This window comes from Impatiens glandulifera, chromosome 9, assembly GCF_907164915.1.
Source record: "Impatiens glandulifera chromosome 9, dImpGla2.1, whole genome shotgun sequence".
Classification (NCBI taxonomy): domain Eukaryota; kingdom Viridiplantae; phylum Streptophyta; class Magnoliopsida; order Ericales; family Balsaminaceae; genus Impatiens; species Impatiens glandulifera.
This window is the reverse complement of record NC_061870.1, coordinates 25,933,405-26,005,493: the sequence shown is the minus strand read 5'-3', so window position 1 is coordinate 26,005,493 and position 72,089 is coordinate 25,933,405. Positions and strand designations below refer to the sequence as shown.

General features: G+C 29.9%; 6 protein-coding genes across 9 annotated transcripts; 4 read left to right on the top strand and 2 right to left on the bottom strand.

Annotated features, from left to right (window-relative positions):
- The first annotated feature begins 10,046 nt into the window (after positions 1 to 10,046).
- On the top strand, positions 10,047 to 10,622 carry LOC124916787 (phenolic glucoside malonyltransferase 2-like). Its single transcript, XM_047457551.1, has one exon. It carries the CDS (start codon positions 10,116 to 10,118, stop codon positions 10,587 to 10,589), a length of 474 nt encoding a protein of 157 aa, XP_047313507.1. The 5' UTR covers positions 10,047 to 10,115; the 3' UTR covers positions 10,590 to 10,622.
- Positions 10,623 to 15,409: 4,787 nt separating this feature from the next.
- On the top strand, positions 15,410 to 16,249 carry LOC124916089 (anthocyanin 5-aromatic acyltransferase-like). Its single transcript, XM_047456823.1, has one exon. It carries the CDS (start codon positions 15,410 to 15,412, stop codon positions 16,247 to 16,249), a length of 840 nt encoding a protein of 279 aa, XP_047312779.1.
- A 7,713-nt stretch (positions 16,250 to 23,962) lies between these two features.
- Positions 23,963 to 25,221, bottom strand: LOC124915109 (salicylic acid-binding protein 2-like). Its single transcript, XM_047455766.1, has 3 exons — positions 24,767 to 25,221; positions 24,530 to 24,667; positions 23,963 to 24,368 (listed from the first exon to the last, which is right to left on the bottom strand). Exons 1-3 carry the CDS (start codon positions 25,166 to 25,168, stop codon positions 24,090 to 24,092), a joined length of 819 nt encoding a protein of 272 aa, XP_047311722.1. The 5' UTR covers positions 25,169 to 25,221; the 3' UTR covers positions 23,963 to 24,089.
- A 13,721-nt stretch (positions 25,222 to 38,942) lies between these two features.
- LOC124916088 (transcription factor HEC1-like) lies at positions 38,943 to 39,575 on the top strand. The gene has a single exon (XM_047456822.1). The coding sequence runs from the start codon at positions 38,943 to 38,945 to the stop codon at positions 39,573 to 39,575; it is 633 nt and encodes a 210-aa protein (XP_047312778.1).
- Positions 39,576 to 46,553: 6,978 nt separating this feature from the next.
- Positions 46,554 to 48,907, bottom strand: LOC124914852. Of its 3 annotated transcripts, none has more exons than XM_047455468.1 (6): positions 48,644 to 48,907; positions 48,270 to 48,384; positions 47,344 to 48,198; positions 47,200 to 47,281; positions 46,879 to 47,125; positions 46,554 to 46,777 (listed from the first exon to the last, which is right to left on the bottom strand). In XM_047455468.1, the coding sequence occupies exons 3-5, from the start codon at positions 48,180 to 48,182 to the stop codon at positions 46,916 to 46,918; spliced, it is 1,131 nt and encodes a 376-aa protein (XP_047311424.1). In that variant the 5' UTR covers positions 48,183 to 48,198; positions 48,270 to 48,384; positions 48,644 to 48,907; the 3' UTR covers positions 46,554 to 46,777; positions 46,879 to 46,915. The 3 variants fall into 3 exon arrangements, with proteins under 3 accessions (XP_047311424.1, XP_047311425.1, XP_047311426.1); XM_047455469.1 differs by lacking the exon at positions 48,644 to 48,907 and adding an exon at positions 48,499 to 48,617; XM_047455470.1 differs by lacking the exons at positions 48,270 to 48,384; positions 48,644 to 48,907 and having other exon boundaries at positions 47,344 to 48,219.
- An 8,894-nt stretch (positions 48,908 to 57,801) lies between these two features.
- LOC124913922 (zeaxanthin epoxidase, chloroplastic) lies at positions 57,802 to 61,229 on the top strand. Of its 2 annotated transcripts, none has more exons than XM_047454358.1 (15): positions 57,802 to 58,454; positions 58,556 to 58,718; positions 58,804 to 58,878; positions 58,961 to 59,061; positions 59,135 to 59,250; positions 59,335 to 59,638; positions 59,704 to 59,818; positions 59,904 to 60,007; positions 60,088 to 60,133; positions 60,201 to 60,265; positions 60,345 to 60,434; positions 60,517 to 60,574; positions 60,652 to 60,740; positions 60,825 to 60,912; positions 60,988 to 61,229. In XM_047454358.1, exons 1-15 carry the CDS (start codon positions 57,958 to 57,960, stop codon positions 61,060 to 61,062), a joined length of 1,986 nt encoding a protein of 661 aa, XP_047310314.1. In that variant the 5' UTR covers positions 57,802 to 57,957; the 3' UTR covers positions 61,063 to 61,229. The 2 variants fall into 2 exon arrangements, with proteins under 2 accessions (XP_047310314.1, XP_047310316.1); XM_047454360.1 differs by having other exon boundaries at positions 57,803 to 58,454; positions 60,520 to 60,574.
- The last annotated feature ends 10,860 nt before the right edge of the window (positions 61,230 to 72,089 follow it).

The window sequence follows — 72,089 nt, the reverse complement described above, 5'->3', positions numbered from 1 at the left end:
AGCTTTTGTTCTTATACGAGCTTGGGTAACTACCATAAGTGATTGAGTCAATTGCATCTTCATCAAAGTGTTCATCAAAATTATTCCCAGACTTATCATTATTACTATTTAAACTAATGTTCATAGCTTTACTCTGATGCTTGTAATCAATACAATTTACCTCATCATCCGTAGCTTTAAACTGTTATTCACAATCAACATTGTCTTCTTGCATATGTTTATTCTAAATCATCCTCCGATTCATCATCTTAGCAAATCTAGAGTCATTAGGAGTTCGATAAACCTTATAGCATCCCAAATTAGTAGCAAAGACACCTTCATTCCCATCATCTTTAGAACCAGAACCCAGCCATTCATTATCAGTCCCATCCATTCACATCTATTGAGGTCAATTTTATCTTTTCTATAACAAGTAGCACATTGCATTATTTTCAGAACAGGTAACTAGAATACTATCATTTTTAGAATCAACATTATAGGTTCTATTATTGTCCCCATATTATCATTTTTTGAATTATCCTTAAAGTCTTGACCAACAATGTGCTTTCCACTATTCTTCTTCACCTTTTTGAAAGTTACATCAACATTCAAAGTAACCATTCCTTTTGTGAGGCCCCTTCTATTTTCACCAATCATAGCATTATTTGTTGAGGTGTTCCTTGCCATTACGGGCGGGTTTTAAATTCCGGATAAACGGGTCAGGGTTTTCTGTTATGAAAACGGGTTAGAGTATAAATATTTTTTTGGGTATTTTTCTCATAACACAGTAAAGTTGAGAGAGAGTAAATTACAGATCTAGGGTTTTCTGGTTTCCTTCTTCTTCTTGTTCTTTGGCTAATCTAAAGAGAAAGATTGGGGGAGCTTTTGATTGTGGAGTAGTCCAATCATTCCTAGTGTAATCACTTCTTTCATTTGAGAGCAGGGCATGTAAGTTTCTATTATTGACATTTCTTTGATTTAGTGAAACTTATCCCTCTCGTGGACGTAGGTCGATTTTGACCGAACCACGTATATTGCGTTGTTATTGCTTTGTGCTATTTCATTTCTTGGTAATCTGTTTGTCGTCATAGACGATTTGGAAACATATTTATTACAGGTTTGATTTCTAAGAAGATCCGTAGTTTTGTTGTTTCAAAACCCAACAGTGGTATCAGAACAGTATTGATTGGTTATCTGTTTTAACATTGGAGCAGAGTGCTCTACTGGTTACTTGACGAAATTCAAAGAGGTGATCAACTGGTTTCTTTGTTGGGGTTTTTGTCAGTTGTTAAGGCGGTAATAATGGGGAAATCTAGACCTGATATGGTGAGTCTGAATGGTACAAACTATAGGAAATGAAAACTGATGATTAGTGATCTGTTAGTTTCAAATGATTTGAATGAAGCAATTGAAAATAAGGGTGTTAGACCTGAGACTACAAAAGAGGCTAATTGGAAAAAGACAGATAGAAAGGCCTGCAGCTTTATTCGTTCCTGGGTTGGTGTAAATGTTGTGCACCATGTTGAGAACGAGACTACAACGTATAGGGTGTGGAGCAAACTTGAAGCTCTCTATACTGGGAGGTCAGTATGGAATAAAGCAGCACTAGTACGAAGGCTGGTGAATCTGAAGTATATTGATAATAAATCAATTGCTGAACACTTGAATGAATTTTAAAATATTTTGAATCAGCTGAGTAGTATAAAGATAAACTTTAATGATGAGGTGCAAACACTTTTAGTCTTTGGATCTTTGCCTACAAGTTGGGAGACACTTATTATCACTCTCAGTAACTCAACACCAAATGGTAAAGTCAACATGGCATTTGTCACCAGTTCCTTACTTGATGAGGAGAATCGAAAGGGGGATAAACCCTCTGAGTCTGATATGTTGGTGATTGATAGAGGAAGATCAAAGGATAATAGAAGTGGTTCGAGCATGGGAAAGTCTAGAAGCAAGTCTAGAGCTCCAAAGAAGGATGGTGCTTGCCATTACTGTGGCAAAATGGGTCACTGGAAAAACGAGTGCTGGAAATTTAAAAATGATAAAGCGAAGGGTATGGTGAAGCCTAGAGAAAAGAAAGAACAGAGTGCAAATACATCTGCTTATGCTTCAGATGGTGAACTGACATATGCTTCTAACTGTCAAGACTCCTATCTTAGCACATCTTCAAATGAAACAACATGGATTGTTGACACAGGTGTCTCATTCCATATTACTCCACACAAAGGTTACTTCTAGTGCTATAAAGCTGGTGATTATGGTGAGGTTTGTATGGGTAACAGTGGTGTGTCCAAGATAGTTGGTCTTGGTGATGTTAGAATCGAGACAAACATGGGCTGTTTCCTGACATTGAGAGATGTAAGACATGTTCCTGATTTGAGAATGAATTTGATTTCAGTAGGTAAGCTCGAAGATGGAGGCTACCATAATATTTTTAGTGGTAGAGCATGGAAGTTAAGCAAGAGTTCATTGGTTTTTGCACGAGGTAAGAAATGTTGTTCCTTATACAAGACAAATTTGAAAATTGTCTATGATGCAACATATTCTGTTTTGATGGAGTCATCCTCTGAGTTGTGGCACAAGAGACTATGTCACATTAGTGAAAAGGGGCTGAATGTTTTGATCAAAAAGAATGAGTTGCTTAATCTCAAGGATGCCCATCTTTAAAATTGTGAGTATTGCTTGAAGGGTAAGCGGAACAGAGTCTCCTTCAGTAAATTGAAAGTGGAACTGAAAAAGAATGTCCTTGAACTGGTCCATACAGATGTTTGTGGTCTTATGAAGATTAAATCCATAGGTGGTGCTTCTTATTTTATAACATTCATAGATGATGCATCTAGGAAAGTTAGGGCCTATGCTATAAAGTCCAAGGATGAAGTTGCAGCAAAGTTTGAGGTCTTTCACAAGATATGATGACAAAGGGTTTGCCAAGAGGCAAACATGAGATATGTTGTGCCAAAGCCGGAATGGTTCTGGCTGGAGCATCACGATGATGAATGTTAATAGCAACATTCTCCCATGGCTCAGAAGGGGAAGAATTGTTGAGTTGTTCCTTGCCATTGCAAGTGGGTTTTAAATTCTAGGTAAACGGGTCAGGGTTTTCTATTATGAAAACGGGTTAGAGTATAAATACTTTTTTGGGTATTTTTCTCATAACACGGTAAGGTTGAGAGAGAGTGAATTACAGATCTAGGGTTTTCTGGTTTCCTTCTTCTTGTTCTTTGGCTGATCTAGAGAGAAAGATTAGGGGAGCTTTTGATTGTGGAGTAGTCCAATCATTCCTAGTGTAATCACTTCTTTCATTTGAGAGCAGGACATGTAAGTTTCTACTATTGACATTTCTTTGATTTAGTGAAACTTATCCCTCCCGTGGACGTAGGTCGATTTTGACCAAACCACGTATATTGCGTTGTTATTGCTTTGTGCTATTTCATTTCTTGGTAATATGTTTGTCGTCATAGATGATTTGCAAACCGATTTATTACAGGTTTGATTTCTAAGAAGATCCGTAGTTTTGTTGTTGCAAAACTCAACATTATCATCATTCTACTTTGCCTTATTAACATTGACATTCAAGATATGTTCTTGGCTAGTTTTAGGACACATAAGAATATATTGTGAAAAAGTCTTGCATGAAATGTATCTATTCGGCCTCCATTCATATTATTTCTAATATGAAATAAGTTTCTCAACCTGTCAACGAATTCCATCACATACAACAATACGCTTTTCGGGTGAATTTCGATACTTACTCTAGCAACAGAGGCTTGGTTGTTTCCTTCAATATTAGGATCCAGCCTTAAAAGTGTTCGTAGTAAGCTAGAAAAATAGCTAATTGCTTTTGCATTACATAGATGTGGATGAATGTTTGGTAGAGTAACCCATATTTGTTCTAATTCTGGTGGTTTAATGTTCAGATTCATTCCTTATTCTATTGAAGCATCTTAAAAAAATTATTGGAAATTAAACAGACGTCACTATCATATAGCATCTTACTCCCACTTCAAAATTGTAAAAAATACTAACCAAAGTCACTGACCGTTCACTTTTTCAACCTCTTTTTCGGAAAATTTGACAAAATGACCCTAATAATCACCTTATTTGCATTCGTGGTCACCCATAATTTTTATTGCTCTTGTGGTCACTTTATTTTTTTGGGACGAAAATACCCTCTACGCGTAACGCGAAGGGCCTTCGCGTTTTGCGAAGTGGAATGTTCTTTATATAAATACTCAAATTTTTTCATTTCCTTATTTCCTTTCTCTCTCTTCTCTCTCTACTTCTTGTTCTCTCTTTGACGGCGATCGCAACGGCGGCGGCGGCGGAACACTCATACAGATAAATGATACCAAAACCTCCGTTCTAATATCATGTGTTCATCATATAGATTTATGTTCTTATATCTTCATTTCAAACCTAACCCTAAATCGATTTATTTCAAAACTCTAAATATGTTCATGTTCTTATTTCCATTATCTTCATTTCAAACCCTAAATCGATTTAACTTGTTCTTATTGTTCATATTGGTTCATATTTTGTTCATCTTATTGTTCATATTGGTTTTTCATTAGCTTGTTCTTATTGTTCATCTGGTTCATATTGGTTGTTCATCTTGTTCATCTGGTTCATATTGGTTGTTCATCTTATTTGTATTGGTTGTCCATCTTTTCGATGATGATATTTGCAAATGATACTCTGAATCGGTTCCGTTTCAAGGAAGATTTGTATGATCTCGCGAAACGGCACGGTGGTCACCAGATGAACCCATCGCGTTACGCAAAGCGGCACGGTCGGCACGCGAAGGCTCATCGAGTTACGCAAAAATATTAGTATATAATATTAATATTATATATTATAAATTATTAATATTTAATTAATAAATATATAAATTAAAAAATAAAAAATAATTATGTTTATTAAAAAAGACTAAATGAGCCAATTTTTGATAATACGTATGTTTAAACTACATTTTATTAATACATACGTATAAGTGAGATAGTTGTATAAGTATATACGTCTAATTGATTTTTTTTCTTTATTTTAAGGTTTAGTTTATTTTATTTTATTTAAGGTTTATGTTATGTATTTTAGTTTAGTTTAATTATTTTAATTATTTAATTTAGTATGTTTAGTTTTAATTATATATATTATATTTATAAAATTAGGTAAAAAAATAAAATATGTGTTATTTTAATATTTATGTAATATATGTGTTACTCTAATATTTATATAATATGATATATTTTATTTTAATATATAATATTAAAGGTGTATTTAATGATTTTTATTTTAGTTTATAATATTTATTTGAATTATTTAATTTATAATGCATATTTTTAATTATATATATTGTATATATAAAATTAAGTAAAAAAATATATATGTTATTTTAATATTTATATAATATATTTTATTTATTATATGTATTATTAATTTTAATTAATTATATATATTTATATTTTAAATAAAGTAGTAAGTGAATTTGTGTGAAAGATATGTAATTAAAAAATTAATTAATGATATAGAGAAAAATGTGTGTAATTTGGAAATAAAAAAAAAGATAAATATTTTGAGGAAAATTATTTAAAAGATGGTAGAACCAGAATCGGTCTGTCAACTTTATATAAGAACGTCAGGTGGGAATTGAACGGAGATGGGAGAATGGGGAGTGGGGAAATGTAATAATTAGGTTTCTTGCTAGATGAAAACGAGTGAACAATGACCGACATAATAATAATATAATAATAATTTTTAATTTTTAATTATTCTTAATTTTTATAAATTTAAAATTTAGTGGAGGAATGACTATTTTACTATTTTTTTAATTAATAAATAATGAAATATTATATATATATATATATAAAAAAATAGAGAGAGTCAAGAAGTTCAAATATATTTAATTATATATATGAGAACCCAAAAAACTGATAGTCTGATAATAATTATTTAAATTGATTTATTTATATAAAATTATAAAATATATCATAACGTTGTTAATTATCTTTATTTAATAATATATATTTAATACTTTAACTTAATACTTGTTTTTTAGTAAGATTAATAATTTAAAGTTGTATATAAATATTTTTATTTATAATGGTTAAAATTAAGAATAAATTATTTTAAATAATATTTTTATTTTTTTAATATAATATAATTTCTAATATATATCTATTTATAGTACATTTTATTTAAAATAAATATTTAAATATTTGGTAAATAAATATTAATATTTACTTAAATAATAGAATAAAATATTTTGATATAACAATTAGTTATTGATATAAGATTAGTGATTCTTGTAATTATTTTATTAAAAAATTAAAATAAAATTATTATTTAAAATAATTTAAAAAATAAAATTTAACATCATTCCTACACAAAATTATAAATCGAAATCAACAATAATAGGTGGTTTAGCCTTTAAAGTGTTTAAATTTCATATTAACCCAAGATGTTAGAATCTCGCCTAATGCGAATTAGAAAGCGAGTATGATAATGGTGATGATATATATGAGGATGAAGAAATTTGAATTGAGATGCATATTTGAATGATAAAGTAAGGTGTTATAAATGAGAAATTATACCCCTTGAGGGAATAAAATTAAGCGAAGTGATTTTTTTTAATGAGATGTTGGTTAGCTGAAATAAAATGTTAAGAGATCGAGCTAAGTAGGAGATGATTGGGTGGAAAAGGGGGTTTGTAGGTTAGTAAAGAATGAGGTGATTAAGACCAGACATTTGACCAAATATGATCGTTCAATTTCTATAGAACCTATCACTAAAATACTCATATAGTAGATAAGGCTAAACAGATCGAAAAAAGATTTTCTTTATGAGATATTGGTTAACTGAAATAAAATCGTAATAGTTCAATTTAGGAAAACAAGGAGATTTGTTGGTTAGTAAAGAAGGAGATTGTTGGGCCAGACTTTTGACCAAAACTAAGATCGTCGAGTTCCTATAAAACTTATCACTAAAATACCATATATGAGGATAATGATAAACGTGTCGAAAATGATTTTATATGAAATGTTGGTTGGCCAAAATAAAATGATAAGAGGTCAGTTAAGGAAAAGATGGTTGGGTGAAACAATTATATGATTTGTCTATTAGTAAAGGAGGAGATGGTTATGGCTAGACATTTGACCAAATTGGATTGTCCAGTTCCTATATAAACCTATCATTAAAATACCTCTATAAGGGATAATGTTAGCGGATAGTTGGCTATTTTTGCATTAATTGTTATTTCATCAATCTTATTGATTAGCATACTCGTTGTATTTGCTTATCTGGAGGATTGGTTAAGTAACAAAAATGTTTTTTTCTATAAAATGTTAGTGAACTAAAATAAAATGGTAAGAAATCGGTTAAACATTATGTACCATCTATTACTAAAATATCCCTAGATCCCTCAGGAGACATGGCCTCATCTATGTTGATCCTCGACGTTAAGGGGTTAGTAAAGGGTTCCTTTTCTCTAAACCCTGATCCATTGTGTCTCTTCGACCCTCTCCCTCTGTTCGAGCTTTCGGCTAGCTATCCTTCTAATAGGGCTGACCCTTTCCACATAAAAGTGAATCTTTTATTATAATAGGAGGAGTGATGTGGATTATTCAAAAATCAAAGTGAATTTACTTTCTAAAATAAAGATATTAATGAACTTTTATAAAATTATTTCCCATCTAAACCTGTACCACCATATCAATACAATTATTAATTAATCAAATTTCAGGTCAGAGGATGAAATAATAATTATTGTAATTATTTTAGTAAAAAACTAAAAATAAAATTATTATAAAAAATAAGTTATTCTTAATTTTAGTAATTATAAATAAAAATATATATAAAAATTTAAATTATTAATCTCATTAAAAATATAATTATTTTATTGCATTTTATAATTAAGTTAAAATATCAAATATATATTATATCTTTTTTCAATTGGTATTTGGTAACATGGAAGTAAATACACCAATCAAATAAAAAAGAACATATTTCTTACTAACCACACAAATGAACTTATATAATAATATTTATATCACGGGCCGGCCGAAATCTTTTGTTCCAAAAATTCTGTTGCAGCAAATAACAAAACATGCCGACACAATTTTCTCTATGACTAATCTAATCATCTACTTCTTCCGTCCTCCGTTCTCCCACACACATCATCAACAACCTTTCATGTATAGGTGCCGTGGCTAAAGTTCAATTGAATTCATGTTTAACTAATAAAGATAATAGGAGGATCCAACATTCTTCTTGAAAGTTGAACCTAACTTTTTTTTATATTTTTTATTTGGGAGGATTGTCAATTTTACTTATCCAGTTATAAAAATATGTTAAAATGTATCAAAATTTTATTTATATATATGAACTTGTCAAAAAGTGTCATATGTTTAAAATAACAGAAATATTAAACTGCATAAAAAATTTCACCACATTTAATGTCCACCTATTTTATTTTTTAAATTAACATTACTTTTAATTATTTTTTCATTCAAACAACACTTAGTTTTACTTTCTCTCTCATCCATCCACAACTCTCCATTTTTTTTTCTAACTCGTTTTGATTAATCTAAGTTCTTTCGGATTTTTACCTTCTTTCTATTAATCTTCATATGCTCTATAACTGAACTTTAAACAGTCATCGTCGTTGGTGAAAGTTTTTGTTGGCCGATTTCTAAATCATAGAGTTGTGGCCAAAATCTTCATTAGTCGAACACTAAATCATTGTCGCCATTAGCGGACAATGCCGAATCAAGTTAAAATCTTCTTTAAACGACTTGTTTTAATTTTAGTTTTCATAATACTCACATTGTTAAACTTTATCAGCTCTCAGACGTAACTCCCAAATCCAAGTCTTTTTCAGTTAAACCTTAAACTATCATCGTCATTGGTTGAAATATTCATTGGTCGAATCTTAAATCGTCAACGTTGTGGTGAAGTCTTTGTTGGCCGAATCCTAAATTGTCAGCGTTGTGACGAAGTCTCACTTACTCGTTACTTTTTAGAACAATTTCTATAATTAATCAATTAAATATTCTTATTAATAATAAAATTACTTTGGAGAAATGAAGAGAGAAATATTTAAAGAAAAGGGTAAGTTGTGTGGATAAAGAGAGAAAAAAAAATAAGAAAAGATTTTAATGTTTTGTTTGAATAAAAAATAATTAAAGTAATGTCAATTTAAAAAATACAAAATATGTAAATACTACATTTGGCAAAAATTTGAACACCCGTTTAACATTTATGTTATTTTAAATATATTTAACACTTTTTGACAAGTTAGTATATATAAATAAAATTTTGATACTTAATAAGTAAATTTGACACATTCTTACAACTTGGTGTGTAAAATTGGCATTTTCCCTTTTTTATTTCGGTACAGAATGAGAACCGATGAAGTAGAAAGAAAATAAAGAGAAATTGGTTTAGGGGTTAGGTTGGTAACGAACGTTTAATCGCTGTTAAAATATAAACAAAATTGATGTTGTTTTCTTATTTGGTACAGAATAAGACTGAATTATTGGAACAGAAGACCTCACTTAGGAGTGAGGATGTGATGTCCCAAATAGACTGTCCCCACTTGCTATCTCAGAGATCAAAACGATGTTATTTTAATAAATTAGACAAATAAAAATTATATATATGACATAAATCCTAAATCCTATATCCTAAACTCTAAATCTTAAACATTAAATTTTAAACCTTAAAAAATTATATATGACATTTTATTTTAATATTCAATTTTCTCTTTTATTTCTTTTGGGACAGCAGATTCTAATTCTGACGATAAAATTTTAATAAGTCCAAAAATCTATATCAAAGAAGCTCTTATTTAAAAACTTAAAAAGTCTATTAATAATGGAGTATCATGTTTATCTAATTTCTCGTTTATAAATCAATTAATATATTAATTAAAATATTAAAATGTTTTATATTGTTTTGAAAAATAATTATTTTAAATATATATATTAATACTGTTTAAATATTAAAAAAAACATACAACTCCTTAAAATCACAATAAGAAGCTCTATATAAATTTGAAATGTTATGTCCTTGCAAAACAAAATTTTCAAGCTTTACGCTTTGCATTCCTGTCTGTTTCATCTTGATCTCTCTCTTTCTTCATGGCCATGGCGTCTTTGAACGTGGTGAAAGTAACGGAGAAATGTAGGATCAAACAGGCACCAAATTCTGAGTCGGAGAAGATCTCTGAAACCGTCGCTACTAATTACATTCCTCTCACTTTTTTTGACACAATCTGGTTAAGATTCCCCCCAACGCAACGAATCTTCTTCTACGAAATCGATCAACTATCGTCTGACTTTTTCTATAACACCATTATCCCTAACCTCAAGAATTCGCTCTCTCTCACCCTTCAACACTATCCCTCGCTCGCCGGAGCAGTTACATGGCATCCTCAAACTGCCAAGCCGGTTATCCGTCACGCTCCTGACGACGACGGCGTCTTCTTCTCAGTAGCCGAATCATGTGCAAACTTTGATTCTCTTTCCACCCATGATTTGAAAGAAGCTAAAGATTTGCATGCCCTTTTGTGTTACACAATAAACTCAAATAACGGTCAGTCATATTTTAAATAATAAATTGAATGTCTTTAATGGTGGAGATCTCAAACGTTTCAAACGTTTTAGCAGTTTTAGTAATCAGGGGTCAGCCTTAAATGTTGTTGTTACAGTTTTTGTCTTTAATATTTGTTTTTATTTCTTGTACGTTTTGTTTTCTGTTAAGAGACTATAAATAAAGGTCTGTGTGCTGAATATGAAGTAAGAGAGAAAAGAATAATAAAAAAGTTTGTTTCAGTCTTGTAGAAGAAATCCTCAAGAGTCTTTTTATCTCCTCTTCCTCCAAAAGTTTATTTTTCTCAAATTGGTATCAGAGCGCCATGGCAAACAAAGCGCTGGGGCAGATACCACTGCCGCGACTCACCAAAACCAACTTTGATAATTGGAGTATTCAGATGCGAGCTTTACTCGGTGCACAAGACGTATGGGAAGTAGTCGAAGATGGTTATGAAGAACCAGCTGAAACGGGAAATCTTTCGACGACTCAGTTGAGGGCGTTGAAAGAAACACGAATGAAAGATAAGAACGCTCTCTACCTTTTGTTTCAAGCGGTGGACGAGTCGGGTTTCGAGAAAATTGCAGGTGCAGAAAACTCGAAGGCAACGTGGGACATTTTAAAAAAGGTTTTCAAGGGTGCCGATCGAGTTAAACAAGTGCGACTTCAAACTCTTCGAGGCGAACTGGAGGCCATGAATATGAAGGAGTCAGAAAGAATTTCTACCTACATCACACGTGTGCAAACGGTGGTGAATCAACTCAAACGCAATGGAGAAACCCTCTCTGATGCAAGAGTGGTGGAGAAGATTTTACGGTCATTGACCGAGAATTTCGAAAACGTCGTTTGTGCAATCGAGGAATCAAAGAGTCTAGAAGAGATGACCGTTGATGATCTTGCTGGTTCTCTTGAAGCACATGAGCAACGGAAGAATAAGAAAAAACAAGAGTTGCTCGAAGAAGCTTTACAAGCCAAGGCAACCATCAAGGAGGACAGAGCAATGTATGCGCAACACAATCGAGGAAGGGGACGCAGTCGTGGAGGTCGTGGTCATGGCCGCAGCGGAGGCCGAGGACGTGGAAACAATTATGAAGAAAAGGATCAGTCAAGCCAGCAAAATTGGTGTGAGCGAGGACGTGGTCGTGGGAGAGGCGGCCGGTCAAATCATCCAACTGTTGAATGCTACAACTGCGGAAAGCATGGGCACTATGCAAAAGAGTGCAAATCAAACGTCGAATGTTACAACTGCGGAAAATATGGGCACTATGCAAAAGAGTGCTATTCTGAAAAAAGGATAGAAGAGAACGCGAATCTGGTCGCGGAAGAGGAGACAAGAGAAGTCGGTGTTCTCATGATGGCCTATAAAGACACCACTTCCGATAAGGAGACGTTGTGGTATCTCGATACTGGAGCCAGCAATCATATGTGCGGGAACAAGAATTTTTTTGTGGAGATACAAGAGATAAAGAATGGGTATGTGTCATTTGGGGATGAATCGAAGGTTCAAGTAAAGGGCCGAGGTAGAATATGTTTCTCACAAGACGATGGAAAAGAAGGGTCAATTGAAAATGTATACTTTGTCCCTGACTTGAAGAGTAACATTATTAGCTTGGGGCAATTATTGGAGAATGGATACTCAGTACTCATGAAAGACTGAATGTTGCATTTAAAGAACGAAAAAGGTAGGTTGCTTACACAAGTTGAGATGGCCAATAATCGAACGTTCAAACTCAACTTGAGAAACGTTCGAGAACAATGTCTACAAGTGAAAATGGTGGATAAAGCCTCGCTGTGGCACTTACGATTCGGACACCTGCACTACGGAGGCCTACAGGAGTTAGCAAAGAAGGATATGGTTCACGGGCTACCAGACATGGATTACACCAAGAAATTTTGCGAGGGATGTGTACTCGGAAAACAAGCAAGGAACTCATTCCCAAAGAAGGCGAAATATAGTGCAAGGAAGTCTCTCGAACTGATTCACATCGATATATGCGGCCCAATCACACCTAAGTCATATAGTGAGAAGAGGTACTTTATTACATTCATTGATGACTACACAAGGAAGACTTGGGTTTATTTTTTGAAAGAAAAATCGGAAGCATTCGAGGCATTCAAGAAATTCAAGGTATTAGTGGAGAAGACAACTGGTTTTTTCATCAAGGCCATACGGTCAGATAGAGGAGGAGAGTACATGTCAACCGCTTTCACAGTCTATTGCGAGGAACAAGGGATCAAAAGATTCTTAACGGCGCCATACTCACCCCAGCAAAATGGCGTGGCCGAGAGGAAAAATCGGACTATCATCGACATGGTTCGGTCTATGATGAAGAGCAAAAACATGCCGAAAGAGTTTTGGGCAGAAGCGGTGCAATGTGCCGTGTATGTCCAAAATCGATGCCCGCACGCAAAATTGGCGGATCTAACACCAAAAGAAGTTTGGAGCGGACAAAAACCGACCATATCACATTTAAAGGTATTTGGTAGTGTAGCCTACGCGCATATACCAGATCAAAGAAGAATCAAACTGGATGATAAGAGCAAAAAATACATCTTCATCGGATATGACGAGAAAACGAAGGCCTTCAAGTTATTCGACCCAATTGAAAAGAAGGTGGTCGTAAGCCGAGATGTGCAGGTGAATGAAGAAAGTGCTTGGGATTGGAACAACCAAAAGAAGGAATTTCAACAGGAAGAAAAAGGAGAGTCATCAACCACTAAACCGATATTAGCACCAACAACCTCTCAAACATCTGATGATGAAGAAGAGCCCAGACAACCGAAGATGCGAAGTTTACAAGACTTATACGAGTCAACAAGTGAAGCACACTTGGTGTGTCTTTTGGCAGATACAGAGAACATCATATTTGAAGAAGCAGTAAGAGATAAGAAATGGAAAGATGCGATGGATGAAGAGATACGGGCAATCGAAAGAAATGAAACTTGGGAGTTGGCGGAGTTGCCGGATGGATGTCGAGCTATCGGAGTGAAATGGGTGTACAAGAAAAAGATGAATGCCCTAGGTGAGATAGAAAGGTACAAGGCACGCCTTGTTGCAAAAGGGTATAGACAAAAAGCTGGGATCGACTACGATGAAGTCTTTGCCCCAGTGACAAGAATGGAGACAATCCGGCTTCTTTTATCCCAAGCGGCACATTTCAAATGGTCGATCTATCAGATGGATGTGAAATCAGCATTTTTAAATGGTGTGCTTGAAGAGGAAGTATTTGTGGAGCAACCACCCGGGTACACGAAAGTCGGGAAGGAGAGTAAAGTGCTGAAGCTAAAAAAGGCGCTATATGGGCTAAAGCAAGCGCCTCGAGCATGGAACACCCGAATCGACAACTACTTCAAGAAGAACGGATTCATACAATGTCCCTACGAACATGCATTGTACGCAAAGAAAGACGAAGGTAACCTGTTGTTAGTAGCTCTCTATGTTGATGATCTTATATTCATGGGGAACAATGATAAGATGATACAAGACTTTAAAATCGCTATGACTCGGGAGTTCGAAATGACAGATTTGGGGCTAATGAAATATTTCCTTGGTCTTGAGGTTAGACAGGGAAAATCTGGAATATTTGTGTCCCAAGAGGCATATGCAAAAGACATTCTGAAAAAGAATAAGATGGAAGAATGCAACCTAGTAGCAACACCAATGGAACTCGGAATAAAACTCTCTAAATTTGAGGGAGGAGATCGTACGGATACCAGCAAATATCGAAGTTTAGTCGGAAGTCTACGATATCTCACATGCACAAGGCCTGACATTGCGTATAGTGTCGGCATAGTAAGCCGATTCATGGAGGAACCGAACTACACGCATTTGAAGGCTATTAAAAGAATTCTTCGATACATCCGAGGAACCTCGTCACTCGGGTTACTATACTCCGAGACAAAGGAATACAAGTTGATCGGTTATTCCGATAGTGATTGGTGTGGAGATATAGATGATCGAAAAAGTACATCGGGATATGTGTTTTATATGGGAGACACAGTTTTTACATGGCTCTCAAAGAAGCAACCAATAGTAACATTGTCAACATGTGAGGCAGAGTATGTGGCAGCATCATGGTGTGTGTGTCACGCAATATGGCTAAGAAGTCTACTGAATGAACTACAAATCCAGCAACACGAAGCAACTGAAATACGAGTCGACAACAAATCAGCAATTGAGTTGGCAAGGAATCCGGTGCACCATGAGAGGAGCAAGCATATCGATGTTCGTTTCCATTTTATACGGGAACATGTGAAGGAAGGTAAAGTGCGATTAAGTCATGTTGCGAGTCGTGATCAAGTGGCGGATATTTTTACAAAGGCGCTACCAACTGTGTTGTTCGAAAATTTCAAGAGGATGATCGGAATGAAAGATGGAAAAGATTTGAGTTTAAGGGAGAAATTTGTTACACAATAAACTCAAATAACGGTCAGCCATATTTTAAATAATAAATTGAATGTCTTTAATGGTGGAGATCTCAAACGTTTCAAACGTTTTAGCAGTTTTAGTAATCAGGGGTCAGCCTTAAATGTTGTTGTTACAGTTTTTGTCTTTAATATTTGTTTTTATTTCTTGTACGTTTTGTTTTCTGTTAAGAGACTATAAATAAAGGTCTGTGTGTTGAATATGAAGTAAGAGAGAAAAAAATAATAAAAAAGTTTGTTTCAGTCTTGTAGAAGAAATCCTCAAGAGTCTTTCTATCTCCTCTTCCTCCAAAAGTTTATTTTTCTCATTTTGCCCGAATTTCATGTTTCCGAAACCGAGGCTACGGTTTTATCTGTACTAGTGACTCTGTTTCCTAGTCAAGGATTCTCCATCGCCTACTGCTCCCATCACGTCTCAATGGACGGCAAGAGCAATGCCATGTTTCTAAAGTCATGGAGCACAATTTGCAGAGAAGGGGGAGCAGGAGCCCATCCGCCAGAACTATTGCCGGTTCTGGAAAGATCCTTGATTGCTGACCCGTTAGATATCATCAAGATTTACGTTGATCATTGGATGAAAACGACGGAGAATAAGAGAAGCCTCATTCCAATGGATATGAAACCGGCAACTGGGTTATACAGGAGAACATTCCGGTTAGCTCCAGGGGAGATTGGACAAATAAAGGGGAAAATAAAGTTCCCTGTTTCTAGTTACACGGCGGTATGTGCATACGTTTGGAGATGTCTAGTGAAAGCAGAGGAGGGGGACATAACAAAGGAGAGTGTTTCTCTGACTATCGTCGTGGATTGTCGATCGCGATTGGAGCCTCCGATCCCTGCAAATTACATTGGAAACTGCCTTACTTATCTGTTTGCTAAGGAAAAGGTTGCGTCTTTGGTGGGAGATGATGGGCTGGTGTTGGCGGCAACCGCCATTAAAGAGGCAACGGGAAGGTTGGAAAAGGAATCAGTTGTGAAAGGAGCGGAGAAGTGGCTTTCGGAAGAAAGTTCAACGTATAGCAATGAGAAGGTGTATGGAGTTGGTGCGTCGACGAGGTTTGATCTGTATGGTTCTGATTTTGGATGGGGACGGCCGAGGACGACGGAGTTGGTTTCCGCTGATAGGAATAGTTCTTTCTCGCTTTGTGATGGTAGAGATGGAAATGACGTGAATATTGAGATTGGGATAGTGTTGAAGAAGGTCCAGATCGAAGCTTTTGCGTCTCTTTTCGCTCAAGGGCTTCAACAATATGAATGAATGCATGACACTATTCTATCTATGGTAATAATTAATAACATGTTTATTTCCTTTCCATTTGTTCACTCAATTTAATTCAGTAAGACATGTTTTTATGTGTGTGCCAACGTCAATCAATAATAATTATGTTTTTGTGTATTTACTCTTAATATAAATAATATTTTAATATGAATACTATGCTGAAACTGTCACAATTCTTAAACAAAATTTTATCGTTAAGATTTAACTGAAACAGTTCAAACCGGTCGAAAGGTGTGGTTATCGAACCATACTAGACGGTAGATCGAGACTGGTAAGTCAATATCAAAATGCAAAAAATCATTTCCTTAGTTATGAGAAAAGCTAAATACAATTGCTTAATAGTTCATAAGTTCTTAAATTTTATGATCTTCTCAATTGAATTTCACTTGTCGTCTCTCTCCGAATTCCACTTTATGTTCTTCATAATTGATGTCAAAACAACAAGTTATATATTCAATGCAAAATATCAAGACTGTAAATTTTGGGTTTCATTTGAATAACTTATCTGTAATTTCCGATTTCGCTATGTTTTTGAATCAGAATAGTGAGTTGTTAGCGGTTAAATGTGATATGGCACATGCGATAGATAGAATTTTGAAAAATAAAACTTAGATTTTAGAAACGGTTATTGAGATTCTAGCTTTAATTATAATCGAAGTTGAAGTTGATAAGCTGAATAAATTGGTATTTGAAACGTATAATGATTGTTTGTCCTTGTTTCTGATTGTTCTTCGTAAAAGAAAAAATAGTTCAAAAATCGCTTCAACTAAGATTTTAGAATCCATTTAGTTAGATTCACAGAGTTCAATCGCAAATAAACAGGTTTATTACAGATATTATACAATTTGATTGAAACTGATCCATCCGATGATCCGATCACAAAACAAGTTGTATTATCACGACCGATAGCAATATTAAAGTTAAGGAATGATTTAGTTTTAAAAAAGAATAGCAAAAATTGTTGAGTTCTTAAAAGTGTTTGAATTGGTTACCGCATGGGCGTCTTCCGGTGAAGAGAGGGATGAAAATAATTAGGAGAAAAGAGAGAATGTGTTTTTTTTATTATTTAATTTTATATATTATATAGAAAGAAAAGGTATGTTTGAATAAAAAATAAGTTAAAAAAATAATTATAAAATAAATATCTATGGATAAAAACTTATCATTTTAGGCATTCCATTAGGTTAAATAATTTTGACACATTTTGACAAATTTATATACAATAAAATTTGACAACTTTGTAAATAAATTTACACCCTTTCAACTTTATAAATAAAATTGACATTTTTTCAATTTTAAAATTATAATATATATACTTGAAAATTATAAAAAATAAATTAATTTATATATTTAAATAAGATCGATTGAATCGTTCAACAAATTTGAAACTAAATTTGGTGTACAAATCAACCGAATTAAAATGCTTACATCTTTAATGATACAATTTGTTTGATTTTTATTGAAAAATTAATTGTTAAATTTTAATAATTTATGATTAATAGTTTTGAAATACTTAACTAAATATGTATTGCCTCATCATTTTTTTTTTAATAAATACTAGTTTAAATTAAGTAAGAGAATTATAATATAAATTAAAAAAATTATTATAACTATACTGTACTAAACTTTTTAACCACTAAGAAGAATATTATTTAATTAAAATATTGATAGTTAAAATACCAGTGATTACATTATCCATAATTATTTACGTTCACAGTAATATTTAAATTAATAAAATCCAAATATTAATAATTTTCAGTATCTGGTATATATATATCACATATTTTGATGTTTTAGAAAACATTTTTTTTATCTTTTTATATATATATATATAAGAATTCTTAATTTCAAATTGTTCTAATTTGTCCGGAATCGAAATCTGATTAATTTATATGTTTATCTGATATAAAATAGATACTTGGTCACATGAGGCGTGGTTTGATGGCGTCTAACGCGTGGTTAGATGGAGGTGTCTAATGCGTTTAATGTGTAGTTAGATGGGGACGTCTAATGCGTCTAATATACTATTAGATGGGGGCGTCTAAGTAGATGGACGTCTAAGATCTAAGTAGATGAACGACCAAGATGTGACGTCTGAAGTCAGATGAGCTTCCAGAAAGGTGGCAGCAGAGTCCTCCAGGCAGCTGGCAGCAAAGCTCAACAAATGAACAACTGCCACGTACACCATAATTCAAATTGTCTGTACTACATTGTACTACCACGATCTGAAGAATCTTTTCCTGTTGTACTATCCAATACCTCATGAATAGCATCCAACAGAAAAAGGACATGTGTCCATAAGAAGAATTAGAGCGATGGTGTATTTCAGTATATATGGAAGCCAAATGACAACAGTCAAAAGACATAGCAGTTTTATTCATTCGATTAAAGAAAGTTTCTTTAATCAAATATCTCACTCTCTATCTAGCTGTGAATACATTGTAATTACATACTGTCTTTTCTGAGAGAAAACTTCAGTGTTGTAAGTTGAACAAATGTTGTTTTGTTCAACAGAGAGATAACTAGCTCAGTAAACTGTATTTAATCTAAGGAAGTTAGTGAAATCTTTCTGGTTGTTGGAAGAAGGGGTGGATGACGTACGTAGGAGAGTTTGCTCCGAACATCCATAAACAACCATGTGTTCTTTACTTTATGTCTTTCATCTTTTATTGTTTCAAAGCTTCAAACCCAAACAAACATTTCTGCACTTGAATCGTTTTAAGAGTTTGTGAAGGCTTACGAATAATAGAAAGAGATATTAATCTCTCACAAAATTTCTAGCAAACCGTTTTCTAAAAGTTATCATCAATAGTCAAACCCTAATCTCTATTGATTACACGGATTCTATCATAATATTTATTTAATAATAATAACATCATATTATGTATTTAATAAATGATATTAACTATTTAAAAGTAAAAAAATATGGTATGTAGTCTAACTAATAGTCAAAAAAAAATGAAAAAGTTCAATTATTTCGTTACTCTATTTTTTTTTACACATTTTGTTTATAAAGAATTAATTCTTATTAAATCAATAAGAGTTAAACATAGAAAATTATTTTATAAAATTATTTTTTTAGGATACTTTTATCACCCTTTACGACTATTCCTATTGAAAATAGCCCGGGTTACTATTTAATTAAATTTTACAATAAATAAATAATTATAAAGTTATATTTTTGTATATAATATATATTTTAACTTTATAGTATAATAAAGAAATAAATATAAAAATCTCATAAAATATTAATGATATATATATATATATATATATATATATATATATATATATATATATATATATATAAATATATTAATTTTATTTATTAATGTTGAGTGAAGTCAGAACAAAAACACAAATACCATAATACTCCACACATGATAAATCGGAGAAAAACAAAATCCAAACAGAATATTTGAGATTGAAACTGCACTAATTAATTGTATCATTTATATCATTAACTATGAAAAAAAATGTATTAGGGTGTTTATATGTAGGGGTGTTCATCGATTCGGTTTCGGGTTATTCGAGTTTCTCAATTCGGTTTCTTCGAATTTTTTGCTTTTTTTTGTCAATTCGAAAACCGAACCGAATTCGAATAAATTCTAATTAAACCGAACCGAATTCGAATTTTTTGCTTTTTTTTGTCAATTCGAAAACCGAACCGAATTCGAATAAATTCTAATTAAACCGAACCGAATTCGAATTTTATATTCAGTTTGAACTTCGAATAATTCGAATTCAATTTTCTTTTATTTTAAACTCAAAATAAAATGTACCAACAAAGAATTGAACCTGAGGTCTATACCATGGTAGGGTACTATTCTACCACTAGACCACTAGTGTTTTGGTTTTATTTTTTTCTTTTATTATAAATCTTAATTCAAAATATTCTAGTTTGATTATTTTGAACTTATTCTTAAGTTAAGTTTGGAAGAATAAATAATAAAAAATGAATTCGGTTTTCGGTTTGGTTTTCGAGTTGAAACTCAAACTCGAAAACCAATTCGAAAACCGTATTTGAATTCGAATTGGTTTGAAATTCGATTCGAAAACCGAAAATGAAATTCGAATTCGGTTTATTCGAATTCGGTGAATTCGAATTCGATCGGATATTCGGTTCAGACCAAATATTGAACACACCTATTTATATGTGATATTGGTGGTAGTAAAAGAAACAAAAAATTGTCATTATATTTATAAAATAATTTATAATTTAATTTATTATTAATATTTAAAAAAATAAAATATTTATTCATTTATCATATAAATATTTTCTTAAAATAAATAATCATGTAATCTGATTATATGATTTCTTATATTATAACCATTTTAGGTATGGTTTATTTTTTAACCTTTTAAATATTAATTAATAATGAATATTATTAAAGAAACATACTATAATTTTTTTTATAAAATATATTAACAAATAAAATAAAACAAATTAATAAAACTTAAAAAAAATTCAATGATAACTACATTCCATTTTCACATATTTCTTTTACTTCAAAATAAAACGTTCTAAGGAGAAATCGAAACGTAACGTTTATTTTTATTTATTTTTAGAAATCATTCTTACTACTTGAACAAATTTGATTGAATTTCAAATTATAATTAAGTCTAAATCTAACCCTAAATCAATGTGGTTTAAATGGAGTAAAAAATGTTTGATTTAAAATCTTAGGTGATTTTGAGAACACCTTCTCATGTTTTATGTTATGAAGTTATGACAAAATCTGTAAAATTATTTTCAGATGAGTTTAAAGAAGTTGTTTAAGCTTTAGACAACGGTTGCTGCAACAATAGTTGCAATTTTAATTCCCCCTCTTCTGTGAGAGGGAGCATGGAAACATGAATATGTATGGTAGTTAGGTGTGAGCATAATTTGGGTTTATCCAAACTCAACCTTAACCCAAACTCAAAATATTAATTTGGGTTGGTTAATTTGGGTTGAGTTGAGTATGGGTTGGGTTGAGTATGAGTTGAATTTAATTTGGATTGGGTTAGGGTTACCCGAATTACCCAAATTATATAAATTTAATTTAATTGTCTATTATTAATCCAATATAAACTAATCATCTTCCAACTTTAAGTCGAACATGTTTTTCACACGTTTAACACGTTTTTCACACGTTTAACACGTTTTTAATATTTCTAACACGTTTTCACACTTATAACACGTTTTCACACGTTTTTAATATTTTTAACACGTTTTCACACTTATAACACGTTTTTCACTTGTTTAACACGTTTCAAGTTTTTTGCACGTTTTCACGTTATTGGCACGTTTAACACGTTTTTGACATGTTTAACACGTTTTCACACTAATAAAGCATTTTCACGTTTTTGTCACGTTTAACATGTTTTTGACATGTTTAATACGTTTAACACGTTTTTGACAAGTTCAACACGTTTTTCACGTTTTGGCATATTTAACACGTTTTTGATATATTTAACGCGTTAACACGTTTTTAATAAGTTTAACACGGTTTTCACATTTTTGGCACGTTAACACGGTTTTCACGTTTTTGGCACGTTTAACACGTTTTTGACATTTTAATACATTTAACACGTTTTTCACACGTTTAATATGTTTTTCACATGTTTAACACGTTTTTCACACGTTTAACATGTTTTTCACGTTTTTGGCATTATTAACACATTTTTGACATATTTGACACATTTTCACGTGTTAATATGTTTTTCCCATTTTTGGCACGTTTAACATGTTTTTGACATATTGAACATGTTTAATATGTTTTTGGCTCATTTAACATATTTTTAGCATATTTAACATGTTTTGGTACATTTAACATGTTTTTCACATTTTTGCACGTTTTTCACGTTTTTTACACGTTTAATACATTTTTGGCACGTTTAACACGTTTTTGACATTTTAGCACGTTTAACACGTGTTTGCACATTAAATATACTTTTGACATGTTTAACATGATTTTTGCACGTTAACATGTTTTGACAAGTTTTAACACGTTTTTGGCACGTTTAACACGTTTTTGACATATTTAACACATTTTCACGTTTTTAGCACATTTAACACGTTTTCACATTTTTGGCACGTTTAACACATTTTTCACGTTTGGCACATTAAATATGTAAAAAATGTATTAAACGTGTCAAAAATGTGAAAAACATGTTAAACGTGTTAAAAGTGTCAAAACGTGCTAAACGTGTTAAACGTGTCAAAACGTGTTAAACGTGCCAAAACGTAAAAACCGTGTGAAAATGTGTTAAAAATGTTAAAAACGTGTTAAACGTGTCAAAAATGTAAAAACGTGAAAAATATGTTAAACGTGTTAAACGTGCTATAAACGTGAAAAATATGTCATAATGTATTAAACGTGCCAAAAATGGGAAAACGTGAAAAACGTGTGAAAATATGTTTAAAATGTTAAAAACGTGTTAAACGTGTGAAGAATGTGAAAAACGTGAAAAACATGTTAAAGTGTCAAAACGTGTTAAACGTGCTAAAAATGTGAAAAATATGTCAAAATATGTTAAATGTGTCATCATCGTGAAAAACATGTCAAAACGTGTTAATTGTGTTAAACATACCAAAAAATGAAAAACGTGTCAAAAATGTGTTAAACGTGTCAAAAATGTGTTAAACATGTTAAACGTGTAAAAAACGTATTAAACGTGTCAAAAACGTAAAAAAACGTGTTAAACATGTCAAACGTGCCAAAAACGTGAAAAATGTGGAAAACGTGTTAAAATGTCAAGACGTGTTAAATGGATTAAAATGTGTTAAATGAGTCAAATACATATTAAATAAAAAATATAAAAATATAAAAATAATAATTTGGGTTACCCAACCCATACCCAACCCATATTAGTAAATAATATGGGTTGGATTATGAGTTGGATCAATTTAATTTGGGTTGAATATGGGTTGGATAATACGGGTTGGGTTTACTCGTTGGTAGCAGAAGATCTCATCTCTAATTCTCCTTTTCCTTAATTAATTACTCTTGATTCTAATTAGGCATAAGTAAGGTTTGTCTTTTTCTAATAAAAAAATGTTTATAAATCATGGATTGAATGAATCTACTTAGCGATTGTACTCTACTTAAGTATCCAAATATTTTATTAATTAAAAAAAAAATAATGACAATCTTATACGTATTAGTAGTCCAGTGATTATATATATATATATATATATATATATATATATATATATATATATATATATATATATATATATATATATATATATATATATATATATATATATATATATATTTGTTACGAATTTCAAGCTTCAATCAAACTCTAAATCTAACTTTTTTAGCTCCTTTAATCGTGTAAGGTTCGCCTCAAGTTGTCGCCCTGCCTCTCATTTGCAGACTTTTCCACAAACCGTGACAGATCTAAGAATTGAAGTTGCGGTGGACTTGAAAATAAACCGTGACAGATCTAAGAATTGAAGTTGCTGTGGACTTGAAAATAATTTGTAGTGGACTTGTAATATTTTTGATAAAATTATGAATAAAACAGTTAGATAATCATAATTTTTTTTCTTACTTTTGAGAATTAAATAATTAAATTTTAAAAAATTAGGAGTTACATCTTATTTTTAGGTCATTTCTTTTTCTTTTTTCAGGGTGGGCCTAAACCCACCTCATTTTTGTCGTAAAAAGATATAATAAAAAAAAGTAATTAATATAGAAATGAAAATTTAAAAACCCTAGTTTATTATGTATAACATAATTATTGAAAAGAAACAAATCTTATATATAATTAATAAAACTTACAAGCTAGACATAAACATAATAATAATTAAAATATTTTCTTCAATTCACTTATAGGATATGCCAAGTAAGCATAACAAGAGATCATCCGGGCTTGACAACATAGGCATATGACCCACACCATCCATCTCCTTCACCTCATTTACACCTCCCATATTCTCAATCATCCACAGTTGATATTCAATGGGTATAGTTTTGTCCTCCTTACAGGTAATGTATACACGAGGCACAGACCCAAAGCCTTCTTCAGTAAAGTTACTAGCTTTGATCAAATCCGCCATGAATATAGAGCTCGGCCTAATCATGGACATCCCCAGTGCAAGATCCTACAACCTCACATTGATTCACATAAGATAATGTTGGGTGATCATTAATTTGGGACTAGATTAATATTTTTGGTTTCGTTGTCATTATAAATTAATTTCTTAAGTTAAAACAACAAAAAACTAAATAATTTATCATTAGAGACTAGAGAGATGGAGAGGACCTTAGGAGAGCACAACTCATAAAGCTTGTGGGCAATGAAATTGGGGCCGAAGAGGATTGCCCTGAGATCTTCACAAGGATTCCCATATGATTCAAACTTGGTATCCTCCCATGATTCTAATGGAGTTCTCTCAAAATACTAATTAAACATAAAGAAAGTAATGTGAAAACTCGAACACATTTTAACAATATTTTATTATTGATTAAAATTAAAAATAATTGTTAATTATATAGTTACCTTTTCAAGGACATAAGATGGTCTATGGACAAAGTCGGGCATGAAAGCCGCGAGGAAGACAAGTACGGACACCTTCTCCGGGAACTTATCGGCGGCCAAAGCTATGCTTAAGCCTCCTAGGCTATGGCCGACCAGCACCACTTTTTGGTCGGAAGGGAACGAGGATATTGCGTTGATTAAGGGTTCACTATAATCCTCAAGTGATCGAAGATCCTCAATTCTCCGACAGTCAATGCCGGACGCGGCCAAGTCAATGGCGGTTACCTTGTGTCCGGCGGACTCAAGTAAAGGCTTCATCTTGTACCAGCACCAGGCTCCATGGCAAGCTCCATGGATGAGTATAAAGTGTTTTGAGGATTCTTCCATTTTAGGACTTTTGGAGGATATTGTTGAAGATGCCATTGATATCTTTCTCTATTTTTCTTTCATGTGTGGAATGAGAAAGTAATGTGATGTTAAATAAGTTTAAACCTAATAAAATTATATATTTTTTAAATTAAAATTATAGCAAGATATTAATAAGGGAGTCTTGACTTAGGCAGTCTTTATAATTATGTGAATAAATATAGTCCTTTTACAGCTCATTTGATGTTGATTTTTTTTTTGTTTTTTCTTATTTGTTAAAAAATAATTATCTGTAATATTATTTTAATAATCAAATTACTTTAATAAAATATTAAAATAATTTTAATTTTATTAAATTTTAAATATAAAAAATATTTTAATAAATTATTCTTAAACAAATCTCATGTACCATTCTTTTTTGTTATCAAATTAAGTTTTTTTAACAAAGTTCAAAAATAGATATCCAAATGGTTTGGAATACAACTTAAGAATTTGTTACATCATTTTTAAGAGATTAAAAATAACAAGTTCGATTTTTACTTAAAACATCTCACATAAGTAAAGTTATTTTTTACCCTTTAAAAAAAATAAAACAAAACAATTCCTTAAAGGTATAATCAATTAGTTGTGTTTGTTACTTAAATTCATTGTATTAGGGTCAACCTTATTTCACATTTATATTTTTCCATCAATTTGGCTCATTAAGATGTCCATTAACCTCACAGTTATAATAAGTACATTTTGTGTGATTTTTCAATATTCGACCATCACAATTTTCTCCACTTATTAATGCAACTACCAACCAAGTTGACTTTAAGTAAATTTTATGTATGTTACGCTGTTAAATAATAATTATTATTATTATGTTGTTAAATATAGAATGAATTGTTGAAAAATATAAATTTATTTAAATAAATATCTAAAATAAGTATGATTTGCACAAAAGTTATATATACAAAAAAATATTTATAATGTGGCTAGGGAGTTTGTACTTGGTACTGATGGTCCAAGGATGGATAATTGTGAATTGTCACATTATTACTTTGCCTTTAGTCTCTGGGCATTCCTCCACTCCATACAAAATTTGATTTTTGTTTTAGTTAATTTAAAAACATAGGGTCACAACTGCAAATTTGTTAAAATTAGCAATTGTAAAAGGGTAAGAGTAGTTCATGCAAATGAGGTAAGACCAGGGACTTGTTTGATGTTTGGATATTAAGATAAAACCCTGTTATTATTGTATTGGATAATAAATAATTAAAATCATAAAATTTTAAAAGTTAAACTAAAATTGTGACTTGTTCGGACAATAAATATTGGCTCTAACTGAAAATAACTATAGTTGAAGTAGAGTTGAAGTTGAAGGAACAATTATTATTAAATTTATTAATATATACATAATTAAAATATATTTATAATGTTATATTATTCAAATCAACCTATCATAAGATATTGTAAGAATTTTTTTTTTAAAAAAAAATCGCTCAAACTCAAATCCAATTTTAGAGTTGGGCAAACCAAACTGGGCCTAATTATGTCTTCTAACATACATATCCCTAACCTTCTGAACCCATATGTTAACTATTGTGAGAATTTGCATGTTCATAATTGATTTGATTTATTAGGTACAAAAATCTAGTTGTAAAAGATTATGAGGCTATTACACAATAATTTTTATTTATTTATTTAATAATTTAAAAAAGCATTAGTTCATTACTTATCTAAATATTTTTTATAATCTAGTTGTTAAACTAAAACTGGGAATTGTTTAGACAATAAATATTGGTTCTGAATGGAAATAACTATATCAGAAGGAAAACGAAAAGTTAAACGAACAAATGTTATTAAATTTATTAATATATATATATATATATAATTCAGAATATTATTTCATTTGAATAAATGTTATTAAATTTATTAATATATATATATATTTCAGAATATTATTTCATCTAAATTAACCCTTAAGATATTATAAAAAAAATATAAGTTAAAAAAATTTTCTCTAAATCTCAAATCCAACTTTAGAGTTGGGCAAACCAAACAAGGCTATATCTTTGAAGATACATATCCCTAACCTTCTGATTTATTAGGTATGAAAATCAGTTGTAAAAGATTATGAGGCTATTACACAATAATTTTTATTTATTTAATAATTTGGAAAATCATTAGTTCATTACTTATCTAATTATTTTTAAAATTTATATTGATAAAATAATAATAAATAAAAAAGATCAGTTATTAATTGTTTCAATTCATTATTGATGGGACAATATCATTTTAAAGAAAAAAATATCAATACAAAATAAAGGGTAAATATCATGTTTTCGTACTTAATGTTATCATCCTAATTAAAGCTTGTTTTATCTAGTTTTTTTTCTTCAAAAACACTATTAATAAAAACTATTACATTTACATGTAAAAATGGTTTATTTAAATTTATAAAAAATCAAATAATCTTAAATAAACGAACTTAAATAATCTTTATAAGAATCTTAGTATCTAAAAAAATAAATGTCTAACATTGTATTTGTGACTAACTTAACAATGATATTATGATTTAATTCTATAATAGACTCGTAAACCTCACACTTTATTAGTGTCATCAATCAAATTAGAAAAATTTCCGTGCGATACACACGGATAAGGGTAAAAATAAAATAAATTAAAAAAATTATAATAATATTTATTTAATATTTAAAATTATTATAATAAAAAATATAACGCTCTCATTTCACATTTTATTCACTTCGATAAAACAACTTATTTTCTCACATGTTTCATCACATATTTTTTTCGAATGAATCTCTCATTTCGTGACTTTATACTTTCACTTTGTCAATCAAATATTTAATTCATATTTTTTAATAATTAGCATCGTGACCTCACACTTTGGTCAATTAAATATTTGATTCTTTAACCACTTTCAAATGATATCGGTCTATTATCTCTCGACAAACCACATCTCAATCATATTTGGTTAAATGTTGTACTTGTTTTGTTAGGTTGCAAGTTCGAAACTTACAAATAATATTTTTAAATTTATTTTTAACCGTTTTAAGTTTATGGGCGGGTCAACCCACAATCCGACCCAAATATCCATTTACTCTCACATAAATATCCAAATTAACCACAACTCTCGACCCGGCAATCCGGACACTTTAAAAATTAAGTATCATTATATATATATATATATATATATATATATATATATAGATTATTTAGTTAAGATTTTGAACTTTTATTGTTAAAATGTCTCGCATTCATCAAATTTGATGTTGAATCTTAAATAAAAAGTGTTGTTAGCTTAGTTGGTTAAAGAGTTGTACTTGTTTTGTTAGGTTGCAAGTTCGAAACCTACAAATAACATTTTTAAATTTATTTTTAACCGTTTTAAGTTTATGGGCGGGTCAACTCATAATCCGACCCAAGTATTTATTTACTCTCACATAAATATCCAAATTAATCACAGCTCTCGACCCGGCAATCCGGACACTTTAAAAATTAAGCATCATTATATATATATATATATAGATTATTACGATATTTAATTATTTATTGTTTATATTATTATGAAATATTAATTTTGGTTATTTTTAACCTATTAATTATTTCATAGATTGTTAATTTGGATGATATAAAAAAGACAATGAATATCTTTTAAAGTTTGTGCAGTTGATTAATAAGTATTTTTAGGCTTTTGTTATTTTAATTTGTTAACTAAATTTTAGTATTTTCATTGTCACGTTGACTAATTATAATTATTTTTTATAGGTATTTCAGATTCAACTAGTGAAAGATGAGGTTTTTTTTAAGAAAACGTAATATTTTTATAGCTTTTCAAATTTTGAACACCCGAATCTTGAAAATTGAATATTTTATGATAGTCAATATTTTAAAAATATCATTTAGTTAGTTTTAATATTTTATAAATGAATCTATATAATATAACACATTAAAAAATAGGTTAATATTCGATTATATTCAAAAACACAATAATTTTGAGAATATTTATGTTAAAATTTAACTCTATGGCGACAGTGGAAGTCATATGCATGGAGGGTTTGATGGCGACGATAAGAGACATAGTTTTTTTATATAGTGACGGTCGAAGTTGTCGGTATTGGAACTCTATAGCGACGGTATGAGTGGTCGGCACAAAGGGCTTTATGGCGATAGTACTAAAACGGTTGTTATTTATGCTTTTGGACAATAACAACGAGAGTAGTGTTGCATTACTCCTAGCGACTACAAAAAAAATGAGGTCTGCAATAATGTGAGAAATGAAAAGTTTGCATTAATGGGGAAAATGGAAAGTCTGCAAGCAACAAGTTTGATTAAGTTAGTAGATTAAGAGTTTTTCTTTATTCGTATAAAAAGAAAAAGTAGATAGTAATTAAGATTGTATTTTTCTTGAAGATTTCATATAAAATTTCCTCAAGTTCTTGTGAGTCTTTTGTACATGGACCAACAATTGGTATGAGAGCATTAGGTGCATGCATAAAATCATTCGGTGGGATCAAATATCGATCGGTGTGGAGTCATTAGGTGCGCAACAAAACAATGGCATATTCCACTATCCGTAGCTAACACACATGAATTATACAAGCTGGGTGATTCTTGTGCAGACTATGATGAATGATTAAGGAGTGTGGGAGGCAGTTGAGCCAGTAGTAGGCACAAAGATTGATGCTAGGCTCGATAAGAAGGTGAGGTCGCATCTTCTACAAGCACTTTTGGAAGATCTTCTCATACATGTGGCGAATAAGAAAACGGAAAAGGAAATGTGGGAGTGTCTCAAGACGAGGTTCATCGGTGTAGACCGATTGAAGAATGCACGATTGTAGACATTGAAGAGTAGTTCAATACGATGCACATGAACGATAGTGAGTCGCTCGATCAATATGTTGGTTGACTCACATATATTTTGGTCATGTACTCGAGCCTTGGATAAACACTCAATGATGTTGCGTCAGTAAAGAAACTCTTCGTCACCATGCCAGAAAGGTTTATCGGTGTGGTAGCCAGCATCGAGCAATTTTACGACCTTGATACGTTAACATTCGAAGAAGCAGGTTAAATGCGGAAGGCCTTCGAGGAGTGCACACGCAAGAAAAGTACAAGTGCTGAAGGAAACAAAAGACAAGTGTTACTCACTTAGGCGGAGTGGAAGACAAGGTTTAAAAAGGATGATAAAGACTTGTTGGAAATGTATTCCATAGATGGTGGGACCCGTGATCAAGGAGGTAGAACTCGAGGTAGAGGCCAAGGAGAACCGACTCAAAAAGACAAAGAAGGTAGTTCGAGTGGTCGAGGAGCTCCTCGTGACAAAAGTCACATTCATTGTTTTAAATACAACGAGATGGGACATTACTCAACACAATGTTGAGCAAAGAAGAATGAGGTAGCACACCTTATCCACGTGGACAACATCGAACTAACATTACTTAAAGCAATCTCGGAGGAGATTCTGCCAATTAATATTGTCATGCTAAATGAAATGAGGTTGGCTTCAGAAACCCAAGGAGTTAAGAATGGGGAGACATCAAAAGATATTTGGTTCTTGGACAACGTCGTTAGTAATCAATTAATTGTCGATAAATAAAAGTAATTTAAATTGAACGAGGCAGTCATCAGAAAGGGGAAGTTCAATTGGTTCCATAGTACAAATTTGTGGAAAATTTTCTATCATGTTCGAATGCAAAATGGCGACCAGTGGCTTTTCGATAAAGTTTTTTACATTCCTTGTTTACAAAGTAATCTGGTGAGTCTTGGGAAACTTATAGGGACAGGTCATAAGGTGGTGATGGATGAAAAAGAGCTTGAAGTCTTCAATAAGAACCCTTCATGCCTTATCATGAAAGTGAGACGAACTCATAATCGACTATATCGAATTTTCTTGAAGTTGGAAAAAATCAGCTAGCCTTTTGGCTAATCTTGAAGGTCTAGTATGGTTATGGAATGTTCGTCTCGATCATGTTAACTTCCAGCACTAAAGTCCCTCGTGAATAAGGGAATGATTGCTGGTGTTTCATAAATTTCTCCTCTAAAACAACTTTGTCGAACATGCATAATTGCAAAACAGACGAGACAATGGTTTGCGCTAAAAGCCAAGTTTCGAGAAAAAAAAAGTCATTCGAATTTTGTACATTGACTTATGTAGGCCAATCACGTCAACAACCCTAGGAGGAAATAGATATTTCATCTTTATTATCAATGATAATTCCAGATAGATGTGGCTCCATATGTTAAAAACAAAGGACGAAGCATGCTCTTAGTTTAAGAGGACCAAATAATTGGTCGAGAATACGATCAGACTTCGAATCAAAGTCCTTCGTTCAGATCAAGGAGGTGAATTCTTCTCTAGGGATTTTTCAAAGTTGTGCGAAGAAGTAAGGATAGAATGACAATTCACTGCATCGTATTATCCTCAACAATATAGTGTGTTGGAGAGGCAAAATCGAATAGTGATGACCATGACTAGGTCGTTACTCAAAAGAATGGTAGTCTCGAGCAAGTATTGGGGGAGGTAGTTCATCATGCAGTTTATCTTCTCAATCGACTCCAACCAAATATGTTCGAGACAAAACCTTATTTGAGATGTAGACTGGAATAAAGCCGCACTTAGCGCACCTTCGTGTGTTTGGGTGTACTGCCCACGCCAAGGTGACCACTCCCCATATGAAAAAGTTAGACGACAGAAGCCAATCGTTTGTCTATTTTGGTGTCAAAGAAGGAAGCAAGGCACACAGGTTGCTCGAACCACAAAATGGAAAGATTCATGTGATTCGTGATGTTATGTTCAAAGAAAGTGTAGCCTGTGATTGGCAATGTGAAAATTGTGATCAACCTTTCAAAGTTCACGAAGAAGTTAATTATGAGCATGTTGGAATTTGAACGATCCCATTCGAGAGTGGATCAACACAAGGATAGTCTACTTAAAGTATTCCAATAGAATGTCTCGAATCCTCCACAACTCGAGCAAGTAACATAGACCAAGGATATGATATATCCACTCCATGGTCAGGTGGACACATTGGGAGTGATGAAGGACTTGCTCGATACAGGAACATGACCGATATCTTGAAAGAAGCACCTCGAGTGACACTTGATTTTGAAGAGTTGATGTTAGCACAGAGGAGGAGTCGTCTTTCTACAATGAAGCGGTTGGACAACCTCAATAGGAAGAAGCAATGGCTAAAGAAATTGAAGCCATTGAGAAGAATGAGACGTGGTCACTCATCCCATTGTCAGTTGAACATAAGATAATTAAACTCAAATGGGTATTTGAGCTATTGAAAAATTCAAATAGTGAGGTGATCCAATAATAAGCTTGCTTAGTTGCAAAGAGATATGTGCAACGATAAGGCATTGACTTCGAAGAAACATTCACTTCAACTTGAATGAACAAAAATCGATTCATTCTTGCATTGGCGGCTAATCATGGTTGGCAAATATATTATCTCGATGTAAAGTCAGTTTTTCTCAATGGAGAAATCGAAGAGGAAATGTACGTGACTCAAGTGGGATTCAAAGTCTCAAGGAAGGAAAATATGGTGTTTCAATTAAAAAAAGTCAAATATATGGTCTAAGGCAAGCTCCTCGAGCGTGGAATCTAAAGTTGAATAAAACCTTGAAGTAAATGAGCTTCGTAAAGTCTACAAAAGAGCAAGCAGTATACACAAGAGGCAACACTAATACTCAAATTATTGTTGGTATTTATGTGGATGATCTCATTGTAACAAGTGAAGAACTGAAGGGTGTCGAACTCTTCAAGAAGTAGATAATGGGGGAGTTTGAGATGAGTGATCTTGGATTTCTTTTGTACTACCTTGGAAATGAGGTAGCTCAGTTCGAATGAGGTATCTTAATCAAGCACACAACATATACAAAAAATGGTTCTAAACTAGTTTAGAATGTTTGATTGCAATGGAGCATGGGGATCAACTCCATAAGGATTCCAAAAGACAGTCGGCTAATGCAATTTAATATCAAAGAGTCATTGGTTGTCTACCCTATCTCCTTCATACAAGGCCAAATCTTTCTTATGTTGTTGGTGTTTTCAATAGATTCATGGAGAGGCCAACTTATATACATCACAAGGCAGTAAAGCAAATACTTTGATACCTTCGAGACACTATGCACTTATGCCTAGTGTTTTGAAAAGGAGATGATAATGAGGAAATAGTGGGTTACTCTAAGAATGATCTCGCAAGAGACCTAAATGACCAGAAAAGTACGGGGGCATGACGTTTTATATTAATGATAGTCTTGTTTCGTGGAACTCCCAAAAACAAAAGACAGTGACACTATCCACATGTGAAGAAGAGTTCATGACTGCAACAGTGGCAGCATGTCAAGCATTTTGGTTGAAATCATTATTGTTCAAACTAAGTGGTTCGAAACCTAAGGTAGTGAAGCTTTACGTCGATAACAAGTTCGCACTTGCACTCACAAAAAACCATGTTTTATCTCCTCTTCTAGTCTAGAAGAAATAAGAGGTGGATATCCCCAACCACCTTTAGAGGTTCTGGGTCGAGTCCGTTAAGCGACAATTTTTACGTTGGTTAAATGGTTAAGTGTGTTTACGGGTTATGTGCTTAACCCCTTGTGGCCACATTTTTAATTAAAAAAACCCAGTTTTTCACAGTTGTAGCAAATACTTAGACACGAAGTATCATTTCATTTGAGCGTGTGTTGAAGGAAGTCAAATCAAAGTAGAGTTTGTTAGAACGGATGAACAAAAGGCTGACATACTTACAAGGTCTTGTCAGCATCAAGACTGGTAATGATGCAACACATGCTCGGTGTCCGTGATCTCGAACCACACCAGGTATACAATAATGTGAAAAAAGAAATGTCTGCATTAATAAAGGGAAATGAAAGGTTTGCAATAAGTTTGATTAAATTATTATATTAAGAGTTTCATTATTCGTATAAATAGAAAAAGTGGAGAGAGTAATTAAGATTGTATTTTTCTTCGGCTTGCTTTTCAGGGAAGGTTGAACACAAGGGACTTGGTAAAGAGGTATATGGAGATTATGGATACTAGATGCCTTTTATGCGGGGAAAAAGAGGAGTTGATTGATCATCTTTTCGGTGGATGACACGGTGTGGAGGAGGTTTGCTATAGTCATGAGTATGTCTTCATTTCTGAGAGAGTGGGAAGAGAAAAAGGTTGTTGCCCTAACTAAAGCCAAAAGTAAAAAATTTCCAACAAGTGTTTTAGGTGCGGATTTGGCTCGGTTGTCTACCATACGTGGAGTGAAAGGAATGCAAGTGTCTACGGGAGATTTCGTAGAAGTGCAAAAGAAGTATGGAGAGATGTTATGATGGATTGTCGGGATATAATTCACACGTGGAGGAGAGTTCTCGAGGATGAAAGAAATTAGGTTATTTGCGATAAATGGGGGATACGATATTTTGAAGTCAAAAAGCTAAACGACTTTAAAGTGAGATAGATAGATTTGTTTAATTCTTTGGAATACGTCATGAGACTTGTATTTTGTACGTTTATTTTGTTTACTCCAAATATTTGTTTTCATTCTAGGTTTGTTAGAATGAAGCAAATGAACTATATTTGTTTTTTAATAAAATGATAAATAAGTCGTTTTCCCAAAATTGATTGTATTTTTTTTGAAGATCTCATATAAAATTTCCTCAAGTTTTTTTGTGAGTCTTTTGTACCTGGGCCATCCGGCAATGCCGACGACAGACGACCGCTCTTTTCACCCTCCGTACCGAGAGTTTTACGTTTCAATATTGACGACCCATACCATTGTTATTGAACTTTTTTATTAGTATAAAAAAATATTTTATCAAAAATCAAAACTAATCATATTTTTTAAAAATATTATCTAATAATTTATAGAACAAAACATTTTTCACATAAAAAAATTTCATTTAATACAATCAAAATTTTTATACTGCTCCGAAACATTATTTTGGCTCAGACATAAAACATTATTTTGGCTCAGACATGTTTCACTGCTCCGAAAGTCTCCTTTAGGTCTCCAGATCACTTTCGAATTGTCAATTCTGTTTAGTGGAGTAACTTTTTTTATTTTTACTGTTGTATTAATGATCCACTATACTCATTTCTTGATATAGACCATCAGATTTTAGGTTACATTTGCTTATTTTATGCAACTTCACAAAATAAAGTGGAAACTTACTTAATTAATAGTTTATATATATGACACAAGTTTTATTTAAAATAACAATGATTTTAAGTTCGATTCTTACTAACAACATCTTAAGTTGAATCAGAGTTGTGAGAGGGAAACATGGGAGCATGTTAAAATGGTAGCAGAGGATACTCTTCCGTTTAAGTTTTCTAAAATATCATTTTTTAATCATTCGTTAACTCAAATATCTTTACGTTTTTCTTATAAAGTTTATATTTGTAAAAATAAAATATATATATATATATATATATATATATATATAATAACTAAGCGAAGTAAAAATTCAATCAACTTACATTTTCATAAAACAATAAAAAAAATTCAAAAACCCAATAAAATTCAAATAACCCAACATCAAACTAGTTTTACAGAAAGATTCATGGTTGTTTAGAGGGTTAAATTTGGGTCTTTTAGTAAATTATGATTAATTTTAAATTGTTTTATATGAGGCCCAAAATATCATAATTTTAGTTATTTGAGATTTTTTCGAATAAATAAAACGATTTGTTTTCTTACTTTTTACGTAGTATTTTCATTACTTAATTAATTTACCACATTTTAAAAAAATATATTCCTTTTTATTTTTTTCAGCTATTCTCACAAATTACAACTTTTTTAAGACATTCAAACCACCGTCAACAGTTTGAAACATGTATATCTCGAAAACAATATTTAATTTAAAACATAAATATGTCCAAATTTCATGAACACGAAGTTATGTTTTTCCGAAATTTTATAAAAAAATAAATAATAAATCTATCTCTTTTCAAATTTTCTCATATTTAAAAGTTTTTAGCACTTAAACCATTTTTAACAAACTAAAATGTGTAGATATCGAAAAAATACTATATTTAAATATGAATACATCCAAAATGTTTGTTTATATCATTTTACTTACAAATTGACAAATTAGTTAGAAAAAAAAAAGTTATACATTAGAATAAGAAAACAAGCAAACGTTTGTTCTTAATGAAAAATCTATAACTAAAATTGTGATGATTCAATTCTAATACGACACATTTTAAAGTTTTAAGTCTATCTTATAAAAAAAAAACAATCAAAATTCGAGTGTCAAATAACAACACTGACTTTAAAGAAAAAAAAAACATTGAACCTCAAAAACATTGAACCTTAAAGTATATCCCAATGTTGAAATAAAATATTAAGACGGTGATTAGTATATTTTAACATGTCTTTCATAATAAGACACATGACATTAATATTATAGTATTTTTATTAACCCATATTCCATGCATGAGTGAATCAGTAAACTGTACACAGACATAGGTAGTTAAGTTAGTTACCACAGTAAGCAATTTCCTAGTAGTAGTAGTACAAGGTGGTCAGTTTGTAGAATGACCTTATTTAAAAGCTGATGAATATTCAGCATTTATTATATAATTAGTCAACAAATCTACACACAATATTTCATTTTTATATAATCTGATTTAAAAACATATCTTTAAGAAAAAGTGATTTAAATAAAAAATTAGAAAAAAAATTTATGTGTATTTTTTTACTTAATCCACCTAGGCAAGTGTGCCAAAGGGGGAGCAATAAGTAGAGCTTTTGGCAGAGAAATGCATAGAATATAACATACTGTATAGGCTGTAGCTGCTAAGGCTATCTTTGGGTCCCAATTTCTGAATTTGGGATGTTGTCCTTCTGACACATGTCATGTGACTGTGGGGACTTCCTTTTCATTTTTTTTTGAAAAAAATAAAAATAAAGCATTAATCTATGTTAGATTTGTTATTTTTCTATATTTATCTTTCTCTTTTTCTTTTTACTATATACATATATGATCTTGATTGACTGTGTTTTGTTGGATGGGTTCATCTTCCTTTATTAGACCATGCTTACATTTATTATTTTTATCAACCAACAGTATTTTACCTTTGGGTAGATATAAATGCTTTGTTTCTTATATATGTATCTACCCATATAAAAAGAAAAAGACATTTCATATTTTATTATTTCACACACACATATGCTTTAACTAGATTATAATCAACTTAATTAATTTATATAGGAAATTTAACTCAATTATACTGTAAATTAAACTAGAATTTCAAATCAATACCTAACCCTAATTCCGACAATTGTTAGATAATCTTGTGTCGTTAAACTTCAAATCAGATTCGGGGTCTAGTCGATGGGTGACTATGATGAATTCATGAATTCCACCATTCACGTTGGTGATGAAAACTTTTCATACTTTAGGCTTGACAGGTGGGCCTTAGGCTAAAACATCTTGCTTTCTTCTTGATCTTCTCCTTGTGAAAATAATTAGAGAAGATATATGTTGATAGTTGATTAGAGGAATTGGAAGTTGGAACATCAATTTGAGAAGACAGCTTACACATAATTATGAATTGAGTGACCTAAATTCATATATATTCAAGATAATGCATGCAGCATGGTAGGCAGAAAGGACTCACTCATCATGTGGCCTTAAGAATAAATTAGGTGTCTTCCCTAGTTAAATTTTTTCATTACCAGCTTCATAATGGCCACAATTAACACACTTTTTTTTTTATGGAATCTGTTGATTTTGAACAATTTCCGTCCAACTAATCATGGAATGTCTCTTTCATTTTTGTGAGTGATTCTTCGTAATGTCTTCAATGTAGAAGAAATGTAAGGAAGATTTATATCAACTCTTCATGACATACTAGTTTTCAAATGAAATGTGGACATGGAATAGGGTAAGAGGAATATTTGTTTAAATAGTTTTGGAAAAGGTAAAACAAAAGTTTCTAATTGGATTAGTTGCAATTGTAACAATAAGCATTTACTTATAGATGAAGAATGTGGACCATGTCTATACCCTACTTAAATTATATATTTGTGTTATCTTTAGAGAATGAAACTATATGTGTCTCCAAGATAAATATGGATCTGGAGGATTTTTAAAAAGGGGGGGGGGGGGGGGGAGGTTTCGAGGATTTTATTGACAAGGCGACGACAAGAAGAAAGTTAAGATTGCAAAATCAAAATATGAGAAACCTAGATATTGTAAAGTGGTACAATCATGATGTGAAGAAGAGGCATTATCGTTCATGATCGTGAAGCACTACTCAAGGGATTTCAACTTCAAGTTAATCTCATCCTATTTAGATAAAACATTCTTCTATCATTTTTGATAAGTCCTTCTAAAGTTTTGATGCCACTTTTGTTTTTAAAGATAAAACTATTCTCATTTATTTTATTACCTTTTATTTATTATATTACACAACGTTTTTCGTTATTTTTAACTAGTCAAACCAAATACCTATATTTTCCTTAACGAGAACTCTCTAGTAGATTCACATTACAATTGTTATTAATTATTTTCAACTTATTTCATTTTGTGACATGCTAATGTATTCTTTTTCCCCATACAGTCATAATTGTGAACATAATTTTTTTTTTCTTTTTATGAAATGGTAGAACCCATTGTGAACTTCATGTTTGAAAAGTTGTATACCTTTTTTAAAAAAAATGATAATAGCCTTATTTATTCGTCACTTGTGTGTATATATGTAGACTCCCGGTCCTCTGACAAATTCCTTGTGCTTCTCTTTCCCCTACCATCCTTTTTCCTGCAACTAAACCCTAATTTCTCAAAAGCTCCCACGCTCTTCACTTTAAGTGTCGATCTCATGGATATCGAGTTGATGAAATCGTCCGGACAAGAATATCACCATATGGATCATATGATGTCCATGATGATGCAAATGGACATACTTCCAACAGGTTTCTCCGGTTCTTATAATGGAGTTTTGGACAAGAAAAATACTACTACTTCTACTTCTATTACTACTAATAATAATAATATTAATTCGACGGAAGCGATGAGAGAAATGATATTCAGGATCGCGGTTATGCAACCAATCCAAATCGACCCGGAATCTACAAAACCGCCAAAACGTAGAAACGTGAAGATATCAAAAGACCCACAAAGCGTAGCGGCGAGGCACCGGCGAGAGAGGATAAGTGAAAGGATAAGAATACTTCAAAGGCTTGTTCCTGGAGGAACAAAAATGGACACAGCTTCTATGCTAGATGAGGCTGTGCATTATGTTAAGTTCTTGAAGAAACAGGTTCAATGTTTGCAGGTGGCTACGGCGGCGACCAATGGTGGTGGTGGTGATGCTATGACGGCGGCGGCGGCGGCGACGGTGGCGGGCTTGGGTGGTAATGGAAATTATTATTATCATCCTTCATTGGTGAAAGGGGGATGCCAGCAGAGTAATTCTGTAATGATGGGCTCTACTGCTCAAATGTTTAGGTGAGAGATTTGGTTGTCGATCTAGAAAACTTATGTGTTTTATTTTAGTAGAAAAATTAAGATTGTTGTGTGTTTTTTTTAGTTTGTGTAAAGGGGAAAAGGGTTTCTTTAATGTATCCATGTTTTCCATAATATAATCTAACTTCTCAAATGGTCTCCTTAATTGTGTTGCAATTACAATAAATAATAATAAGAGTTAATTAATTATTTTCTTGTTGGATAACAACTTGTAATATAAAATATATAAATTCTTAGTAAGTATATTAGAGTATATAAATAAAAACATCACTAAATCCCAAAAAAAAATCCAGATAAAAAAAAACTTATTGTGCTCCACTACTCTAGATTCTTAATTTAATTTATAGAAGGTATATTGCATGGTGGGTGTATGGAATGATACTTTACACTTAACATATTTCATAATTAGCTACATATTGTACAATGTTTTTAAAAATTGTTCAAATCTAATTGGGGATGACATTCATTCTTGTGTGTTATGAACGGCGAGAAACGTCGACGCTGACAAATTTATGGTTGATGCTGAAATAATGACCAAAAATCTTGGATTGATGTCTCATGTTTCATCAAATTGTTGTCATTTGCTCGGCTGAAGTATTGAAATTTTGCACACCAACCTGGAGGATGCTTTAGATTTCTGATAAGTTATTTATTTGATTCAGTTTTATCTACATGTGTTCATGGATTATATGAGGACTAATAAAAAATTGATTTTGTAAGATATATATATATATATATATATAATATGATTGAATGGATCATTTCCAAAAAAAATTGGAATATTCTTCCACCTAAAGTTGTAATTAATTTTGAATAACTTTATTTTAGTATTGAAAATTAGTATGATTCTCAACCCGTAAGTTTTGGTATTTTATTAATCACTTTCGTCACTTAAATTATCATATAGTTTAATGAGTTAATTTTTAATAATTTTTAATTTATTCTTTAGTATATTTTATGATGTCTCAATTTATGTATTACTTAATTTATATATTTTTAAAATGGTAAAAAATTTAATTAATAATGAAGATCACAATTTTATGAATAAAACTTAGTTACACATGAGAAAACTAAAACTTAATATTATAAGTTTAACTAAATTATTCCACCAATGCTTGATTGTGGTTCATACATTTTTTTTTCAATTCAAATAGTATTAAGCTCTCGTTTTACTTTCATTTTTCTATTCGTCTATTTAAATTTACAAATTTTAATTTAAGGTGTTCTAAACAGGAATTGAATCCGTGATATTTCATCAATTATGAACCACACTTGTCACTAAAACTATTGAGTGAGTTTAATATAGACACAATTATCAAAATGATTTTTTTTTATAATTTAATTTATTTTTTATATTATTAAAAAAAAAAAATTGGATGTGAATAATATTTTAACATTAAAAACTAACTAAAATGATAATGTAGAGAATATTTAAATCTTTTTCTACTTCTGCTCTTTAAAGATTTATTCTCAATGATTAATCTCTGATATGATAATGGATGTCTAGAGTTTGACCATAAATTTTTAATAAAAATATTATCACTTCAAAAAATAATGTTTAAATCATTTGAAAAAGTAAATCATAATAACTAATATCATATATATATTTTTTAAGAACAAAAAAATATATATATTATATTTTAAAAAAATGGGATAAAATAGAAAATACCCTAAGATCAAATATATTAAATATGAATGTCCCGTAAATTATAATGATATATTTACGAATTAATATATATATATCCAAAATTCATGAGAGATACTTTTAATTAAATCATATATATTATTAAAAAAACAAAATATTCAGAATTAATATCATTTTATTTCCTGATTTCTTAATTGACTTTCTTTTTGCTTTTTTTTAATAATCACATATTTAGATTATCATTTTTTTTTAATAAAATAAATAATTTGTAATATGTTGATCATGATATATAGATATTAATATGTACTGCATATTGAGATTTTTTAACATTAATTTTATGTATTAAAAAATAAATATAGTATATAATTCTAGTTACATAAAACTTATAACTCGCTACCTCCTTCTCATTGATTTATGAAGGTTCAAATTGTTTAGTTAAGCCTTTTAATTTGATACAAGATCTTACACTTTTTGAAACTATTGAAATTATGACGATATTATATATTTCCTCGTAGTAGATTTTGAAATTTAAGTTCAAAAAAAAAAATGTATTACATATTAAACTTTGATAATAGAGGAGAGAATTTGGAGATCACAAGATCTTTTGTACCAATGTGTGTCAAATGTTAAAACTGTTACCGTTTTAACTTAATTAACTTAGAAAAAAAATAGGAGAGAGTGATACAAGAGGGAGGAGGAGGTTGTGGGGACAGAGGATTTTATGCCGGAATTAAGGAAAAAGAGAAAATAAAGAAATTCTTTTATTTTTCAGCCAATCAGACGCACGATATTTCCTTTCCAAATTCTTGGTATCAAATTTTTTTTTTTTAGATTTTGTGTTCCATTATATATCACATTCACAAAACATGTTCACTTTTTATTCTCTTTATTACTTTTAACTTATTCTATAAAATGATCAATTTTTGTGAAGGTAGTACAAAGTGTAACACAAAATCTTAAACAACATATTTGAATTCCAAATTTCTCCCCAATTATTTCTTTTAAACCTTTTATGTATCAAAATCTTTTAAAACATATAATATATTAACAAGTCTAATGACTTTTAAGATAAACGGGTCCATATTTTGTGTGCATTTTTATTTTTCTTTTTTTTTTCTTTCATTTAAGTTTAAGATTCCCTAAATTTTTCATTATATTATGCTCAAACCCATATATATATATATATTCATAAACCCCTAAACCTAAATCTCCCTAACTTCAATATTGTACCAATCTATTAGTAAAAAAGTCTCCTATACGATTTCTATATATGTTTCCCATAATGATAATGGGGTTACAAAATCTAATTAGTATATAGAGCTACATGATTAACTTGGATTAAAAAAAGAATGAATAATAAGAATTGATTTTATATTGTCCCTAGCTAAAATTAAAATGTAGCATCATATTCATATAGCATATAAATATAAATAGCATTAATACGATGGCAGGCATGCATGCATGCATGCAAATGAAGAATGGGAGAGAGGAAAGGGGTGGGTGGTTGCCTCCCAATGCTGCATCACTTGATTGCCATGTTCCTCATCCATCCATGGATCCTATTAATTAATTCATTTTTATTATATATTCCCCCCATACTAACAATCTTAATTAACAAATAGCCCAGAAAAAAAATTAGCCGTAGAAATTGTCAATTTTTTAATCTATCTAAGCCAAGAAAACACCCATGTGGGATATTCACTAGCTTCCCAACACCACCATTTTTCAATCTGACTTGAGGAAAGAAAACATCAAGAATATATGTTTCATTTTTTTTACTCGGTTCATCGCATCTATCTATCTATCTCTACATATATATAATATATTTATATGTCAGTATTCCAATCACACCCCATGAAACCAACAGTTCTAACACGACCGACAGATGGCTAGCTAGTCTTGATACTAAGGGTGGTGATATTTAAAATGTGACACAGTCTGCTGGCTAGTGGAATTAATTTATCCTTTGTATTTTTTTGGATAAATGAAAATGGACTATTTAAAACAAAAGGGGTGGGGCGGTGGTGTAAGGAAAGGAACCGTCTCAGTCGGGGGGAGCTAGGCGTCATTAATTAAATGAGTCTATATATAAATGAAATGAATGAATGAATGTGACAAATATAAAGTAGTAGTAGTTGTCATGTTATGATCTTTCCATTGTATTCTACAGACATAGTCAAACCGTCTACATCCATTGTACTCAATTCTCTTCTAGATTCATGCCAAGTTAATATCACACCAAGTGCTTGTTTGATTTTGTTTATTTGAATATAGAGAGAGATAAAAAGTTATGTTAATTTAATTTTTAAATGACTAAATTATTTTAATAATTTTATATATATTTAAAATTTAAATTTTATAAAAATAATATCATAAGTTCTAAGAGAGAGGTGGGAGGGGGAGGTACACTCTAGAGTCAGATTGAGGCTCGAAAAATCCATCCTTAGAAATACCCAGGAGCGGAGTCATGGAGTCATGATGAAAAATTACATGGGTCTGACTCCAACTTGCACCTCAGATAAACTTTCTATGCTTCGTTTTTTTTTTAAATTCAAACATATAAAATAAAAGATATATGAATATTTTTTATTAAATTATGAAACAAAACAGTACATTCAAAACATTTAGCATACACATTATTAAAGTTGTGTCCTTTTATTCTTCTTAAAATAATTTTTTTTTTAATTATTGTATCATTATCAATGTTTTCAGACAGCTCTCGTTCAATATAGACGATCATAGAATCTGTTAAAAACTCTTCTTCCATCTTGTTACAAAGAGTTGTTTTCACGAGCTTCATAGCTGAAAATGCTCGTTCCGTAGTAGCTGTAAAAACAGGAAGAATTAAAACAAGACGAATCAACCTGCCAATTAAATAAACATATTAGTATAAGTAAACAATATAGCTATATTTCATAAATTATAACAAACGATAAAATTACCTATCAATCAAATAGTAGGTTTTTGACTTATTTGTCTCAACTAATCTTCGACATAATTCAGAAATAGTTGATAAATTCTGAAATCTTTCATTAACGGGTATGTCAAGCTAGCTCATAGTGAGTCAATTGTGTTCTCAAGTGGTGCAAATCTTGTGCATTAAAATCTAGATGATAGAATTTCTCAGCAAGTTGATAGATGTGATCAACATTAAGAAGTTTAAAGTTGTCTTTAGGTTTCAAAATCTAGATGATATAATTTCTCAGCAATGCATAACATTAGTTCCACTTCCTAGTTCCTCCGGTAACGATCATCGATCATCTGTACTTGAAAGATTTGATGGATGAAAGAAGTTTGATCATTCGATCAAATGGATAAATGTGTAAAAGGAAGAGAGAGAGATTTGTTTATTCATTAATTTGCCCTATTTTATTTTTTTAATTTAATTGGGCTAAACTTTTTTCGATCAAATGGATCAATGTGTAAAAGGAAGAGAGATTTGTTTATTCATTAATTTGTCTTATTATTTTTGTAATTTAATTGGGCTGGAGCTCACCCTAATCCAATTATCCAAACATTATTTTAAATTAGGGGTTGGAACCCACCCTAACCCATGTGTGACTCCGCTCGTGGAAATACCCATCTTTTAGAAATTGAGAAAACTTGGTGATAGATGATGATATGGAAGAAAAAGATTATGACGATTATTTGAGAGGACGAATTGATGTATGATTAAAGATGAACTGAGAAGATTATTGAAAAATCTGAAAGGAGCTAGAAAATTCAAGTTTAAGAGAGAAACACAAAAACATCATTTATAGTGTTAAGAGCTAAATATGTTCACAAAGAGGGGCTACAATTAGGATTTATCTTAATAAACATGACTTCATTGATCTAGTTATTAAGACTTTATTATTTTTCTCCCTTCTAAATAGTTTCATCCTTTAAATTTGTATCAGTTTTTGTCCTTAACTTAATTTATAATAATTCTCGATATTGGTATATAGTAACGTGTAATTCTCGATATTGATTCATAGTTACTTTTCAATAAAAAAAAAATATAATTTTTTTATTGATATTTTAGTTGATGAATTGAATTTTCAAACTATTGAAAAGAAAATAAATTTTTATTCATGGGTTATGATAAAAATTTCAAAAAATTTAATATAATTTATTTATTTTGGTTTAATTGAAAAGGATATGTTTAAAAAATATTTTTTTATCAAATTACTATATCATTATAACCGTAAAATAACTTAATTTATTATTTAAAATATCTAAACGTTCCTATTTTATTTTTATTAAATTTAAATATTTAATACAAAATAATATTTTAAATCTTAAAAAATCAAATATCAAACAAATCCCAAATATCACACTTCCCGTTTTTTTTTATATATTTTTTGTTTGTTTGGGCCAAAGATGAATAAGAAAATAGATTGTACTAGTAGAATGAAACCCATAATGTGATTTAGTTAATTTTTTATTAAATTATATAAATAATAAACCTATAAAAGGAATAACAAGGGGAGGACTAAAGAGGTATCAGATTCGGACAATTCTCTTGACAATGTACATTACAAATCAAACCAATTTTTATTAAAAAATATTACAAAATTTATTTATTTTTCTATAACAACAAAATAAACATTAATAATATTAACAAGTTATTCTAATGTTTAAAGGAGTAAAAGAAAATATAAATAATTTCTCATTAATTGTAATTTTTTAATAAATGAGTCTAGCTCTAAGTTTTTTTTTTTAATGTTGGACAAGTTTCTTTGATGACAATTATTTATTTCTTTTTCTGTCAAAAACAAATTAAATATTTTGTTTGTGTCCATGAAAATTTTTAATGTTATTTATCTTTCATTATAGGGTTATATCTTGTTGGGCTTGGGCATTTTTATAGTAATTCTGATAAAAGATTAAGAGAAGATTCGAAAGGCCAAACAGAAATATGTAAATTAATAGAATATGTATATAGCCCATGTAAATAATCTATAAATTAGAAAAACATTTCGATTGAGTATAAGTTATAACGTAATAAAGTCATTCTCTCTTCTAACTTAGTGACAGTAAAAGGTGGATACTTATCATAAGATTCTGAGTTCAAACATGCAGCCTGATTAAATAGTTGTCCCATTTTTATTTCCCAAAAAAAAAAAAACGTCAGAATTGAGTATAAGCATAAACGACCTAGTAGGGCTAAACATAAATTTATCAATCTCGACCCAACAACCGATCATTTGGGCTCATAATTTTAACCCAAAAAATCGCTTTGTTCCTTTAGTGTGATCAAGACAAATTAGAGTTTATTAGTGAGCTCATTTTATTTATATACATCAAATAGGGTTTATTTGAATCCTTTCCCAGGAATGAAACCTTACCAAACCAAAATATATGCTTGAATTTGATAAAATCTTGAATTACCATGTCAAAATCATCAACTAGACATAATACTTAGATACACTAGGACTAGGGAGTTTTAGAAGATGGTGTTGTTCAATCTGCATCAAAACGAGAGCATCTAAGCCTTTGAATGGTTTTCGACGCAGAATCTGCAAAAGCCCAGAATTGCATAACAATCTGGCTGCTAGAACCTGCATAGCATAGAGAAACAAATACAAAAATCCTAACACATTTAATCTTTGACAACATGAAAATGTTTAAAATCTAAATCATTTTGCAGAATAAGGCAGACCCGTGAAATTCAATATTTTGATGTGAGGTGGTTAAGGTCAAAGCACACGAGATGCGAAACAACTGCCCAAAACATTCGCCTTCAAGAAATGCCTACTGAATAAACTTCTCTTTGGTGGGGAAGCAGCCTGACTTGTGTAAATGTCGGAAGATGCAGAACTCCTCATTTCCTCGGCTTTCATCTGAGCAGTTCTTAGTTTGCTCAAGATCTTATCCATCCTAGATGATCTCTTCTTTTCCAGCTTCATCTGAATTGTTACTTGTCATGAAAAAGAACATCGATAACCCAATCTAAAAACATAAACATAAACATAAACAAAACCTCAAGCTTCCTGATTTCAGCCTCTGCTTTTGCCTTCTGCAAATTCTCCCATGCAGTGATTTTGGCATCCTCTCTTTGGAATCTACAACTAAACATCAACTCAATCACCATGAACAATGATTAAAAATGAATTCAAAACATTACCTAGAAATATTCTTTTCTGTTTCAGCAATTTCCCAAGAGGAAGTTAAATCATCACTAGCCAAATTGTTGTTCTTTCTCAACTTTTTTGACTGTTTCGTCACATGATTAGCTCTTTTATCAACCTGCACATCTCTGATTTCGAGTTTTCTTGAAGAATCACTATTATTATTATTCTTATCATCATCAATGGTAAGAATGGCTGGTGGGGAAGTAGAAAAAGAAGAATGTTTACTACTATTATCAGGACTCATTTGTGTTGCCATATCACGCCTAGAAACAACACGCGAAACCAAACCCTCTTCGTCATCATCATGATCATCCTTGCTTCCGTCAATCTTCTCATCTGTTCCATTATCGCTCAACAAATCTGACCAACCATGGCGTTCGACATTATGAAGAGGATTACAGTAAACCCCATTACCATGACGGCCACTATAGTGAATTGAAAGACCATCTGCTACAAGAACACCGGTTGTAAACGGAGAATAGTTCGAGAATCCTTCGTCCTGAGCACCAAGTGGACCGCTTTTTGACATGGGTTGTATCTGAGCTTGTGCAGGCAAAACTCTTCCTCCAATAAACCCAGAAATCGGACTGGTAATCCATCTTTCCGCATCGTCCCATTTTGATGGCAGAGTTCTTCCACTACTCAGAGGCATTAAAGCAGAGACGCTGTTTGTATGGCGTCTACCACTGTTTGTAGAGAACGTCACTCTTTCGGAGCTCCATCCTCTCGGTAGTATTCCTCCATTAATGTCCTGGTTATGATATTCAGGTGTTCCTGGGCTAGTATAAGTTCCTAAATTTCGACAAGCTAACGAATTCCTCCTCATATCCATTAAAACACAATTTGGTCTGAGAGAATAAAAATGAAATCTTTAAGGGCGGATATTAATGTATAACAGATTAATGATATGTGGGTATACCTGTTTCCAGCTAATCTTGGTTAATTTGACCTAACTTCATACCCAATTTTGCTCGAACTAACCCTAGACACTGGTTAGATTTGTTGGTTTCAGTTTTGAACATAGATACAAATTCCTGACATATGTAAAGAAAAATTGTACGAATTAGAGAAATGGTAATTGTGAACTGGATGACAGTCCATTTTAATCACACAAGTGCATTAACAACAAGAATGGTAGGACCATTAACCTGACCAGCAATAGAACAGATGGGTTGGTTTTTTTGTTCATACTTTCTGAAACATGGTCAGAACCCAGAACCCAGAACCAGAACAGAACCAGAACCCTATAATCTGTTCAAGTTGAAGATCGAGTTAGTTCGATGGAGAATTTACCTGAAGAAAAACATGATGAATCAGCAGGTGGGGGGGTGGCTAATAAGATAAAAGTTGGTATGATAGAGAGAACAGTAGCATTCAAAGTGATTGGGATGGGAATGAAGAAATGAATGAATGTATGTTCGTTCACAAGGAAGGGTGTTTGGGAAAACGCCACGAGAGATTTGATTTGGGTCACATGGGTGAGGACCTATGGTGTCATACGATGTCTAATGTAGTAATAATGTCCGAATCCGAAGGCATTCCATGTGATTGATTTCCTAGAGAGAGAGATAGTCATTGGATAATGCTGCCGCCCTTCATCGACTTTGTTCTTTAGCTATCTACAAACAAAACCCATTATTTCTTATTTGAAACTTCATTCATTATTCAAAAAGAGACTGTTAATTTCCCAGTTTTCATGCCTTTTTTTTTATTTATTTTCAAAAAAAAGACTGTTAATTTCCCTCAAATCGAATATTAATTGCTCATTTTCAGGCATTAATGTTTCTTAATTTATTTACCAGATTTGTGTAAGTTGACTTTTCATATAACCTTTTCGTGATGTTTCTTTATCATATTTTTTATAAACTAAACTAGGGTTCATAATTGAATAAAAATTGCTGTCTTATCTTTTTACAAGAATCCAATGTTTTTTAAAGTCTTGTAATCGATACACAAGAATGGCAAGTAGTAGTAGTGTGACAACAAATACACCTAAACACAATAATTTAATTTGTTTTTCTCTAATATATTTAAGTATTGTTCATAATTAAATTAGAGCAAATTATATTTAATTAATAAAAAATCATTTCATTTATTTTAAAGTATGCTTGAGAAATATAAAGAAGATGGTCTATATATAATGAATATAATAAAAGACATGATTAATTGTAGTGATGAAATATAATTATAATTTTTAGATATTTGACTAGTTAACTTGTGAACATGTATGTTTAGAAATTCATTTATAGACTCGTGAATTCGTTTCAAGAATCGTTTATGATTTTGTGAACTTTATTAATATATTTGTGTAGACTTGGATATTTGAGTTTTATTAATGAGCGAATCCAATTCTATATCTTTCAGGATTCTATATCTATTAAGATTATTATTTATGTATTGGGCTTATTTAAATGTGCAACTAAGTACTTTAGAAAGATTTTGCCTTGAAAGCATCATTTTCAGTCTAATTTTATATCTATTAGGATTTCGAGAGACAACGTATTATATAAACTCGTGTTATAATCCTAAACTATTATTATATAACATGAATGTTCACATTGTCACTAAACACAACGCGATCAACCATTGGGGAGCAATAATGAAAACAAAAACCAAATTGCTCACTAATAGACATACATAACATAAAATCAAGTTTTAACGAACTCGGAGATTTTCAAGAATATCAATGAGTTCACTGACCGCATCCACCAATTTTTTAAAATGATCTTTCCAATCGTCATAATAATAATAATGTTGTGGAGTAAACACATCGGTCGACCGCTATAACTGAACATAATACAGTTCATTTTAAACCAAATAGTCTAACATAAAATGTAGAATATAATATAATATATCTATAAGATATTATCACAATATAATAAATTTTGATAATATCAATATTATATTATATTAATTTTCTTATAAGTTTAATCTAATGTCTATATATTAGACATAACATATGTAACTCAAAGACACCTCATTCAATATACCATTCAATACAATATTTCTTTCTTTCTTTAGATTAACATGGTATCAGAGCTCTCTCGGTGAGAGGTTTCGTTTTTAGTCTTACGCTGTCTCCATCAATGGTTATTTTAGTCATTGATGGAGGGCTCTAATAATGCTCTATTTATTATTATTATATTTTAATAATATTTTTTTTCAAATAATTCTATTGATGTTCTTATTTTCTTCGACAATCATCTGAATTTATTTTCAGTTGTTGATTTATCTCAGTAGTTAATGCCATATTTTTATTGGTCTTAATCCAATTATATGTGTTTATTGACGTTATTTAGTCAACACACTACCATTCTTCTGTTAGGATGTGTTTATTTTTAAGTGTTGTTTCACCCACCATTTTATTCCCATAGGACTACCTTCTTCGCTAGTTTTAATTTTAGGCAATACATTGTCATCTCATTGTTGGATGGATATCTTAAGACTCACGAGTAACTTTAGATCTTCTTTTCGGTTGTTGTTTCACCCAGCATTCAAAGGCCATGGGATTTTACTTACTTCGCTGGTTCTTTTCAGTCAACACACTACCATCATGTAGTTTGATGGATTTTAACAGTTCGCGAGTTTCTGAAGCTTGAAGAATACATTATTAACAGTTCAACATCTCGATCGTCTTTAACCTCAAGTATTCAAGAGTTTTTCCATCTTGAGTTTGAGGAGGGATGTAGAATATAATATAATATATCTGTAAGATATTATCACAATATAATAAATTGTGATAATATCAATATTATATTATTATATTATATTAATTTCCTTGTAAGTTTAATTATGTAAGATATTATCACAATATGATAAATTGTGATAATATCAATATTATATTATTTTCTTTATAAGTTTAATCTAATATGTATATATTAGACGTAACTTATGTAACTCAAAGACACATCATTCAATATACCATTCAATACAATTTTTCTTTCTTTAGTAGCATGAAAGAATTAAGGAGAAAGGAAGATTGTATTGAATGGTATATTAAATGATGTGTCACAGAATTACATAGGTTATGTCTAATATATGATATTAGATTAAACTTATAAAGAAACTAATATAATATAATATTGATATTATCACAATTTATCATATTGTGATAATATTTACATAATTAAACTTACAAGGAAATTAATATTTAATATTATCACAATTTATTATATTATGATAATATCTTACAGATATATAATATTATATTCTACATCCCTCCTCAAACTCAAGATGAAATTTTTTTGAACAACTTGAGGTTAAAAACGATCGAGATGTTGAACTATTGATGATGTATTCTTCAAGCTTCAGAAACTCGTGAGCGGTTTAAATCCATCAAACTATATGATGGTAGTGTGTTGACTGAAAAGAACTAGTAAAGAAAGTAAATCCCATGGGTATTGAATGTTGGGTGAAACAACAACCGAAAAAAACTCTGAAGTTACTCGTGAGTCTCGAGATCCATCCAATAATTGAATGACAATATGTTGCCTAAAATAAAAACCAGCGAAGAAGGTAGTCATATGGGAATAGAAAACAACACCTGAAAAAAAAAATCATCTTAACAAAAGAATGGTAGTGTGTTGACAAAATAACGTTCATAAACACATATGATTGAATTAAGACCAATAAAAATATGGGCATTGACTATTGGGATAAAGCAACAACTGGAAAAAAAACTCAGAGATTGTGATTGGCGAAGAAAAATAAGATCATCAACAAAATTATTTGAAAGAAAAAAAATTATTATTAAAATATAATAATAATAATAAAAATAAATAGAGCATTATTAGAGCCCTCCAGTAATGGCTAAAATAACCATTAATTGAGGCAGCGGAAGGATAAAAACGAAACCTCTCACCGAGAGAGCTCTGATACCATGTTAAAATATAGAAGGAGATTGTATTGAATGATATTGAATGATGTGTCATAGAGTTACATAGGTTATGTCTAATATATAAACATTAGATTAAACTTATAAGGAAACTAATATAATATAATATTGATATTATCACAATTTATCATATTGTGATAATATCTTACATAATTAAACTTACAAGGAAATTAATATAATAATATAATATAATATTGATATTATCACAATTTATTATATTGTGATAATATCTTACAGATATATTATATTATATTCTACATAAAATAATTGGGATGAAACTCATCGACTCAATTTAATCGAGCTCGTGGTTTCTATGCAGACATCACAACAATCGACGATTAACTCAGGCATCACACATTCAATGCCATTCATATTCCAACGTAGGCTTTAAATCGCAGCCACTCATTTACAATGAAAATTATGTGAGATGATGTCTTCACCTCTTCGTAACATATTTTACAACGACTAACCATAATGCACAATTTTTAATACATTTATCGTCCGTTAAGATCCCTCTATAAATGTCACTCCATAAAAAAAAATTTGAAGAGAATTAAGAATCTCACAACTTCTCTCATAGAAAGTCATGTGGGGCAATCTCTGCAAATAATGTATAATAATGACCAACTTTAAGGAAATCCATGTTTTACCAACATCAAATATCACGCAAAGAAGGAATCACCACTTTAAGCCTATTAAGAGCAACATTCTTTAATGTAAGATGTCTTCTTTAACATTAAATCTTCTCCTATATCAAATTTTACTTGCGAATTATTCAACTGTTAATCAATCATAGCCTTCAACAATTCAATTCTACATATTATTGATGAAGCGAGGGTTGTGAATGACAAGGCAAGACTTCTGACACTACACCAAACATCGTCCCATAATTTGATCGATGAACCGTTGCCAACCGAAAATCTGCACTACTCACGAAAAGAGTTCCACATAGTAGAGATGTCTCTCAAAACACTACAATTAACTAATCAAAAGCTATCTTTAATGAACCATTCAAACCAATCATGTTCATATTTATATCTAATCATTTCATCCCATAAATAGTTAGACTTCGAAGAGAATCTATTACACCATTTTGACAAAAGAGTTTTGTTAAATGAAACCAAATCTCTAATTCCCAAGCCCCCTTATCCTTGACTCTCTTCACTTTATCTCAACTCACCAAATGACTAAAGGAGGACTTAGAGGATCCCAAAAGAAATTTGTACACAATTCTTTCCATTTTCAAGGTTACCATCTTAGATTAAGAAACAAAGACATCATAAAAGTAGGTATCTATACTTTTAATAAGGATCAAATGACCCCTTTCAAAATCATCTTACTATTCTAAATATGTGACTTTCTCTTTATTTTTAAGATAATCGGGTCCTTATTAAATGAAAATGTACTAATACCAAAACCTATAATACTTGCCAAATATGTTTTACTCTTAGTGGAAATAGAGTCCGAGAATAAAAATTAGATTTAGTGATATTGACTAGCAATCCAGAGCATGCTCCGAATAACCATAAAATATCTCGCATATGCTTGACATTTTTGTGTGAGACCTGTAACATGCACAATGTATCGTCGGCGAAAAGAAAATAAAAAATTATAAAAAGAGACATACTTGCCCTCACAATCCACTCTTTTGATGAGACCACTTAATTTGTTTTGTGAGCTTCATCATTCTAGAAATTGCTTTCATGACAATGACAAACAAGAATAGAGACAAGTCACATTGTCTAATACCCCTTGAACTTTTAAAAAAAAATTAAGACTTCCATTCACGCATAATATAATCTAACCAATTCACTTATTATAATATTTAATTTACTTATGTTAAGTATTATATACAATTATTAATGTTTTCAATATATTATAGAATATAACAATTTTTTAAAAAAATAAGAATAATTTTTTCTGTTTAAGAATCTCAAATTTTAGGGGCAGCTTTGGATGTAATCTCTGTTTTGATATCATCAATGAATCATGTTAAATTTGTGTTTTATTATTATTTTCGTCATCTTTCACAATCCGTTCTAATATGTATTAATATTTAATAAAAAAAAAAAGAGGTAAAACTTTTCATCTAAGGAGAAGCATTTTTCTAAATTGTAAAAGAGCTCGAACAGCTCGTGAGCCCAACTAAATACATTCGAACTGAATTCGAGCTCTAATATAAAAGCTCAAACCAAGCTTGAATCTCGAACGGTTCAATTTGGCTCAACTCGTTTGCCACCCTAATGAATTGTTTAAACAAGAAACATGAAAAATTAGAATAAAAACAAGTCAAAACACTATAATATTTGCTTCACATATTCCATGTTCCCTCTCACAAGAAAAGATAAAAGTGTAATTATTATTATTTTATTTTTAAAATAAATGATTGTTTTATCCTTTCTTATGAGAGAAAAGGGATACATAGACGATAAAATTCTGTAAAGAAGATAAATTGAAAAGCTTTTTAATTAACCATATTGCCCATCCAAAAAACAATGAGAGAAGCCCGGCCCATGAGTTTTTGGCTCTTTTTATCTTGAACGTGTAGAAGATATAATAATTTTGTAATATAAATTAAAAAAAAAAATATCAATGTAACATATTAAATATTATATTTATATTTATTATAATTTATGAAAGAATAAATAAACACCTAAACAAATTATTTTAATAGTAATTAATTTTATATATTTTTAATTAAGGAGAACTAACACGACATATCACCGTTATGACCATCGCTTCAACTCAAAGCATATATTTAGACTTATATTTAGATTATTTGAAATCAAGACTTATATTTAGATATAAAAAAATCAAACATTAGAACTCACTTTAATTCTTAATTTAAATTTGAAATTTATTATATTCTAATTCAATTTATTAGACAAATCCATTATAACATATTAGATATATAAAAAGGACCACAGTCGAATATAGTGAAACTGAAAAACATCTATAACTGAAAGTATGCCACTCAATTATTTGGTGTTTAATTCATTTGTCTATGCATATTTTATGTGTACAGTACATTTAGTTAGATGTTCAAATCACATCTCTAATATTAGAATACAATAAATTCATTTGTATATTCCAGAGTTGCCTCTGGTTTTATTTTTTATTATTTTTTTTAAAGGAAGCAGTTATTATTCTAATGAATTTATTTTTAATAAAAAAATTAATTTATTATAATATATATGTTAATAATCCTGGATGTTGAAATGAGTACAGACAAGGAAAAAAGCAAATATTATCTAGTCCACTGAAAAACCTTTTATAATAAGAATAGAGAAATAGACCATTCATAAATGTGATGCACTTGACAAAGGTCTAGTCTAACTCACCTATATATATTTGAGAACTTTGACATAAAATTTTGAGATTGTGTTGTATTTGTTACGTTTTCATTTCATTCTTTCATGTTATAACTTTTACTTAATTGTATTTTGGTTGAATGTTTCACAAATTTAAAGTGGAGTTATCTATTGTTGTTTGTATACCAAATATCCTCAAGAAGATGTGTTGGTTTATGCCACAAGAATTCTTATCATTATTTGATAAATTTAGGAACTCGTTTAATGAGAGGGTTTTTGGGATAAAATTCAGTTTTTATACTAAAATCCAAACATTTTATCAACTATCAAATCAAATAATTTTATCATTTAAATACCAAAATTACCTTCTAATTTAATCCACTCTCTAAACCATCATTCTTTCACTTACACCATATCCTCTAAAGTCAAATGGTAAATTAATCTTCAAATTTTAAAAATCAATTTTTTTTCTAATTTTTACCAAACAATGACTTTTTAGGATAAAACCAAAAAAAACTCTTTTCTCAAACAAATCCTAATATAAGTTACATAATAAATATTTTACAATTATTATGATTAATTATGAGTTTATTTATTTTCTCTCCACTTAATTCTTCTATTGTCTTTGTAGATGAATTTTAATTTCTTTTTTTAATTTATTGACTATCTAATTACTTCAATTACTTACTTTTAATCCTTAAATTATTTTTAAAATAAATTGCATATTCATGCTTTAAAAGTTCACCAAGACATTTTATACCAGTTTAATTTTATATATAGTATCTTTAATCATTACCTTTTATATATATATATATATATATATATATATATATTATTAATTTTTATATTTATATAATTATTAAATATTTTTTATATATAAATAAAATATATATTATTTATTTTTATCTATATATATATAACAAAATTTAAAAATAATTTATATAATATATATAATTATTGATTATATATATAATATATATTTTAAAAAATAATTTTAAAATTAAAAGTAGGTGAGTAGTTGAAAAATGACTAAATAATTTATCTTTTAATATATATATATAAGATATTTAATAATTATATATATAAATATAAAAATTAATAAAAAATAAAATATATAATATATATTTGTATAGATAAAATAATATATATATTTAGTTAAATCTGTTAAATATAATTGATAGGTGATTTACTTAAAAAATAAATAATTTAAAGATTAAAATTATGCAATTCAAATAATTGAAGGAAATTAATTTTCCTTTTTTATTCACTTGTAAACTCAAGTTTAAAGATTTTTTTAAATTTATTTTAAATGACAGTTTAAGATTAATTTTTTATTATATTTATTAATATTAATAATAATAATAAATATATATTACAATTAACTTTTAAATATTAAATCAAAATTTTATTAATTATTATATTATAATAATTAAGAATATTAAATAATGATAAATATAATATTAGAAAAATAAAATAATATTAATTATAAATTAAATAAACAATAATAAAATAATAATAATAATAATTCACAACTTTAATTGAAAGGTCAAAAATATTTTTATTTTTATTTTTATATTATCCCTTATACTTTAAAATATATACCATGAACCTTTTTTTTAAATTATCAAAATGAAAAGTGAAAAAAAAAATTGCTTAGGATAAACATTTTATAAATATAAAGAGACCTTTTTATTTATAAAAAAATTATATAATTGAATTTTTTTTTAAAAAAATCACTTTTTATCCACTTTCTACTTTTTTTTTTTTTTTATCTAATTTAGTCACATAGTTTCTATCAAGTAAAAATAAAACAACTCTCAATTTTTACTTTATTTGTTTTAAAGCCATTGTGATTGTGAGGATAATAATAACAAAATATTATTTTTAAATAATTTTGATATTTTAAAAGTTATATTTTACTCTTTTTTATGGAAAGATGTTTATCTTTAAAATAAAATTGATTGACTAACAAATAAACTTATTTAAAATAAATAAATAATTATAAAAAATAATCTAGGTTACCCACTTTTTTTTTTTAAAAGATTCTCAAGAGCTATCCAAAATCTAGACCAAATTAATTAAAGAAAATTGAGTCCTCAAATAATCAACTTTTAAAAATATGTGTATTGAAATAATTGGCTGATATTTTATAAAAGAAGTTACACATGTCACCTTTCTGTCCTAACGTCTCTTAGAAGGTGTTTTAGATTTGCTGACTTACCACACAAAATCGCGACCACAACAAAGCCACTGCCAAATTTCTCTCCAAATTCTCTATCCATTCTTCTTCCTCTGATCGACCCATCAAGCCCAAAGGAAAGAAACCCATCTCATATCTCTCTTTACTTCTCTAATAGAAAACAGAAGAAGAAGAAGATCGATTTGTACTTTGTGCATCGACCATGGCTTCTTGCGCTATGTTACATGGGTTGATTTACCCATCGACCACCCTTGTCTTTAAAACCCATTTTTCATCTCCCATTCCTAAAGGCCTCCATCTTGATTCACACAATTGTTGCTTCAGCGGGAATTTGAAGAATAGGGTTTCGAAGGTGAGAGCAGCTGTTATAGACGAAGTGAAAACAGAGGAAAGATCAGAGCTTGATAGGAAATCCGACCAGAATTGGAAGAAACCGAGAATTCTGGTGGCTGGCGGCGGAATTGGTGGGCTGGTAGTTGCTTTAGCGGCAAAAAAGAAGGGGTTTGATGTGGTTGTGTTCGAGAAGGATTTAAGTGCCATTAGAGGAGAGGGTCAGTACAGAGGACCGATTCAGATACAGAGTAATGCATTGGCAGCTTTGGAAGCCATTGATACTAAGGTTGCAGATGAGGTTATGGATGCTGGATGCATCACTGGCGACCGAATTAACGGTCTGGTCGATGGAATTTCCGGGAATTGGTGAGTTCTTCTATCTCAGCTCTCTAATTTTAAACAAGAAATTAACAGATATGCATGGTGGGTTTTTTGGTGTTCAATTTTTCATTGATGATGATGATCAGGTACTGTAAGTTCGACACGTTTACTCCGGCGGTTGAAAAAGGACTTCCGGTGACGAGAGTTATCAGCAGAATGACTCTGCAACAAATTCTAGCGAGTGCTGTTGGGAAGGATGTCATTATAAACGAAAGCAATGTTGTTGATTTCAAAGATGATGGAAATAAGGTATAAACTAATTCAATAAACTCTTCCAATTTTGATTTGATTTGATTAATGATTCTTTGTTCGTCTTCTTCCCTAACAAAATCAGGTGACCGTTGTTCTTGAGAGTGGAGAGCAATACGAAGGGGATGTCCTAGTTGGTGCAGATGGAATATGGTCAAAGGTTGTTCCTTTTTCCTTCATGAACTAAACCAACCAAATAAAAAAACATTCATCTACTTAATACAATGTTTGTTTTCCAATAGGTGAGGAAAAACCTGTTTGGATCAACTGACCCGACATACTCGGGCTACACTTGTTACACTGGCATCGCAGATTTTGTTCCTGCTGACATCGATACTGTCGGGTATACTATTCTATTCTATTCCTGTTTAATTAATAATTTGATGTTATGAAACAATTTTCTTTTCGTAATGAAGCTATCGTGTATTCCTTGGCCACAAACAATACTTTGTTTCATCGGATGTGGGCGCTGGAAAGATGCAGTGGTATGCATTCCACAATGAGCCAGCAGGCGGTGTCGATGGTCCTGAGGGTAATAGATAGAATATAAACATTATTTCATAAACGGTCCAATTTGGAAACACAATTATATCGAATGTTATTCTTGTTTTGACAGGTATGAAGAAAAGGTTGCTGGAGATATTTGGCGGTTGGTGTGAAAATGTGTCTGACTTATTACTAGCAACAGAAGAGGAAGCAATTCTTAGACGTGACATTTATGATCGTGCCCCGACTTTTACTTGGGGTAAAGGTCGAGTAACCTTACTTGGGGACTCGGTTCATGCAATGCAGCCTAATTTGGGTCAAGGAGGGTGTATGGCTATTGAGGATGGTTATCAACTAGCATTGGAACTTGAAAAAGCCTGGAATCGTAGTGTCGAAACAAGAGTTCCAATTGATGCAGCAGATTGTTTAAGAAGGTAAAATAAAAAGGGGGAAAAGATTTTGATTCAATTGATTGATAGTTTTCCTTTTTCTTTTCTAGATATGAAAGTGCTAGAAAGATTCGAGTGAGTGTTATTCATGGATTGGCAAGAATGGCTGCCATTATGGCTTCAACTTATAAGGCATACTTGGGTGTAGGACTCGGTCCATTGTCGGTATGATCTCACTCACTCTCACGCGTTTAACAATTATCTTTTGAAATTGTATCGACTGGGAAGTTTCGTGATGCCAATTTTGCAGTTTTTGACGAAGTTTCGGATTCCACACCCTGGGAGAGTTGGAGGAAGATTTTTTATTGATCTTGGTATGCCCCTCATGTTGAGTTGGGTTCTTGGTGGTAATGGGTGAGATTCATAATCAATTATTATTATTAGTATTTATTTATTAAATCTTAGCTAGTTGAATAATAATTTGGTTATTGCAGATCAAGGCTTGAAGGGAGACCGTTGTCTTGTAGGCTAACAGACAAAGTATGTTATTACTAAATGATTTTCTTTCTATGCTTGAAAAAACTCAAAATCCTCGTGTTTTAAATAGGCGAATGATCAATTGAGAGAATGGTTTGAAGACGACGATGCTCTTGAGCGTGCCATCAGCGGGGAGTAAGTTTGTTTCACATTTAACATATTTGTCGCCATTATTATCGTCATTGTAGAATTGCTCAATTCTTTGGTGTTGTAGGTGGTGTTTATTTCCTAATGCAAATGTGAATGCTGGTGGTCAAAGTCCTATTTTCTTGAGTAGAGATGAGACAAGACCATTCATATTCGGGTATGCGATTATTTAAAATAAAACTCAACAACAAACTCAACAACGATTGTACAAATGTTTAATTTTCATACGATTTTGTTGGCAGGAGCCAACCGCCCAAGGATTATCCAGGAATATCTGTTATAGTACCTTCTCCCCAGGTAATTTAGTTTAATATGGTGTGGAATAATGAAATTGTTTGATTCTTTGAAAGAAAATTCATCTTGATGATGATTAGGTTTCGGAGACGCATGCTCGGATAAGCTGTAAAAATGGCGCATTTTTCGTCACAGATTTAAGGAGCGAATATGGTACCTGGATAGTAGAGTAAGTGGTCGTCTTAAAATGCATGTCTCGAATTATCTAACATGTTTCCATTTTATAATTGTGGTTTTATAACGTTGTATACAGTAATGAAGAGAGGCGATATCGTCTGCCTTCGAATTTGCCTACTCGATTTCACCCTACCGATAAAATCGAGTTTGGCTCGGATAAGAAGGTTTGAGCATTGTTGGGGTTATTCATTTTTGTATTGATTTTCAACTCTCCATTCATTGAACTTGTTTTTATGCAGGCTGTTTTTCGGGTGAAAGTGGTGAGCGATCCGAAGGGATTGGGTCAAGCTCGGCTGGCCACTAGTCAAGCTTGAAGATCAACATTTTTTCTCATTATAATGTACAGCAATTTTATCAATTAAAAAACCGTCCCCATACATATTTTCTGTTTTTTTTTTGTTCTTATTTGGAAAATAGATAGTTGCTTTTACTTCTGGGTGTAACATTTTATCATCCGGACCATATAAATGATTTTGAATTACATTGTGATTTTGAATTACATTGTGCTAGGGCTGACCCTGAAGTTTGGGGTAGAGAAAAAAATAATTTTGTATTCTATGTTTTATTTAACTTGTAATAATTTTGTAGTTTAGTTAGTTAAATCTTATAAAAAATATTAGATTTTTATTTTTTTAATTATCTTATTTTAGGCCCTAGGTGGCTACATAACTGACCTTTACTTTAGGACAGTCAAATTGGAAGTGAAAGTTCATTATCTAAGTGCTTGTTATTTCTTCTTTATCAAAATCTCAATTCAATTAAAATGCCACATTCTCATAGTCATGAATTCAAATCTTGGTAAGTTTTTTTTTAGGGATTCTAGGTCACTGCATAGTATGTCTTACTGTATAGTCGACTCGACTTTGCATTGCGATTACAGTTAGTTTATAACAAGAAGAGACACGATAAACTCACAAAATCTTATGAGAATTGGTCAAGAACATGACCCAATTCGACCGAACCACACATCACTCGGGTCACGTTGGAAGCGAGCCCACTAACTAAGTGCTTGTGTATTTTTTTCTTATCTTCATCAAAATCTCAATTTAATTAGAATGACTCAGTGTGGAGACTCTCTAGTTGAAAACGCGTAAACTCATGTTTTCGTGATAATGAATTTGAGATCATTTAAAAGAAATAAAATAAAGTGGTTCATTCCATAAAACATCATTTTGCATCTAAACTCTAAAGTGACTTTAGAAAAATAAATATATATTATTGCAAACTAAGCTTAGCTAGTTAAGATTTTGGGCCACAATCACTTCTATGGTGACTGCTGCTTTAAAATTTTGGGCCAAAAATGTATTACATTTGTCCTAGTTGTGAAAAATAATTTATTATATTATTTGTCAACAATTATTTATTTATTTTATTAAATTTATCATTTCATTATTAAATAAAGTCCATGATTTGCATTAACATTCATTTTTTTTTAATAACTAGTATTTAGCCCGTGCATTTGCACGAGTAATAATATAAAAAACCGTGAAAAAAATTACGGATAACATTTTTTATTTTATTTTTAACCGTTTTAAATTTATGGGTGGGTCAACACATAATCCGACCCAAGTATCCATTTACTCAACATTATTATATATTAGTTAGTTAAAAAGTTGAACTTATATTAATATTAAAACCTCCCGCATTTATCAAATTTGGTGTTTGAATTTAATATATAAAGTCTTTGTAGCCTAGTTGGTTAAAGAGTTGTACTTGTTTTATTAGGTTGCAAGTTCGAAACATACCTCTAGCATTTTTTATTTTATTTTTAACCGTTTTAAATTTAAAAACGGGTAAACCCACAATCCGACCCAAGTATCCAAATTAACCACAGCTCTCGACCCGGCAATCCGGACACTTTAAAAATTAAACATCATTATATATATCTATATAGATTAGTTAGTTAAAAAGTTGAACTTATATTAATGTTAAAACGTCCCGCGTTTATCAAATTTGGTGTTGAATTTAAAATATAAAGTCTTTGTAGCCTAGTTAGTTAAAGAGTTGTATTTGTTTTGTTAAGTTGCAAGTTCGAAACATACCTCTAGCATTTTTAATTTTATTTTTAACCGTTTTAAATTTAAAAACGGGTAAACCCACAATCCGACCCAAGTATCCAAATTAACCACAGCTCTCGACCCGGCAATCCGGACACTTTAAAAATTAAGCATCATTATATATATATAGATAACAAAATTCAGGTCCAATGTATTCGCCTCTATATATACAAAATAAATGTAGCTTCATCATTGGACCGAAATTTGTCAAGGATCAAAGAGGTTTACCAAAGGATGTATACATCTATGTTAATTTTTCTCAAACAAACAAGCCTTAAGAAATCAACATTCCAATCTATAATTTGCTATCTACATAATAGGTAGATGGTCTATTTTCGTAAGAGAAATCATTAAATATATGAATAAATTCAGTTTTGAAATGTACATATTCTTAGGCATTGTTTGATTGGGTTATTATAATAATTTAGCGGGGAAAATAAATAATGATTGGTGATGATTTTGAGTATGTGAAAATATTTTTGATAAAATTACTTAAAGGGTATTGATATATAATAATAAATAATAAATAATAATTTAAAATAGAGAATATTTTAGTATTTTAGATAATTAATTGAGTGATGTGATTGATGAGGGAGAAAGTGAAAAAATGTTCGAGTGTGTTAGATTATTTGAAAAATCCTAACCGAACACGGCCTAATCATGATACAAAAGTTGTTTTCAAATTAAGTATAAATTTGTGATAGTATGAAAGGTGAGATCCCCAAAATCCTTATTAAATTTCAAATGAAATTTCATGTGGGGTTGGCATTGTCCCCTTTTTTCTCTTCATATATAAACATGTAAACCCAAGGGGCCTCCATACATGAACTGTTTCCCAAAGTAACCTTGTTTGGCGTTCACTTTCCCAAACTAACCTAGTTTGTTCATTCATTCCCAAACTAACCTAGTTTACTATTCAAACTTAGTTTTATTTATTTATTTTTATTTCTTTTACATTTAAAATTTATTATATATAAAGTTTATATTTTGATATATATTTTAAATTATTATTTATATAAACTAAATTATTTATATTTTGATATATGTTTTAAATTATTATTTTTATAAATTAGATTATTTATATTTTGATATATAATTTAAATATAATTATTTTTTTATAAATTTAATTATTTGTATTTTAATATATATATATATATATTTACATTTCAATTATTATTTATATAGTGTAATAAATATTAAATTATTCTAATAAATAATTGTTGGATTCTAATAAATTTAAAATATTTTAACCATAACAATATAATAATTAAATATTAGCGTTTTTAAATTTATCAATTATTTATTAAATATAATAAAAAGATTACCATATTTCTAGGGTTAAAATATTAATTAAAAATGTTATTATATTTAATAAATAATTGATAAATTTAAAAACGTTTTTATGAATATATAATTATTATATTATTATAATTAAAATATTTTAAATTTATTAGTATTTATCAATTAATAAATTTATTAGAATGTTAAAAGGGAATATTTATTATATATATAAATAATAATTAAAATGTAAATATATATATATATATATATATATTAAAATATAAATAATCAAATTTATAAAAAATAACAATTTAAATTATATATCAAAATATAAATAATTTAGTTTTATATATAATGAATTTTAAATGTAAAAAGAATAAATAAATAAAAAAAATTAAATTTGAATAGTAAACTAGGTTAGTTTGGGAATGAATAAACAAACTAGGTTAGTTTGGGAAAGTGAACGCCAAACAAGGTTATTTTGGGAAACTATCCCTCCATACATTTAAGACCCGAACATGCATAGCTTCATATTGAGAAATGATGGGTCGTAGTCATATGACCATTACCCTCTTTTCAACATTCAAACAAATTTTATTTTTCCAAAATATACCAAAATTTGTCATCAAACTATCTTTGTTCTATGAGTTTTTATCCTAAACTTTGTTTTTCCAAATATTTGACATTTAGTGTATTTTTGTTGCCTATACCTAGACTAATTCATGTGAGAGGCTAATTCAATAACTTATTTATGTAACCTCCAAACTTAATCTAGGTGTGTTCAATGAAAAATAAATATAAAGTCTCATTCTAATTTCTTAACTTATCAAAGACATGCACTTCTTACATTATCTTGAAATCTTAATTTGGTTAATAAATGGATGTTAACTAATTTGTTAACACATGTCTCTTTAAGTTATGTGAATCATCCATATTTTATATTAGTAAAATATTATTACAAAATTATAATATATAATTAGTTTTCTTATAAGCTTATTTAATTTTATATATTAGACTCAAATCATGTAATTCTCTATAAAACATTCAATATAGTTCTATTTTTATTTTAATATGGTATAAGAATTTTGTTTTTGTTTTTGTTTTTGAGTATCCAAGTCATAGTGTTCCACGACTTCCATTAATGGATACTCTACAATACATATTGATAGAGGGTTCTCTTAAATTTATTACTATATATTTTTTTTAATTATAATTTTTAATTATTTCTTTTAGATTTTCTTTTTAATGTTATGTTCTTCAACAGAGTTGATTATAACATTGTTGTTTTATTCAATATTCTATTCTCATGTTTTTTTTTTTTTTTGATTTTCTTTTAGGCAAACACATTGTTATCCTATTGTTAGATGGACTAAAGACTCACGAGTAATTTTAGATTTTTTTTTTCGGTTGTTGTTTCACCCAATATTTAATATCCTAGGAATTCTACTTTACTTGTTTCATTTATTTTACACAACACACTGTTATCACGTCGTTTGATAGATCTCAACACTCACGAGTTTATCAAACTTAAAATATATAACAACAACATTTTACAGTCTCATCTTCAAACTCAAGTTATTTAAATCATTTTTATCTTTTGAATTTGAGAAGCGATGTTATAATATAAAATAATATATTTATAAGATATTATCACAATATTATAATATTATGATAATATTATTATATTATATTATTATATTAATATTTTTATAAGTTTATGTAATATTATATATATTACACCATCTCATTGTATATAATATTTATTACAACCTTTTTCTTTATTTTCTAACCCATTATATTATATACTATTATAAGCAACCTACACACCTAAATAAGATACACTTAAATAACTTTCTTTTTTAAGAACTACAAAAATATTAAACTAAATGAACACTAATATAGAATACATGTTATGAAGGAGCTAAAACAACATAAAATAAAATTGGGTCAAAAGAAATGGGTTCACCGATTCTAGTGAAATTCGAGACCCTCTAAGATGTCCACAATACATTTGCGAGAGTTTAATTTCTTATTGTTCAATTTTTGTTAGTTTTTTGATATCTTTTCGATGTTTTCTCAACTATTTTTACATATCGTCATTGGTGTGTATATATAATGGATGTGTGTGTGCAAATGACTGGACAATGATCAACGTTACCTCAAACAAACATTTTGGCTTGTTTAATTTGTTTAGGATAATGTTTTATGGCTAAAATTTGCTTCTCAATTTCGTGGGGAGCAGATTTGACAAAATAAAACAAGAAACATACCCTACTATTTGATGTATCATGTATGAATAATAGAGGGATATCTTCTTAGGATGCTCTTTACCAAATATCAAATATCTAATAGAAACTAATATCACCCCACTCTCAAGTTTAAAACAAATCGATAAATTCAAACCAAAATAATGTAGGTGTTGGCCGGTTCAAGTACTAGATGAAATATCGCTGAAAATATTCAATTTTCGTATAGATAATGGATATGTGTTTTTTTGTAAGTGGAGGCAAATAAACAAACTAATAAATATGGTCATTCTTTATTTGATATTTCATGGGTTTGAATTATAAACAAGAAATTAATGTAATATTATATATATTGTTTGTTCCATTTCAAAATATAATTAAATGTGATTTTTTGATTTTTTTTTTTTTATAGAAATATGAGACTAAATATAGCAAATTTAGCTTGATTTCACTTGGGCCCAGTATGATTTGGGCCCTTCCAACAACCAACTACCAACTACTAGATGACATGTTACAGCTGCTCCTTCATTTTCCTTTTATATCACAAGATTCCCTCCATTTTATTTTAAATATATTAGACGTTACAAATTATTATTTAAAAAAAAATCCCAATAATTGTTGTTTTTGTTAACAATGAAATGAATTAATTTCTATACAAATCAATTTTATATTAAATTTATATGTGATATAGATAGAATTTTTGAAAGAAAAAGATATATTAACATAGAGTAGAGAATAAAATAAGTTGAACCAAACTTCCAATGATTGTTATTTGTTACATATCTACCAGAAAAATGTTAGGTGACCATAACAAAATAAAATTAACAATTTTACTTAAAATATTTTATTTTATTTTAGAAAAAACTTGTTTTAAGTTTGGTTGTTATCTCATCATCAATAATATATTTTACTATCATTTAAAAACACTTATATTAAAGTATGTTTGGTTTACTAGAATTAGAATTGAATTTGGTATTGAAATTCCACCAGGATTGTCTTTGAACTATAATTAAATTTTTATATTTGAAAAAATATATAATAAAATTAATTTGAATATATATATATATATATATATATATATATATATATATTAAAATATTTATAGGATTATAAATGTGTTGAGAGTGTTCGACATGTTAACTTTCTAAATTAAAAAAATATATTAGTTCTACCTTTAACTTTCTAAATTCAAGAAAAACAAAATATCGGTTCAACAATTTCTTAAATTAAAAATAACATATCAGCTCAAAATGTTAACTTATTAAATAAAAAAAAAAGATCGGTTTGACGTTTAAACTTTCTAAATTAAAAAAAAATTTCATTCAATCTGTTAATTGTATTATAAATATAAAATAATAAGATATTTTATTTAAAAAATACAGAAAAAATAAATATTAAAATTAAAATTACAATTTCAAAGTAAATGTAGTGAAATTAATAATAATAAAATCATATTAGTTTGAATTACCATTCTAAATTCTTAATATCAAATGTAGTCTATTAAACCTAAGAATTAATTTTGTACCCTTAATTTTAATTCCAATTTCATGATTATTAAACAGTACCTTTAATTTTAATTCCAATTTCATTATACTTAAACACACTCTTACACATCTTTATATTACAATATATATAAATCATTGATAAAACAAAAAATAAAATGAATGAGGAATCATTAATAAAATAAATAAATAATAAATGAGAGGGTGAATATTAGTTTGAATGGTAAAAGGATATCTTTTGGATGGATATAGGGCCAATTTACAGAGATGAAAGAATATAACATTGACTTGACTCATTCAATCTATCTATCTATAGCTTTCTCAATTGGATGTACTTTCCTTTCCTTTCCTTTCCTTTGATACACATGATGATTGTGTTTAGGGTTTATGATTTGCAAGACCAAGTTTTACTTTAATTTAAAGCTCACTAGTCACTACTATGTTCATATAACCACAGCTAATAATGTATAAATTTCATAAGAATATAAATAAGTAAATGAGAGGTTGAGAGAATAAGATATGGTGAATATTAGTATGAAGGGTACAAAAGCCTGATATAAATTTACATTATATATATATTTTTTAAGTGTTCAGCTGAAACTAAACATTAAATATCATCCCTAATTAAATATATTTAAGATAATCATACTAACCATGTATTACAAAAATAGAAATAAAAATTAGTGTTGAAAGCTATGATAACCTCACAGATATGAACTCCACCTTAATATAAGACTTTTTAAATAAAAACTAAATCCATAATATTTAATCTCTTATACATCACTTTTATTATTTAAACTTAATTTCCATTTTAAAATGAAAGAGATTTTGTATATATGGGATCTGAGAAAGGAATTTTGAAAGAAGAAAAAAAATAACTTATGAACTATATATATAAATAAATTCCAGCTGGATTTAAGAACCAAATTATTTAGTCATTGTTAGGTAAGATTTACTTAACATAATTCAAATTCTTTTAATAATAATTTTATCAATTTATTTATTAATTTTTTTTAATTTTTAACTTTTTTTAATATAAAAGGTTAGTATGAGCCCTATCGATCTCATGACACTCACTTCAATTCAATAAAATTAAAAGTGTGAATTAACCTAAACTTTATCTTTTAGAAACCCTTCTTATCAAATTATTTAATGAGTTTTATATTTTTTAATACTATTAAAATATTTACACCATATAACTTAACTTTTCATACCTCAAACCAATATTTGTTATTATTTACCTAATCAAATTTCAATTATTATTAATACTATTTATATATGTTTAAAGCATCTATGTTTATTTAATTATTTAATCAGGCAGCAAGTTTTTCAGATAGATAGGCTCATACATACTTAAATTACAGCTAGCTATTCGATAGGCTGTTGAAGGAAGGCGTGTAAAATTTCCCCTTTCTTTTTTGTTTTGGACAAACAGGATCACCTCGGAGTTTTGTCTAAAAAAAGCTCAACGATAATTTTGGTGTCAGTGAGTCACAGTAGTAAATCTCTTGTTTTTGGTGTATATGTGTGAAAAGAATAGAGTGTTGTTCACTTTTGTGCAGAGGAGGAGTACGTACAATAATTAATAATATCATTTTATTCTATTATCCCATTCAAATGATATTTATAAGTAATAATAATTTATGAAGATAAGTTTATATTATATATATGGGTAGGTAGCTTGGTAGGGACCAAAATCAAATGCTTACACATAAAGCAACCAAATGATCTTCCCCGCTCCCCACTTTCACCTTCCTTTCGTCGTTTCACTTTCAATACCCTAGTGGATATATATATATATATATATATATAAAAAGAATTTCAAATGAAAAAAGAAAATAATTCAATAATATAGTATTTGATGTATGATACTTGAGTTTTCATCGGGACTATTTTCAAAATAGAAATGACGGAAGTGTGTTTCTATTCCTTCTGAGTTTCTGTAAATATTAAACGTTAATAGATATGTAAACGTATCTGGATCAGTTAAACAATGTGAAACCCGACTCACACATAACTTAATATATTAAATACGTTATTAATTAATAACGAGAAAACTAATTTATTGCTCGTTCAAATGGAAAGAATTTTGGGAGTTTTAACCTTGTGTTACAATAGGTATGTTTTGCTCCTACTAACATTTTTTTGTTCTTTAAATAAATCAGATATCTTTTAAATGATTGTTAGACTAACACAGTTTGATGTAAAAATTAATGATTTGAATAATTAAGTACATTATTAATTAACAATTTAATTTATTATGTTTCATGTTTTCAATTTATGCAATGAGTTAGTGTTATGTTTTAATTTTCAAACTCATACATTAAGGTTGCGAGCAACTATAATTATATTTTTTTATTGTTATTAGCTTATCCTAATTATGTTTAATTTTCAAACCTACACGTACATTGTAAGATTATCATACTTCTCACTTAAGTTGTAAATAATAAAAAAAAATATTTTATTAAGGTATTAGGTTACCTTTATGATATCTCTAATTTTCAAACATGTAGCTTAATTAGTTTGAGTGAATTTATTTATTTGAATTAAAAAAATCGAATGTTCATATAATATCTTGATTATATCCAACATAATTAACCTACATTAAACAAGCTCTTAGATTGCTACGAGGAACAGAGGATGTTCGTGAATGAATATTTTGTATAAATAAACAGTAATACAACTCTTTGTATGTTTTATCCTCCTTTTTCTTTTTATGTCATAACTGAAATTAATGTCGACCTTTATTTATTTATGTTCTCAAATTTCTTTAGCTGACTAAGGAATTATATAAATATATTGATGTCTAAAGCACGTGATCAATTACCCGCTTTCAATATGTCTGAGTTTTATTGTTTGCATGTTCCCTTTATTAATTACTTATTTTCAGCTTATGTTCTCTTATTATTTTTAATAATCGGAATAACAGTTTGTGGTAAAAGAATGCGAAATGCCAATGTTTCAGGGAGAAGGCACCAATGGTGGTAAATCAATCCTTAGTCCCGAGAAACTATCTCAAAATCCAAAACAATATACATTTCTAACTTTTATTTACATTATTAAAATTTACATTTTGGTAGTTTCATAATTTTATTTTTTTAGATTTGTTCGATTTTATCATTATGGTAATGAACATATCATGGCAATAAGAATTTTAGATAAATTTTGCCTCTAAGATGTTATGGATTTTGCAATTTTATTAGGATATAGAAAAAAAGAACCATTGTGGTTATGCTATCGTCCACCAAATAATCCTTTATTGCCATTTATCAATGATAAAGATTGTTACTTATCTTAAAGATATTTGAGACATCTCATGACATTAATATTCATCTTGAGGTAAAAGATGACCATCTAAGGCAAATGGATGAAATTCAATCTAGTAGTGCACTCATACCACTACAAGTTGAAGATGTACATTTAATAGAGGACATAGAGCAAGAAGTGGTAGAGGATGAAGAGGTAGATTGTGAAAAATACTTTGAAGAAGGTGTTGATATTAAAACAAGCATTGAATATGTTCCATTTCAATGTAACACTGAAAATTTTCCAATCCAATCTAATGTTGATGATGAATGTGATGTTCAAAGTGGGGATGAAAAAAATGACACTACCTATGAAGAGAAAGTTGATATAGAAGATGAAGATGAAGATGATGGTGAGGAAGAATATGAAGTTGAAGATGAAATTTCTAAATACTTTGAAGAAAGTGACATGGGTAGTTATAAATGGAGTGGTAGTAAAGAAAGTGATTTCGAGGAGATTGATGATGATGTAATATCTCACCAAGTAAAGAGACGATCAAGTTCAAATGTATCATTCAAGTCTTCTATTTATGGTGTACGGAGGTTTTGTTGTAGGTATGATGCTTGAAACCAAAAAAATGATCAAAATGTTATAACCAATATTCTTGTGATTGCAGAATTAGTTTGAAATGTTTTAAACAAGACTGTTATAGAACGAGGGCAAAGTGTACCAAAAAAGGATGCTCTTGGTACTTTTTGTTAGCAAGATAATACTAAAAAGAAGTGGATTGTAAAGAAAATTTATCATCTTGAGCATCGTTGTTATTTTGATAATAAAAATAAGTTGGTCTCCGCAATGTACGTTGCGATGAAATTTCGCAATAGAATTTTAACACAAAGAGACATTTCTACAAAAACCTTGCAACAACTTCGTAGAGAGGAATTAAATTGCGATGTCACTAGTGTATTAATGATAAAGCCAAAAGACTAGTTTTGTCGGAGGTTGAATG

Bases quoted from the DNA above. Each gene is read 5' to 3' on its own strand.
- LOC124916787 (XM_047457551.1), top strand. From the start codon at position 10,116: ATGGCCATGGCGTCTTTGAACGTGGTGAAAGTAACGGAGAAATGTAGG.
- LOC124916089 (XM_047456823.1), top strand. From the start codon at position 15,410: ATGGACGGCAAGAGCAATGCCATGTTTCTAAAGTCATGGAGCACAATT.
- LOC124915109 (XM_047455766.1), bottom strand. From the start codon at position 25,168: ATGGCATCTTCAACAATATCCTCCAAAAGTCCTAAAATGGAAGAATCC. The intron at 24,668-24,766 runs GTAACTATATAA...ATGTTTAATTAG, and splicing joins CATCTTATGTCCTTGAAAAG to TATTTTGAGAGAACTCCATT. The intron at 24,369-24,529 runs GTCCTCTCCATC...GTGAGGTTGTAG, and splicing joins ATGAGTTGTGCTCTCCTAAG to GATCTTGCACTGGGGATGTC.
- LOC124916088 (XM_047456822.1), top strand. From the start codon at position 38,943: ATGGATATCGAGTTGATGAAATCGTCCGGACAAGAATATCACCATATG.
- LOC124914852 (XM_047455468.1), bottom strand. From the start codon at position 48,182: ATGGATATGAGGAGGAATTCGTTAGCTTGTCGAAATTTAGGAACTTAT. The intron at 47,282-47,343 runs GTAATGTTTTGA...GTTTAGTTGTAG, and splicing joins ACAGAAAAGAATATTTCTAG to ATTCCAAAGAGAGGATGCCA. The intron at 47,126-47,199 runs GTTTTGTTTATG...GTAACAATTCAG, and splicing joins CTGAAATCAGGAAGCTTGAG to ATGAAGCTGGAAAAGAAGAG.
- LOC124913922 (XM_047454358.1), top strand. From the start codon at position 57,958: ATGGCTTCTTGCGCTATGTTACATGGGTTGATTTACCCATCGACCACC. The intron at 58,879-58,960 runs GTTGTTCCTTTT...GTTTTCCAATAG, and splicing joins CAGATGGAATATGGTCAAAG to GTGAGGAAAAACCTGTTTGG. The intron at 60,134-60,200 runs GTATGTTATTAC...TGTTTTAAATAG, and splicing joins CTTGTAGGCTAACAGACAAA to GCGAATGATCAATTGAGAGA.